General features: G+C 44.2%; 6 protein-coding genes across 6 annotated transcripts in view; 3 read left to right on the plus strand and 3 right to left on the minus strand.

Annotated features, from left to right (window-relative positions):
- Positions 1 to 690, minus strand: part of rcvrna (recoverin a) — a gene marked incomplete at both ends in the record, with an annotated part of 1,228 nt that extends 538 nt beyond the window's left edge. The window contains one exon of the mRNA XM_080523966.1: positions 310 to 690. Within this exon, the coding sequence (XP_080380092.1) occupies positions 310 to 690 (381 nt within the window). The remainder of the gene's footprint in view (positions 1 to 309) is intronic.
- Positions 691 to 7,783: 7,093 nt separating this feature from the next.
- On the plus strand, positions 7,784 to 12,597 carry LOC308150299 (germ cell-specific gene 1-like protein; the record flags this gene model as incomplete). Its single annotated transcript, XM_080523145.1, has 5 exons — positions 7,784 to 8,084; positions 9,313 to 9,360; positions 9,877 to 10,029; positions 11,919 to 12,030; positions 12,312 to 12,597. 5 exons carry the CDS (start codon positions 7,784 to 7,786, stop codon positions 12,595 to 12,597), a joined length of 900 nt encoding a protein of 299 aa, XP_080379271.1.
- A 2,164-nt stretch (positions 12,598 to 14,761) lies between these two features.
- LOC308150300 (heparan sulfate glucosamine 3-O-sulfotransferase 3B1-like) lies at positions 14,762 to 22,220 on the minus strand (the record flags this gene model as incomplete). Its single annotated transcript, XM_080523146.1, has 3 exons — positions 14,762 to 15,380; positions 19,900 to 20,113; positions 22,193 to 22,220. 3 exons carry the CDS (start codon positions 22,218 to 22,220, stop codon positions 14,762 to 14,764), a joined length of 861 nt encoding a protein of 286 aa, XP_080379272.1.
- A 5,218-nt stretch (positions 22,221 to 27,438) lies between these two features.
- On the plus strand, positions 27,439 to 31,135 carry LOC308150301 (radial spoke head protein 4 homolog A-like; the record flags this gene model as incomplete). Its single annotated transcript, XM_080523147.1, has 7 exons — positions 27,439 to 27,533; positions 27,882 to 28,110; positions 28,515 to 28,820; positions 28,990 to 29,439; positions 29,783 to 29,927; positions 30,654 to 30,771; positions 30,898 to 31,135. 7 exons carry the CDS (start codon positions 27,439 to 27,441, stop codon positions 31,133 to 31,135), a joined length of 1,581 nt encoding a protein of 526 aa, XP_080379273.1.
- Positions 31,136 to 33,797: 2,662 nt separating this feature from the next.
- Positions 33,798 to 36,981, minus strand: LOC308150302 (dehydrogenase/reductase SDR family member 7C-B-like; the record flags this gene model as incomplete). Its single annotated transcript, XM_080523148.1, has 6 exons — positions 33,798 to 34,009; positions 35,587 to 35,733; positions 35,982 to 36,074; positions 36,168 to 36,378; positions 36,545 to 36,657; positions 36,828 to 36,981. 6 exons carry the CDS (start codon positions 36,979 to 36,981, stop codon positions 33,798 to 33,800), a joined length of 930 nt encoding a protein of 309 aa, XP_080379274.1.
- Positions 36,982 to 41,863: 4,882 nt separating this feature from the next.
- Positions 41,864 to 57,744, plus strand: LOC308149536 (splicing factor U2AF 65 kDa subunit-like; the record flags this gene model as incomplete). Its single annotated transcript, XM_080522393.1, is given in 15 exon segments — positions 41,864 to 41,912; positions 42,632 to 42,806; positions 42,937 to 43,040; positions 43,434 to 43,585; positions 43,718 to 43,834; positions 43,981 to 44,119; positions 44,226 to 44,305; positions 53,169 to 53,190; positions 53,193 to 53,234; positions 53,237 to 53,248; positions 53,251 to 53,258; positions 54,089 to 54,211; positions 54,312 to 54,398; positions 54,677 to 54,919; positions 57,613 to 57,744. Coding segments are annotated over 15 exon segments (1,485 nt in total).
- Positions 57,745 to 72,089: the final 14,345 nt, after the last annotated feature.

The raw sequence follows: 72,089 nt of genomic DNA on the forward strand, positions 1-72,089 counted from the left end.
TATAATGCATTCTGATCCACGATTCACTCTCTTCAACTAATGAAAAGCTTTATCTTTCATCTCCCATATATTTCCTATACAGTACCTATAGTTTAGTGATATTTTAACAAATGTTTTCAATTACACCATCTAAAAAGTTAGAGGTGTTTGGGGTTTTATTTTTTATTTGTTATTTACAATACATCATTACATTTTGGGGTTGTAACAAATATTTGTGCTTATGTCCATTTCACACATGGTTATTATGGCTGAGACAGCTGTATCACCCTCATTGCTTACTCAAACAACAGTTAACTTTTGCTTTCATACCTTAACGATCTCTTGAATCTCATTTTTGCTGATGGTGCCATTCCCATCCACATCATAGAGGGCAAAGGCCCACTCCAGCTTCTGCAGAGTCTTGCCTCCAGAGGTTAGATGCAGTGCCACAATGTACTCCTTAAAGTCCAGAGTTCCATCTGCGTTGGTGTCAAAACTCCTGAAGACATGACGTGCGTACGCAGTAGGGTCTGCATCCGGGAAGAAGCTAGCGTAGATACCCTCAAACTGCTCCTTGCTGATCCTGCCACTGGGACACTCCTTGAGGAAGGACTGGTACCAGGTGCACAGCTCAGCTTCTGTGTACTTAGTATTCAACTTGAGGTCCTCCAGAAGCTCCTTAGACAGCGCGCCACTCTTAGAATTCCCCATGCTGCAAAACGCACTGAAGTGAAGGGAGAATGTTCTCTTGTTTTGTCTTTCCCTCTCTCTCGGAAAATGTCAGAAAATCTACTGTGGTTTGTTCTGGCTGTCTTTCTCACCCTGACAACCCCCCTCGGTGCTGAGTCAGATTATGGTCATCGCTACTTAAATCCAGACTGACCAGGCTGTCTTAAAGATTAAGGGGATAACCGTGTCACATGAGTTCGGCATATTTTTGAGGACATCATAAGCATCTTAAGCTGTGCATCATAAAAGCTCAATTAAATAATAAGCATCACGAGGGTTACTTTATAGCTACTGGTGATAATTAAAGAGGTAAAAGTCAGCATCTGGGACGAGTGTGCCCATTATGGCCATGATAGTGCAATAAAGTTTTGAATGGGCAATTGGGATTAATACATAGGTATACAATAATATAGTAATTATTACATATAGTATATAATAATGCCTTAGTTTGCCTGGCTTACCCCATCAGAATGCAAAATATAAGCTTGCTTTACTCCACAATATAATTTTAAACAAACCCTGTATAGCTTCAAAACATTGTTAAAATTAGAATTTTTATTTCATGGATGGGCAGTCCATTAATAGCTCCATCTATGAATTTGATAATGATTCCTGTACATTTTTCAAGCCCCATCACTTGGTTGTTAATAAAAAAGAAGTGGTGGGGTGATCATGTTGTTTAAATCCTCAGTTGTTTAACCAGTCACCAGCAGCCTATCTCAAATATAAGCAACAAAAGTAATGTTGTATAATCTAGTTGTTGATTGCCACCAGCAGCCTATCTCAAATATAAGCAACAAAAGTAATGTTGTATAATCTAGTTGTTGATTGCCAATCAGATTTAAGTTTTACTAATGTGTTTAGTTTTTAACAGGATGTAATCAATCAAGATGATTTACAGTTGTAATCATTTAATAAGCATTTACAGGAAGATAAAGAATCATACTTCTGTCAGTTGTATACTGTACTTGGTTTTCCCAGATCAAAAGGAGCTCCTCAAAGGAATTCTTCCAGGTATGCATTATGTAAACAGATTATATTCATTTTGTTGTGGATAGAAGCACCATACAACAGAAGCTCACTCAGACTTTTCATCAAGCTTCATGTTGGACTAGTACCTGTTCCGTCCGTGCTAACTAGAGGTCAGTGCTCAGAACAATCTCCTTGTATCGAGTGGACATGACTCTGTGGAACGGCATATGGGCCCTCGGACTGGGCATCTTGCCCACTCGATTCTATTTGACATCACTCTCTGCACTCACATGCTGTATCCAACAGTACTGTACCTGTCATGTATCCTGACTGGACCATGGACAGCAGCTGTGCATGCCATGTTCTGGACAGTCTGTACCTGCAGTACATGTACTGTACATGGAGCTGAACAAGGTCAATGCCCTCAACGATCGGTGGTGCATTGACTGGCAAAAATGATGCAGATTTAGGATAATCCTGACATTTGCTGAACCTTTGTAAGCTTTTAGTCTTAAGGTTGCATGTTCCATCTACCGCTAGTCATTTTTTATTCTGTGTATTCTGGATTCTGTCCAGGTCAATAAAACATGATGGTACAGTTATAATTGAGAGAATGTTCTGGAATCTTTCATTTGTTTAGTTTTCGATTGGTTATTACATAAGAATAAGAGTGGTTGAGGATAGATTTTTTAGGACATATAGCAACTACATATTGCAAGACTGTATGTCGTTTTACATATAATCAAGAATGTAAATGGAATGGTAAATGTGGTGAAGAATGTCATTAATAACAAATGTGGAGCATTAAGACAAGGTCATGCTGCACTGTTTTATGTGATGGATTATGTGGATATGTGATGGATTACTGTACATACTGTACACAGAAGCAAGAAAATAATAATAATCCACAACATACTTTAAAAGATTGATTATCATGATTAAATGATTATCATTATTTTTGTTTTGTTGTTATTATTGTTCTTTCTCTCGTTTACCACTGTGTTCAAATGTGTTTGATGTTGTTGTTTAAAACCGCTAATCATACATAAATCATTAAAAAAATCATTGACAGATGACCACAAGAATTAACAAAATATAAGATACAACCCTCTGTTTCTACTCAGTTGAATGCATTAGTAGGCTAATGTTATGGACTCTTATCTGAAAAGTACAGTAATACCACAACATACCACCTGAGCACTTTGATGTAATTTTGTTTGATGTAATTCCTAATTAGTTACCTTGTGTAAGCTTAGGCTAACCATTGGGAAGGTTGGCTAGCAACTGTAGCATGCAGCCAATCTGACAGCTGCTAGCTCCTGTGCTTTGCAAGAACAGAGCTAGCATAACAATGACTTGGTGGTCTCCTGGTGCACCCGGAACAACCTAGAGCTGAATGCGCTTAAGACAGTGGAGCTGATAGTGGACTTCAGGAGGAACCCACCCCCTCCCTCTCCAATCATACTGGGAGGCACTCCAGTCACCACAGTGGAGTCATGCCGCTTCCTTGGGGTGACAGTCTCTCGGGACTTGAAGTGGGGGCCCAACATCGACGCCCTCACAAAAAAGGCCCAGAAGAGACTGTTTTTCCTGAGGCAGCTCAGAAAATTCCACCTACCAAAGACCACGCTGGTGAACTTCTACACGGCCATCATTGAGTCCATCGTCACCTCCGCCATCATCATCTGGTTCCCCGCTGCAGCGGCCAAGGACAAGGCCAAGCTGCAGCGGGTGATACGCTCGGCGGAGAGGGTGATTGGCTGCCCTTTGCCCCCCCTTGAGGCCCTGTTTAAAAGTAGGGCTCTGGGGAGGGCCAGGAAGATCATGGCTGACCCCGCACACCCAGGACACGGTCTCTTCGCCCCGCTCCCCTCAGGCAGGCGGTCCCTAAAAACTGTGAAGGCCCGACATGCACACAGCTTTTTCCCCACAGCCATCCGGCTCCTAAATGCCGCTGCCCCCGCCCCCCCCCCCCCCTGACCTGACCCCTATCTATCTACCCTCCCTCCACCCCCACCCAGAGAGCTTTGGACTGTCTGGATATGAACACTTGAACACTTGATCTCTGCACTTTATATTTATATTAATTATGACTCTTGCACTATGATGTTGGTTTGCACTGTCTTGTCCTGTCTTGCACCTGTCCTGCTGTAAACCGTGCTCCACTGTCCCAAACCAAATTCCTAACATGTTTACATGTCATGGCAATAAAGTCTTCTGATTCTGATTCTGATTCTGATTCTGATTCTAGCGACGCTACCAGTTGTTCTCAGGCAATTGGCACGTTAGCTATTTTCTACCATTTTAGTGAAGAGAGTTTTCTTTCCAGGGAGATTTGATTATTTCGGTTGTTGGCATTGCTAAGGCTGTCGTGCACGTGCCAACTTCCTCAATAACCTCTGTTTGCGCTACAGAGAGTCGTGAGATCGGCCCAGAAGATCACCACCCCTCCCCTCTCTGGAAGAGCTGTACAACACACGCTGCCTCAGGAAGGCCTCCAAGATCTCCAGAGACCCATCCCACCCTGGGTACGAACACTTTGCTCGGCTGCCCTCGGACAGGCGGTTCAGGACCATGTTCGCAAGGACAAACAGACTGAAGCTCAGCTTCTACCCCAGGGCCATTCAGGCCCTGAACACAGCAAAGACCTAGGTTCTAGGCCCTGGACAATCTAGACAATTTGATGGCAGCTACTAGATTGAAATCAAGTGCAATACTGAAACACAACTGTGAACATTTCAAACCTGCAAACTGCGACACTTTAAATGAATGTGCAATAACACTATGTGCAATATGACAACCCTCGGGTACATAAGGTTCAGAGATAGGAAATGTTAGAATAGGTATAGCATAGCATAGAGTACAGCACAGTGTTTTATTTGTATAGTATAGTATAGTGGATAGTGTACATAGCCTTTATTTATGTAAACCAGCTCTTTTCCCTTCTTGTTTTTAGTTTTTTTTTTTTCCTAGCACCAGGGGAGCCCCGCCTCCCAAATTTCGTTGTTTGGTACCTGTACTATATCAATGACAATAAAGACCATTCATTCATTAATTCATTCATTTTCCTACTGAAAACATGGCTCCAATTTCGACTACATCCAGGAGACACCACACTAATAAGGTGGGCCCCAAGGTGCTCTTCCCAAATGGATGTGGTCATGCCTTGGGGAAGCAAGACTACGGAGACGGCCCCCCGACTCCTCCTCCATCGATGGACCCGCCTCGAGCCCTGGCTCGGCTCTACTTCACGAAGAGTCAAATGAGGAGGAAAATGTCAGCAAGGCTAGTGAGCTACCTGGCTGCACCTCCAACACTGAGTTCTCTGATGGGGATGGAAATGATGGCCCTGTCCCATCTGCCCAACCTGCCATGGTGATGTGGGAGCCAAAGGATGTCAGCATGTGCCTGTCCTCTCTGAATGCCTCGATGCTGTTAAGTCATCTTGGCAGCAGCCCTTCTCAGCCGAGGCGCTGAATGGCACCAGCCTCTACGAAGCCCATGAAGAAGAGAGGGCTGGGTTGTTGGGAGGATCTGAAGGTGAGAGTCGGTTTCAGATGCAACAACACAGAGGTTTACATCACAATGAATCTTCCCCAGAGAACCTTCCCCACCCAGATTGTGACAATGAGACCTCTTCCTCCTCGCTTCAAGATCCTGTGTGGCCCAGTCGCCCCAGGCCAAGGACCAGTTTGGCCATGGACCAATTCGGCCCAGACCAGCGACCTCAGTCGAAGAACCGTCTATGGCCCTCCTCCTCCCCGGGCCTCCCCGCCTTACCTAGCGCCAGCAGGTGCATGACATGGGGGACTCTATGGGCCACCAGCTAGGGTGTGGACTCCCAGTGTAGACAAGCATGTCAACCTCATTAGCCAGCAGTGCTCAGGCCCCCTTATGCCTAATGAGTCCCGGCTGGGACAGTTGGCGCCACACCTGCAAATGTTCCCTGGGCCAGAAGTGTTTAGGATTCCGTGCAATAAAGACCTGCTCAACAAGCCTTGAGGTCTGGCTACAATTTCTGCGTACCACATAGGCTTCAATAGAACATCCGCGGAGGCCCACCCTCTCGTCTGTAGTTTCATGAAGGGAGTACGACGTCTTCATCGTTAGACAGAGTGTCCCCTCGTGGGACCTGTCTTTGTTCTTGAGGTAATAGATGTAAAGATACTGTCTTATAAGACTGCATTGCTACTCACCCTTGCCACAGCCAAGCACGTGGGGGACTTATGTGTGCTATCGGTCCACCCTACATGCAATCAGTTTATCTTTGGTGACACTAAGGTTACGTTACACCCTAAGGCAGCGACATAAGCCATCGCCTTGGCATTCCACAATAATGCTGCATTTCCATTCCCATTTCCTCCCTGGCAGAGGAGTGTACAGCATGAACACCCTCTGTGCACGTGCTGTGCGTTTACATGGCTGTGGAGGCATCATTCAGGGTTTGTGATCAGTTGTTTACATGCTTTGAGAACCCTGCCAAAGGTGAGGCGCTGTCTACGCAGCGCTTCCCATTGGATTGTGGAGGACATTGTTGAGGCTTACAATTCTAGAGGATTGCAGCCTCCGGTGGGGATTCGGGCACACTTCACCCACAGGTTTGCAACACCCTGGGTCTTGTTCAAGGCTGTCTCTGTTTCGGAGCAACAGTATGTGCTGCTGCCAGCTGGGCTTCTCTTCATCCCTTTGAAAGATGCTACAGCCTCGACATGACTGTGCCCTCTATGGAGCATACCTTCATTAGTGCTGGTTTGGAGACTGCATGATGTAGACAGGGTACATACATCGGACCAGGCAATAGGATCCTATAGTGAGGGGTTGAACCAAGTCGACTGAAAGAGAATTAAGGGTTACAAATATAACCCGGGTTCTCTGAAGGAGAAGAGGGAGATCCCTCACCTCAATGCCCCTCTCCTTCGCCGGATGAAATGGCGTGTTTACTATGTCCCTTTATTTGGACAGGTAATAGGTGGGGTTATGTCCTTGCAAGTGTCACTGGCCTGTACCAGGCGTGACTGAATAGGAGAGTTCATTTTTGAAAATGGTGGATATAGCATTTGGCAACGAAGCTCTTCAAATAGACAGACACCAATTCTCCATTAACAGCATTAATCACTCCTTCCAGGATTTCCCTATGTTTTGGGGGGCAATTTGCAATGATTTGTTCGAATAAGATTGACAACTTTCTCTTGTTTTGTATTTCTCTAGGGCAAATCCAAGGAGTAAAGGTAGGATCAGTTTTCTCCTAACATGTGTCATCTTTTAACCATACTTCCCAAAGCAGTTTGCTTACATTTTCATGAAACATTCTACATAAGTCAATTACCAGGCTATCAAACAGAAGCGGATTTACTTTGCAAGTACACATAACTTGAATTGGAGAATTATGCACGAATGAGCAAATGTTTTTCAGAGCTGGAATATCACACTTATAAGCTGATTGTATTCATGCTGGAATATGGTTAGTCAAAACATTAAAAAAAACAACTTTAAAAACATGTAAGAAAATTGTCCACTATGACAATGGAGAGTCTTGTGCCAGATTATAGAGAAAGCCCAAAGTAATCTTTTTTTATTGCTCAAAGAAATAGGCTGAAGGTTTAGATATGACAATAAAACAGAGGTCTGGCATAATTTGCCCTGTGTATGAAATAACAGTCATAGATTTGTTGAGGGGGAGGAGAGAGATGGGGATAGACAAACAGCAAGAGAGAGAGAAAGAGAGAAGCGAGAGAGAGAGAGAGAGAAAAGAGAGAGAGAGAGAGAGAGAGAGAGAGAGAGAGAGAGAGAGAGAGAGAGAGAGAGAGAGAGAGAGAGAGAGAGGGAGGGAGAGAGAGAGAGTTCAAAATTAACAAGTGAGAGACAAAAAGACACAGACGACTGGTGTGTAGAGGGAGGAGAATGAATCCTTCAATCAAGGTAGCGGCACATCCTTAGAGCCACAGAAAGGATGTACAGTGCACTCCTTATCACCCAAGGAACCTTAAATGCTACGAGATTATGAAGATTTGATATATCAGGGGGGGACGAAATACGGTGGCTAAATATCGGAAGCCTGGATTAGTTGCATTTTCATTTCATTTCATTTCGCCTGGCCTCCAGCATGGGGCTAGAGCGTGGACAACGGACTTCTCTGGCACTCACGCTCAACTTTGTGGCATTTGCTTTCGCCTTGTCATCAGTGACCACCAGCTACTGGTGCGAGGGGACCAGGAAGGTGGTCAAACCCTTCTGCACAGGGCCAGCAACGGTCAAGCAGACCTACTGCATCCACTTCAACAGCTCCAACCCCAACGACAGCCGGCAGGTGCAGTACATCTGGGAAACAGGCGAGGAGAAGTTCCTGATGAGGAAGTTCCACACTGGCATCTGGTTCTCCTGTGAACAGGCTCCTGACATGGTCGGTAAGCAAGAGAGCTACTCAGCACCAGGCCTGGCAGAGTTGCCTACTCTCATGCTGGCATGGGGGTGTGGGTTAACTTCAACAGGAAGTGAATGAGGAAGCACACAGACCATAACAAAGACAAAAACTGTGGCACATTTTACTTTACAGTCTGCTGTTTACCTGATATATGAATAACATTGTAAAATAGTAACTATAATAACATTCATATTATCCATTTAGCAGACACTTTTATCCAAAGCAATTTAAGATTACAGGGACAGTCTCCCTGGAGTGACTTAGGGCTGAGTGCCTTACTCAAGGGCATACTAGTGGTGGTGTTCCCAGGTGGGATTTGAACGTATGACCTTCTGATCACCAGTCCAACTCACTAATCACTATCCCTTATGTTTATTCTTTAAGATTAAAAGTGGGAATATTATGTAGTCCAGTCCAGTCCAGTACCAGATTACTAATTGTGTCAAATCCAAGAGCTGGTCTAAGAGCCATAACAAATAGAAAATATAAACTTTACCCATATTATTTGCTGAAGCAGACTATAGTTACAGCATAAGGTTTTACCAGTTAGAGTGGGATTGCTGAATGCATGTAATGCCATGTCTGCAGAAATAACTTTCTGTGAAAGAATCATCCCTTGTGTCAAGTATGAGATAGGCCTAACCCACATTATGCGGTTGTTATTGCTGTTGGAGTCAGCAGTGCATAGAGAGCCCTAATGTACTGTATAAGAGAACAGCTCAGTGGTACAGAACATAGACATGAGGAAAGAGCTGATTCACATCTAAAAATGGACAGTTCCCCCACATTTAATTATGATTGCCATCTGTAAATCTCTACACTTAGGATGTACACTCTGCAGGCTTTTCATTAAGGTGCAATCTATTTCCACTCACGTGTATGTCTTTGGTAGTATGTTTCTAGAAGTGATAAGTCATTTCCCTGGGGAAGTTAGCTTGCCACATGCTGTATGCCAAAGAACTGTGAATCCTGAAAATACACACATGTAGATATTTTTAAACTAATATCCTTTCAGCTAATGCTGTTGTGAATGCTTAATATATATCAATAACAAATACATCTTTTATCTCCTGCTCTAAATGTCATAACTGTATGATCTGTCACTAAACAGGAGTCAGGATAAGGTTTGAATGACCATATTAAATATTATATTTGTGTATTTGAACAGATCTGCTTAACTGTTGACGTAATGATTATTACTCTACTGACAGGATTTGACTGCCGAGAATTTTCAGAAATTGCACCTGAACATGACAAAGGTGGGTAAAATGCCATGATAAAAATTATTACTTATCTAAGTTCAATAAAAAAAAAAATGGGGATAAAATAATGATGCAAAATTCCAAAAGCATTAGGATCACTATGAGTTGTTAAATCACTGTAAACCACAATACTTTGACTTTATCAAGGTCCCATGAAGGATCAATGTGTATCATCCAATCATTCCTCATATCATTCCTCTATCTATCACCGTAACTTAATTCAGAGTACCATCCCAGTCTATTCTATGTCCTTTTTGTATTACATCTGACCCATTGTCTATCTACAGTATGAGCAACTTTCCTGTTATCAGTAGCAGCTGTCATGTACAATACAAATCCGCCTAGCTCTATAGGATCAAATAGTTCTGGGGCCACTCCAGAGAGGCCCTCTATGTATCTGTTGTCTGGGTCTCTAGCGTGGATGTCTCTCTTCTCAGAGGTGGGATCATTCTGGAGAGGGTAGGGATTAAACAGGCGGCAGTACTTGTTGACATCTCTTCCTTCTATTCTCAGGGGTCCTATGGCTGTGCATTGTGACTGAGTGCTTGTACCTTATCCTGCTCTTCACTGGCGGTGCACTCATGATCATAGAGCTGTGTCCATACTTCAGCATCATGAATAAGCTAAAGCTCAACGCCTTTGCTGCCGTTTTCACTGTCCTGTCAGGTAAAAACTGTGGCTGATACACAGACACAAGCACACACACACGCACTCACACGCACATGCATACACTCACGCACACACACACACACACACACACACACACACACACACACACACACACACACCTCTTTGTTGTTGGAACTTTCAGTGCTTGTACATTTCCCCATGACATCGCCAAATGCAAAAACGGCAGCATGTGATGAAAAACCATGTTGTTTCCAGAGTACTTGCATACAGCCCCTTCATATTGTTCCCAGCCACATTTTAAATTGAAGTCTGATTAAAGTAAACCTTCCTGTGTCTTCAGCTAAGGTGGGCATCACAGAGGGTGTTTCAAGGGTAGCGTCCCCTGGCTGCCCCTGTCTCTAAATGACTACAACTGATGCCAACCAACCTCCTCTCTATGCTAAGGCTGGGCTGCATGGGACACTACTGTTCTAATAAGATAGAGAGCTTCAGTAGACAGGCTTTGGGCGCTCTACAGCGAGGGCCTGTGGGATTATATAACCATGCAACCCGGTGCCACGCATGCCCACTAACCACCCCAGGCAGGCATACTGTAGGCTAGCGTCTCAGATAGAGTGGCAACCCATATCTTAAAGGGATCATTTCAATTAAACAGACACATTATTGATAGCTGCATCTCCTATACGTTGTTCAAATACAATGCACAGATATTGAATAAAACAAGTGCAGTATATGTCTGTAAGTAAATGTATGTCAATCAGCATGTTCCTTCTGGATTAACACATTCATGTTTTGCACCCTCAATTCTCCATTTTAAACTGTGTTTTGAGGTTAGCGGTAATGGATAGCCTATGTCAGTAATGAATCTGTCCAAAAATAAGTCATTGTTACGGTGGAAGCAATGTCAATATGGATTATATCGACATATTTACAAGTTTAAAACTTTCCCATGGGTCAAATATTAAAAAGAAAAAAAAGAAAAAATCATGAACAGAATCAGAGCAACAACATGCGCAGGATAATAGGTGAGGGCTGCAGGCTAGAGGAAGCTAGCACACAGCTAGCATGTGGAGCAGTGGTCTGAAGTCTGTCCACTGCCTCTGAGGATTTTCTGGTTTGTGGACTAATCGGATTGGAGCTGGGGCAGTGGTTTTGGGGCATGACAAGCCCTGCCCAGAAGAGTCCCCCCCCCCTCCCCCTCATCCTGCTGACCCGATCCCCCCTGTTGTTAGGCATTAATCCCTAAAAAGATCCCTAAAAAAAAAAGTAAAGGCAGAGATAGGCCAGAACAGCTCGCCCACGCTCACCTCTATGGTGTCTGACCCCCTGACATCCTCTATGGTGTCTGACCCCCTCACATCCTCTATGGTATCTGACCCCCTCACATCCTCTCTATCTGTGCTTGGATCAGTGTGGCTGGAATCAAGAGCATCTTTGATATTTACACGTTTCTGTGTTGTAACACTGTAATGAAATGTAATGTCAGCATGTCCCAGTACTGTCATACTGTTCATAGCAACGTTATTACCTGTTTAATTATTAATGTGGATGCTCAGCTCTCCCAGTAATATCATATTATAATATGAATTAAAGCACAGACAGAGTGACATCCAAACAATTTCGGTCACAAAAAGCCCATCTTATGTTATGTATTCATTTAAGTTTTCATCATACATGTGACAGACATTGCTTACAACCAGTTGTGCCTTTCATTCAGAAATTGTATAACACTGCCATGCTGTGGCCACTAATATCAAATGCAGCTACTCTGTTGCAGTGCTGTCACAGCTGCCCTTGATGGGATTCACATTCCTTACACAATAGATACACAGTTTGAGTAGTTTTGATATTTTGTCATTCGCTAGACATAATTCGGTGTAAATCATCTTTTTATTCATGGCTTGTGTTTGTCTTTCATGACCCAGGCCTTTGTGGGATGTTGGCCCCAATGATGTTCACCACAGCGTTCCAGCTGGCTGTGGCTAAGGGGCCAGAGGATTGGAGGCCCAAGACCTGGGACTACAGCTGGTCCTACCTGTAAGCATAAAGCTCATTTACCATTAGGTGTTGTCTCTTAAACAGCAGGGGACTGAGGGACACCAACACAACAAATTGTGTATGCACAGCTATGGAAATGTAGTCTCTATGTGTGCATATTATAGTTGCAGTGATATTATGTTAAGGTAGTTACTATGATAATCAAATAGCATACTCATGATGAAGGCTGTAGTTGCAGTACATGTTGGTGTTCTACATTTACTGTATCTTCATGTAATGTCCTTTAGATTATTCTCCTTCTCTTCATTATCTCTCTTCAGCTTGGCATGGAGCTCTTTTGGCACTTGCATGGGTTCTGCGGTGACTGCCTTGAACAGGTACACCAAGACCATCGTAGAGTTCAAATACAAGCGGCAGAACATTGAGAAGAGCCTGAGGATCAAGCAGAAGCTGATGGAGCTTGACCTTGCGGAGCAGATGTGGGACATGTATCTGACTGCTGTGCCTGCTGGCAGCGAGGCACCTCTGGACATACCCGCTAATGGCCACAAACCGCCCAGTGGATCTGCCTATGTGTTGGACCTAGACAACGTGCCCGAAGCGTAGATTGCGTATTGCTAAAGAAAAGACCACCAACCCTGGTCCTGTGGCCTGTTGGAGTACTTTTAGAATCCGTCCTTCTTTGAGTTCATAACTGATCCAACAAGGGTAAGGGCTCCACTATATAACTCCCACGATCCTGTCAGATCAGGAAGAATTCTTCAAACCAGAGCCCCAAAGACACACAGAATGTACAGGTCAGAGTTGCATCCAGACACTAAAACACCTGATTCAGCGAACCAACTGCTCATCGCCAATACACCGGTTTGTTGCATCAGGTGTTATATTGCTGGGCTGGAATGAAATCGTGCTCACCCAGTACAGTAGTTTCCCAGGATCAGGATTGGTGACCAGTACACCAAATGGACCATGATGTCAGTTTCATACAGCAGATCACACACACATAGCTCTTTTCCACCAACGCAAACCTAGTTCTAGTTCTGGGCTTGTGCTAGTGCCGATTCATAGTTGATTCACCTTCTAAGAACCGTTTAGTTTTTTCACGGGCTAGAGAACCACATCATTACATCTGTATATGACTGGTCGAATGTATTTGTGTTGCTCGTCGCGATTGTTATGAACGGCGGTTACGTTCAAGAAGAAAAGTAATTACCTAACATGTTTTGATTATTATTAACACTGAATGTAAGAGGTTAATGTTAACCTTTGTTGTAAGCTAGCTCCCTAGGTCGATATAGCTAGCTACCTAGCATCGACTACGCTGGTATTGATTGGTCGTTGGTCACAATAATCCCGCCCCAGCCACTGACGTAAGCGATACTTGGTTCTAGACCAGCCAAGTGTTGGTGCCACTGTGGAACCAGTTTTCCTGGCAGAGAGACGGTTCTTTTGCTGTTGAAATGCGAAGAACTGGTTCGATATTAGGCTCCGAACCAGCTCTCAAATTGCCTTGGTGGAAAAGGGGCATCAGTGGATTGGATTGGACATTACACTAAACCCATTAATAACATGACTGTACTTTTGCCTAGAAGAATATGGAGCCAAGTGATTAAACAGCCCTTGTACTCTAAAACACATGCTTAACTGTTCTGCATTTGTTGCGCCAAGACCATGTTTATTCTTATTATAACAGTTATTCTAGAGAAGACGGGATGAGCTGTTTTTATAAGCTGTGTTTGTGCTTTTGTTTCCATACAGTTTGCATGGGGCTGAGAAGATCAGCCAATTCTTGTTGCCATATGGATTTTTGGCATGAGGACTGTTATCTCCAATATGTGCTGAGAGCTACAATACTTTGCCTACTGTATGTTTGTGTTTGTGCGGTGACACATGTCTGAGAGAATGTTGTAAGCCAATAGAATCAAGGAATTTGCTTCAACATTTTATGAAGTCAAAAAGCAGCATTACATGCACAAGGAATGCGGAACATTGGATTGGATGGATTGGAATGCAAGTCCTAAAATAGCTTTGCAATCTTTCAATGACCACCAATACAGTATAGTATGTACAGTATAGTATCCACTGTCTGCAAAAGACTGTTTCCACAGATTGTGAATGCATTAAAATTAGTAAACGTGAACCATGTAACAGACAGGGGCTCAGATCCAGAATAACTAACCTGGTCAAAGCTCCTTTCCCAATACTGTGTTAATCCAATCCCCTCCCACTCCCCTTATTAATCAGGTCACTTTTTGTCCTCAGATCATTCTACAGTTCATTCTTACAAGTAAATCACCTCTGAAATCCAGCTCTCTTAAATTGTCTAGTGCTGAATCATGGGAAGAGCGATTGGTCATTGTTGTTGATGAGATTGGTGCAACTCAAACATGTTGATGTGTGTATGATGTATGAACATGTTTGAACATTTTTTCTAAATATTGTATCTTGTGCCACGATTGTGTTGAATATGTATCTAATGGAGAAGGACTCCATCTAGTGGACCATCTAGTGGACTGAATGATAAGTGCATGCTATGGGATACATCTTGGAAATGTTCTCTCTGTATTTCTGTGGTATTAATTACACAGTATGATAATACTCCCTACTTCATATGGTTTGACTGTCTGAACAAAATGGTGTGGTGTGTGGTGCAAAATAAAGTGAGATTGTGTTTTAAATGGTTCTGTAGTAACATCCATGTTGAATTAGGACCTACTCCAAATTCTTTAGAGTGTGTTTTCTATGGTAAGGATGATCTCTGCAGTCCCCCCTAATACCATCCAAAGTCCTGTCCTGTCATCTGGTAGAACCTCAGGTTGTGAGGGTGATAGAAGTCCTTTAACCTCTGGATGACCTGGGGATTGATCTCAGTGTGCAGTCTCCCCTTGGTCCTGCCCAGGCAATGGGGTTTACTGCTACCTTCTGGCTTCTTAAGGCAGGGGAAGCCCTTAGTCTTGTTGAAGTAGAAGTGTTTGTCTGTGATGATCCTCTGCAGGCCTAGGAAGTCCTGGACCTTCCCCAGCTCTCCAGCTGGGTCGCTCACCAGCCTCTCCCCATGGACAAAGTGGATCTGGGCCATGGGGAAGTGGACCAGCCACCTCTCCAGGTGCAGGGCGTATAGGCCTATCCAGATGGGGCTCCACAGGGAGTCCACCACCTCTTCTGTCCCGTTGCGGAATGTCAGGATCTCAAAGCTGGGAACGTCAGGGGTCTTGGACACGATTTGGGTGTAATCAGAGATGGCTCGGGTCACAGGGTCCCGCACCACCACGATCAGTTTGACCTCCTGGGACATGGCTTGGATACGGGCAGGGCTCTCTGCCGTCACAAAGTAGCGTGGCGTCTTCTCCATGACCACCTGACCCTCCAGGGCTTTGGGCATCAGGCTCCTGAGGGAGAGAGGGGAGGCGGGCATGGATGAATGACTGGGCAATGATTTCCTCAGAACCACTTCATAACAAAAAATTATACATTTACAGTACAGTAATAATAGATACTATATCAGCTTATACTCTTAACTTTGAATAACAAGGAATACACTATGTACAAGTCGCCAACCAATCAAAATGTTCAGACTTTTATTCAGAAAAATTTAAATATATTTCAGCGTTGTTGAAAATCAATGACACAGTCTCAAGTCAAGCCAAAACATTGCAATGCAATGTATTCGGTGAGTAATCCCCACTACTCTACACTAACTAGGTAGTAGTGGGGATTACTCAATGAATCCATTGCATTGCAATGTTTTGGCTTGACTAGCGAGTGTGTCATTGATTTTCAACAATACTGAAATGTATTTACATTTTTCAGAATAAAAGTCAGAATGGTCCGTCGGTTAGCGACTTGTTCCCGGTTTCACCAGCTGCTGTCACATTTCTGTTTAAATTTCAAAACAGTTAAATGTTTTACTAAAAGTACAGAATTCACTGTTCAAACATTCACTGTTGCGTCGTATGCATGGTTTTAGAACAAAGAAAGTATTAATTGTACTGTACATTCGATCCATATCCTATTGTGTGGAGACCTACTGTGTCTTCAAGAAGTCTAAATCAATCAAACGTAGCCACATAACATAAGCATCATATTCCCTTGCACAGTAAATGATCTGACCAGGCTCACACCCCAGAGATACAGTAACTGTGTCTGTCTGTGCCTATTAGGTTGATGCCAAAAGGACTGGCTCTTAATAATTCACATGGTGTAATACACTTCTCTCCAGTGTGCTTTCAGTCCAGCTTTCTGTCCAGCCTGACTGTGCTCTCCCTCCCTGAAGGACGTCAGTCCACTCACATCCAGATTAGATGAGGGCTAAGGGCGCTGACTCTCCCACACCCTCTTGTAAGAGCATGTGCTGCCATAGAAAGATTGGGCACACTGAGCTATCTGCCTGAAAGGAAAACCAATTGAAGGCAGAGAGAAAGGAAGAAAGAGAGACTGCTGGGGAGAAAGGAGGAGGGAACACACAAATACAAGCAAAGGCCATTAGTGAACCACTTTGATTTTCCCTGGAGACAAATTCTTGTGCTGGCAGAATATGCATCATTTGTGTTGCATTGACTTGCTTGGCATTTGCACTCAGCTACTCTCCTGTGGAGCTCTTATCTAACCATTATCAAGATGGAGTTCAATTCAATGGCTAGTGTTTCAATAAAGAGTGTAATGATTTGGTATAGTAAGCAGACCCAGGAAGCGGTACCACACAAAAGGGTCTTTACTTAAGGAAGTGCAGCCAAAACAGGATACCAACACGGACTCAAGACTCGGAAATAAAAGTGGAGAACACAGTCTCAAAAACAGTACTCGTATATTCCAATAGCTTACGTTCACGATGCAACCAACTAAGTGGGAAGTGAAGGCAAGTGAGGTTACATAAAGTCAGTGACAATTAAACACAGGTGCAGGTGATAAGTTCTTTATGAAGTGGCACAGTGGATGGCCGGAGTGAGACACCTAGGGACACCCCCGTCCAAGATGTTGCACCCAGGTCCTCTCCTCCGGACCATAACCCTCCCAGTCTACAAGAAACTGGAGCCCCCAACCGACCCAGAGGCAGGACAGAATCCAGCGGACCATGTAGGTGGGTTGACCTCCAACAAGGCGTCTGCATCTCCAGTGCCTCCATCTCCTTCTCCTGCTCCAGGAAGAGGGGGGCCTGGTAGCCTTACTGGCTCTGGAAGGGAGACAACCCAATGGAGGAGCAAAGTAGGGTGTTGTGCACGTATTCTGCCAACACCAGCCGTTGACTCCATGACGCAGAGTTGCTGGAAGTGTAGCACCTCAGTTTCCCCTCCAGATCGTGGTTGACCCGCACCGTCTGACCATTCAACTGGGGGTGGAAGCCAGGAGACAGGCTGACAGAGGCGCCGAGGCAACTGGTGAACGCCTTCCAGAACCTGGAGGCAAACTGAGGGCCATGATTGGAAATCATGTCCTGGGGGAGGCCGTGGACCCGAAAGACATGCTGGACCACCAGCTTAGCATTCTTCCAGGCCAACGGGGGTTTGGGGAGGGGGACGAAATAGCCGGAAAGGGCCATCACAAAAAGAATGCACATGGGTGGGTCTTGCTGTCCAAGGGGAACGCTGAGACAACACTGCAATGTCTGAGTCACCAACCTCCATGAAGGGCAGAGAGGTGTCTGGGTACACCAGGACAGGTGTTGAGGTGAAGCACCACTTGAGATCAGTGAAAGCGCCTTCCGTCACCGGTGACCGGGAGGTCAATGGCACAGTCATAGGGCCTATGGGAGGGTAATTCCTTGGCCCACTGCTTGCTGGAAGCCTCTCTCAGATCCCAGTGAACCTGGGGAATGTGGGAAAGGTCGGGCCTGACCTCTCTCTCCAGGGGGTCCGGTGTCCTGGTGGAAACGGCCGTGAGGGATCTTGGGGGACAGGAACTAGGGGGCTGGCCATGGCTGTCACAGGTGTTACCCCATCAGAGGAGCTGGACCGATGATCTGTCTATGTGGGGGTTGTGGGTAGACAGCCAGGGGTGGCCGAGGACTAGAGGGCACTCGGCAGAATCGATTGTGTGAAACTGGATCAGTTCCCTATGGCCCTTTCCTATCTGGAGATGCACCGGGACCATGCGTCGAGTTATCCTACCCGACTCCAAGGGCTGGCCGTCCAATGCCATGACGGGGATAGGATCGGAGAGAGTTAAAAGCGACACTCCACTCCTGGACTAGGCCCGCATCTAGCAAGTTCCCCGCCGCCCCCAAGTCGATTAACGCCCGAATGTGACGGGTGTGTTGGGCCCACTGCACCACCGAGGGAAATAATTTGTCTCCTGGGTCGAAGGGTGAACTTCAACTCGTAGCATCCCTCCCATGGCTAGCTCGTCTGCAGTACAGCACCCCTCTCGTAGGCAGCATTGCCTCTCCTCTCTGGAGAGAAGCATCCCTCAAACTGCATGGACTCTCCCAGAGACAGTTCGTCCTCCTGTCTCTCCTACTCCGTGGTGGCCCAAGTCAGGGCTCGACCCGTCAGCAGGGTGATGATATAGGCGACCCGGGCTTGCTCGGTGAGGAAGGAGGATGGCTGGAAACTGAAGACCAGGGAGCACTGAGTGAGAAACTCCCGGCACCTCTCTAGTCGCCCGTTGTAGCATTTGGAAGGTGGACGTCAAGGCTCACTGTAAACCACCGGAGGGGACGAAGCAGCCTTTGCCCCGCCACCACGCAGGTTGCCGTGCGACTGACAGGTGTTGAACTGTGGTAGTCAGCTGGAGTAGGTTATTGGCCATCGTCTGCAGGTTCTGCTCATGACGAGCGAGAATGGCTTCTTGTACCGCTAGAGCGAGAGGGCATTGATCTGCATCCACTGGGTTCCTGGTGGCTTAGTCTTCTGTAACATTTTGGTAGTAGTATAGTAAGCGGACCCCGGTGCGGTGCAGATAAAGGGAGGCAGACAAGTAGGTAGCGGTACCAAACAAAAGGATCTTTACTTAATAAGGAAGTGCAGCCAAAACAAGACAAAAACACGAATTCAAGACTCAAGAAATAAAAGGGAAGAAAAGTCTCAAAAACAGTATACTCGTATATTCCATATTCATATAATAGCTTGCGTATATGATGCAACCAACAAATGGTGAACAAACGGTGAAGACTAAGCGGGAGTGAAGGGAAGTGATAGCAGTGGACGACTTGCGACCCCCTTCCATAACAAAAGAGCCTTGATTTCCTTTTCTCTTTTTTTTATTAACAATAAGTCAGCGGGTGCCATTAGATAATGCAGTGCTACTTTGATCAAGCAGCCTTGTGGTGAATATTCAATTCTGGCATTAGAATTTCAATGTTTCTACAAAGTACTGTACTGTTGGGCACTGTTGTCCCATACAAATAATGGTGTATTTGGTACAGTAGGTGTGGAGGGCATTTGGAGTTGTCCTGTCCACTGATTCTAAGAATATTGAAACACTGTAAACTGCATACTATGACTGTATTGGCATTCATCGGATATGGATGGATATGAATGAATCAGAATATAATATAGTTTAAAAAATGTACTATGTGCCACTATAGGACTCCAACTGTTACATTGGCCTTGTACTTCAGGGAGCCATTAGTATGGGCAATATACAGGTTCAGGCCATTGAGAAATCCCCTTGGCCATTTCATCCCGTTTAACTCGTCACGTGCACGACTGACCATACAACTCACGATTCAAAATCCAAAGAGGAAAGTGCATGGTATCGTTATACACCTTCTGGGAGTTGATGGATTTCTTATCGGCAACTTCATTGAAACATGATCTCATGATAGTAGTTTAAAATGAATTATCATGCTTGTGTGTGTGTGTGTGTGTGTGTGTGTGTGTGTGTGTGTGTGTGTGTGTGTGTGTGTGTGTGTGTGTGTGTGTGTGTAAGCATCATCATCATCAATAGGTGCTCAAACGAAAAAGAACATACCTGTACCAATTCAGCCCACGTGAGTAGTGTCTGTCGAAAAAGTGGGGTTCAGAGCCAAGTGCGCGAATGTCAGGGTGAAGTCTTAAAAATTCCAGCAGTGCTCGTGTTCCGCCCTTTTTGACACCTATGATGATCGCTTGAGGTAGCCTCCGTGTCGCCGTCCAGTCTTTCCCCAAATTGGCAGCTTGCGCACCGGACGCACCTGTGCCGCCAACTGCGGATGCTGTACGCACATCTCCCCTAATGTCAAATGAGGAGTTTTTAATTCGGTTCAAGTCTGTCAAAAGAACCTGCTGAGATGATTGCTTCAAATGCTTCGCAGTGCCCACTATACCTGAATCACAGCAGTCGGAGAGAATGAAGTACAGCGACGCACAAACCACTACAAGGGAAAACATGAAAAGAAGTTTCTGTAGGATTCTCGGAACGTCTTGATGGTTGTGATAAGAGCCAGCCATTCCTTCTTCCGCAAATAAATACTTGCCATTCTATCACCAATTCATCTCTTCATACTGGCAGTCATCTAAGCAAAATCACTGAGCCATAATTCCATGCCCAAAAACATGGTGCGCCCGCTGCTCAAAGTGAAGTGCCAAATGCGTTTGTCATCCGCTGGTAATAATATGTCCATTAACTAACTTCTCCTCATATTTTCTCTATCTATAGGGAGAACGTTTTGTTTGAAATAGCAGTTCGAATGTTTTCACTGTCCATTGTACTTTCTTGGTAACCATCATCATCCGTTTGAGAAGCTGCGCGCATATATGTCTGTCCTGCAATATACCTTGATTCGACGGCTGTGACAGACGGCGGGTTTCACTTGATCATATTTGAGTAGGTGTTTCCACTGTTGAAACTGAAACTGCTTTACCAGTTCTGATGTGATCCTGTAAAATTAATTATTTTGAGAATATTTGCGTGAAACAATTCGATTTCCTTCTTCAGGTTATCATGTTGGCCAGGATGGAAAATACACATAATACTAAATTAAACATAATTGGTGAATAAACTAATTAGAAATGATCTGAACTAATAAATAATGTGTGTGTATCCTAACATAGTATGAGATGGCAACATAAAGAGAACCAGGTCTGTCTTGAAAAATAGATTGTATCTCAACAAGACTAACTAGGATACTTTTTTTTAAAATAAATAATAATTGTTTAAAAAAACTTGCATCCACCAGTGTTTGGTTTGTTGTTGTTTAGATGTGCAGATCAGTATCAGTTTTGCCTGTATGATACTGTATGAGAACAGCTTAACATGCACAGTCAAAAATCAAATGCCTTTCATTAGTAAACAATTAGAGCTGGTAGCCAGCTTTCATTCACTTTTGCAAAAAAATTTTTTGCATTATTGTTCTTTGCATCCACTAACATAATGCAAGCATAAAGCCCTAGGCATGACATAGAAGGGAAGCATTGGTAAAACATGTGTTATCTCTGAGCAGAGGTATTATATAGGGAGGGGTTTATGTTTGATTCTGCTTGTTTCCACAGTAGGGTCATAGTGAAAATCTCTGTTATGGAAGGCTAGCCAAAATAAGTCACTTCCACTTAACCATAAAAGCCCTTTGGAACAGGAAACTGAATTGTTTCACTATTTACCAGGAAATGGTATGTTAGCTGCTGTGTAGAATCTCTCTCTGGAGCCTTAAATTGGTGGACCCTGATGGAGCCTACAGAGAGGCATGCATGGACACTCACAATCCCACACCACTGTTTCCCATTTAAAGTAAGTGCACCTGAAATCCAATACACATCCTCATAAGAGAACAATAGGCATCCTGACTCAGGGGCTGAAGAGAATCCTTCACATGAGAGAGGCTTTACATATATCAAATCACTGAGGAGATTCACATTGGATCATTGGGTCATACTGCACATAAGCTGCAAGGAAAGCTGAGCATTTCACTCCATACATGAAAAAGAGCATTACAATTTAAGCAAAGCATTGCACGTTCAATTCGAAAAAAATATTTTTCATATAGTACAGTATATGTAGTTATCCAAAAGAATGATAACAAATCCCTAGAGTTGGCAGTTCTTTGTTGTTGTCACCAATACATGACATAACAGATATAACAAATATGATATAACAGGGGAGCACTCTGTTTCTCTTCCAGATTCACATCTACAAAGGGTTGGAAAAATGAATCAAAGACTACGCATTTGTATGTAACATAGACTCTCTCGATCTCTGGGCGCTCCTGCCTTACAATACTATGGTGGGTGTTGACATTGGCTTTAGAGAAAATGTACTCCCTGACTACCTGCTGCATACGCAGACTGACCTGGTTCCAGCCTCACATCTGGTATCATTGTTTAATAAGACCCGGTGCATTGTAAATACAGAGGGATTACAGATCACTTTGAGAGGGAGAGACATCATGTCTACCCGTCTGTTAGCTGGAGTAAATCTGTGTTTGTTCTGGAAAATGACCATGTGGGATTATCGGGTGGAGAAACGCAGGGTAATGATGAGAGGAGGAGGCTGGCCTGCTAACACCTGCTATGGGTTTAGGAAATTACATCCCACTGATCAATAATGAATCTGTTGAACGAAACACATTTTCATATTACAGTGTGTGTGTGTGTGTGTGTGTGTGTGTGTGTGTGTGTGTGTGTGTGTGCGTGTGTGCGTGTGTGTGAGTGTGAGTGTGAGTGTGTGTGTGTGTGTGTGTGCGTGTGCGTGTGTGTGTGTGTCTAGTGAATAACATGGCATATTGCTGGAGAGGAGAAAGAGTTATTAGTTATTACACTGTCGGTATAGTGGATGCTGTAAAAGCCATAGTACTGTAGGTGTCATTCAATTGTTAATCACAGGACAGAGAAATCACATCTCTTCTGTCAAGGACTCTTTACATACCAGGCTCCAATGGGAAATATGTGTGATCAATATTTAATATGTGCTGTTCCTCAGAACTTCATAATAAGTAAAGCACAGCAGCTTCTATCAAGTAAAAGGAATTGATTTTCCTCCCACTTCATGACATGCCTAGCCTTTGTCCCAGCTGGTCCAATTTAAGTCATGATTGGTCTGTTGTCAAGTTAAATCAACAGCGCTCTATGCCTCTTTCCATCTCTTACTGAAGGTTTCTCTCGGTTCTCTGTTGGTTCTCCACAAATGTTTACTTTCCAAATCAAGTTCAGTGACTGAACGAGGTACGCGTTTCTCATACTGCAGCCATGTCTCACATAATGCACAAATTGTATGAATTAATACATAAAAGACTGGCATAAAAGTGTTAATTGTTTCAGTAGTAGCCAGCTCTCATTCTCTTTTGCAACATGCTGAGTTGAATAGTCTGAATAGAGCAATACACTGAGATTACCCAGGGATTGTCTTAAATATATGCACAGGCATGGTCAGAAGATATGGTAACAATCGAGTATGTCACACAATGTGACAACACTAGACAACATTCGCCTACCCATCCTGCAATCATAGTTGAGAGACTCTTGACCCCTGAGCTGGATGCCAAAAGATAATTATGTCACATCATGTTTAAGGGTGTATTTCTCGACAAGGAGCCGTGGTCATATAAGCTTCAAACATCCCCCCAAAACGAATTAGTCAAGGATGGCTCACAATAAAAACCGTTTCAGTTTTCCAATATGTAATGTAACTGCGTTGTCCCTCTAGTGACAATGTTTTATATTAATAAATAACTATATATCAGTGATCCTATACCATGACAGTTTCCCCTTCCAATGGTGACTTACACCAAATTTACTCCCAACCAATTTCAATACCCAAATAGTATGAGGTAGCTATACAATGACACCACACCAAAACCTGCTCAGTGTCTAAGTGCACCCATAATAAATAAATACATTGTGTCTGTCACTTAATGTAAAAAAAAGTCAAATAGTATGATTCACTTCCAAAATCCCCTTAGTGAAGGTTCTTAGTGCGTGTCAAATCTTTGGCCTACTACAAGACAATATCCTTTTGATTAGAATTAAAGCCCTCTAACCCACTGTCACATTCAGCAAATCTTTTCATAAAAGAGATTATTCTTTATTTCAGGCGTATCCCTGGAAGATTAATAAAGGACCATAGTCACTAGATTAAAAATGTAAAAATAGTCATCTGATTTGCACAATACTAGGAACAGTTTCTTGTTCTTATCTAATCTTCTACATACTATACACTACCATAGTCAAACCCCTAAATGTTATTTTAATTTAATCAAAGTCTCTCCTATCAGTTCAGAAGTTGTTAACGCAGTATAAAGTTTGCAATTAACACCACCAGGACACATACTGTTCAGGATACAAGGTAACAGGACAATGAGTGTTTGAATTGAATCTATTATAGAAAACATTTGTTTAATTAACACACAGTTTACAAACATATATATTGGAATACAAATAATTACAAATATTACAGCCAACTACTGTATAATAGCCTGTCTGAAATTTATTCATGAATTGCATTTCCTTCAAAATGAAAATACTTAATATCCATGACTCCAATGTGATACTGGAATGGATAGTATGTGCACAACAAATGTAGCCTTTTGTTGATGCATCTGAATACATATACAGTGTTACTGTAAAGCTCAAAGGCACAGTCTACTGTTCAAAGCTGATCAACAACGAACAATACTGATTGTTTTCAAGTATTTGGTATTTTTTTTTCAATCACAGTTTTGCCAACCACATACCAATTATGGATGTATCTTATAATACCTTACAACTAACTAATAATAAGATCCTTATAACCAAGCAGTGGATTTTCTACAACATATTTCTTAATATACCAACAAGATATATGCGCCTTCAGGTTGTCTTCCACTAGAAAGTCCATGGCAGCCTGCAGAGGAGAATGGTACAAACATCAATAACATTTAGTGGCGATTTCACACTTTCAATGTAAAATCTCCATTGAAGACGCTTTTTAGTCTAGGGTTGGTCTTAAGCCTGGTCTGTGAAACCGACCCGTAAAGATATACATCTGTAACACCATCTGTCTCTTTCCACAGACATGGCCGTTTACCTTTGACAGAAGTGCAGCTACACCTTTGCCCCGGAATGAGTCAGGAACAATGGTTGACTGCAGATCCACCTCCCTTTGCCCAGTGATTTTGTAACGCAGCACCGCGCAATCCGTATGCCCTGTGCCGAGAGGAGAAAGTTAATTCACATAACAGATCCTATTCGCTTCCAGTAGAAAGCCATGACCGGTCATTAGTAACGTTTCCCAACAGGCCATGAATGAACACCGGCCTCGAGTGAACACCGGCATCTCCCATGCGAGGGGCAATCCATGCGCTTACCCGGCAAGCTGACAGTGAAGCAGAGGTTGCGTCGGTCGTGTTCCACCTTTAAATTGCTATTTAGAGAACTTATTACTCTAAAGGCAGGTGTGCTATGCTTGAAAAAAGGTGCGCTATTTAATGCACCGAAACGGTAAAACAGTTTTCTTAAAGCCATTTGTTAAAACGCATGCCTCGAGGAACCTCAGTTGTAGCGTGAAGGTGATCCTCCCACATGCAATGTAAGAAATGTCCAGCAGGTGACGCAAGATGATCATTCTATTCATGAAAAATGATTTAGTAATTCAATTTCCAATCCTCCGATCTGACACAGACATGGTATGTGTCTGTTATCCTCCTAATACCTGGCAATTAATTGTTGTCCTCTGTTGGGGACATGAGTCTGAGACCTCAAGAACCATTTATGCAATTGATTTGAGTCCTACTGTACTTTCAGGACATCTTGGGCTGTCTAGTTGTGGGGGCGTGGCTAACAGAGCACATGGACCTTCTTTTCAAAGTCGCGGGCATTCCATTCATCAGAGCAACGCATCCGGGTATTTTACCCTCGCGTCATGTCCCCTTTTTTGAGGGAAAAGGTCCCTTTAGTTTTACTGGCGGTAAATACAAATTCGAGGTCTTTAGTAACCTCTTTAAGTAATCTTTAATAACATAAAATAAGTCAACAGTATTGCTTTTTAACTATTAGGAGCCCAAATCCGATGGCCAGTCAAGCAAACAATGTAAATGTTGTTGCCAATCGTTCTAGGAAGAAAAATACGAAATAGGTGTTGATGTGTGTCCTTTCAGTCTGCCTCCATGCATGTGGACGAACGACCCGACATCTATCACCTTTTCTGTCGTTAAGACACTTTATTTTGTCTCAAATACCCTAGGCTACGAATGTACTGGGCTGCAAAGAGGAGAGTCCTAGTTATACTGTAGCCAATCCAATGAGTCAAACAGATTCTTCAAGATTTGGCAGTCCATCAATGTCACAAATGATCTTGATGTCTCTGATGAGGAGAAAAAGAGTGATGCCCTTTTGAAGGTGAAATCTCTCTTAAAAACGTGTGAAGGTTAATATAAATAATTATGTGACCTATATAGTGTACTGTGTAGCCTACTGTAGTAGCTGGATTCAATAATGATAATTATTTAATTAATTGGACAATGAAAAATGTACAAGCTTGTGTGATTTTCCTAGTGGGTCAGAATGCACCATTTATGATCCCCGAGTTTTCCACTTCAATGAATGAATGGTCTTTATTGTCATTGATATAGTACAGGTACCAAACAACGAAATTTGGGAGGGGGGGCTCCCCTGGTGCTAGGGAAAAAAAACTAAAAACAAGGGAAAAGAGCTGGTTTACATAAATAAAGGCTATATACACTATCCACTATACTATACTATACAAATAAAACACTGTGCTGTACTCTATGCTATGCTATACCTATTCTAACATTTCCTATTCTCTGAACCTTATGTACCCGAGGGTTGTCATATTGCACATAGTGTTATTGCACATTCATCTAAAGTGTCGCAGTTTGCAGGTTTGAAATGTACACATTTGTGTTTCAGTATTACACTTGATTTCAATCTAGTAGCTGCCATCAATTTGTCTAGATTGTCCAGGGCCTAGATTGATTGATTGATTGAAAACTTTATTAGAAGATTTGCAGAAGTAGGTACATGAAAGTACATATTACATACAAGGTCAACTAACAGGATAAAAACCCAAGAAAGCCACTGGCTTATTTCAATTGGGGTCCTTGACCTAGAACCTAGGTCTTTGCTGTGTCAAATAACAGTTGGAGGGCTCAACAGAGCCGTTCAAATTGATGATTTTTTAGCTTGTCCTTTTCAACTGTACTGGTAGGGGGATTCAATCATAGTTCGTAAATTCGCTCTGGAATCTGATCAGCACTCATGGAATGCCTCTGTCCAATCAAATTACTTGGTCGCTTTATGACGTTGAACCCAGTGTGCGCTCCGGCGGTCTCAGAGCGAATTTACGAACGCAGCCATTGACTGGACGGCGGTTTGATGCAGTAACACCAGCATAGCAACGGTTTTGTTTACCATAGCAACATGCTTCGTTATTTCTCTGGAAAGGAACTTGGTTACCGATAGCTAGTTTTTACAAGCTAACGGTTGAGATATCTGTCGTTTTGGGCTCAAGTTTTGGCCATTGATGGTGTGCTAAATGTTAGATTATAATTGAACTAGAAGGTTGATTGACATAAACAGTTGTAGTTGTCCAGAGCTCAGAGAGATGGAGGGTCAGGAGGCAGCGAGCCAGCGGGATCAGGCGGCGACCTGCTTCAAGGCTTTTATGCTGAAGAATAGTACGAAAAGTAACCTCAACCTGTGAGTATTTGATCCTGGTTTTAACCTCAAATGATGATATGTTCCCACTTTTAGTATAAGAGAATTTGGTATAGTGAAGTGTAGCGTATGATATGTTTGTATACGTTTTACAGTTTATAACACTGACTTGGTCCTCCAAAGCACTTTCATGATGACTAATTACGGTTGATGTCGATCATGAATATTAATGTTATATTACTCTTTTACAATTAAGCTCAGAAAGCAAGTGCCCACAGTGATGACATGGTCCATTCCCTTCCCTTAGCAGTGTTCATAGTAGCTGAGACTAGTGTGGTAAAACCATGACAGTATCACTGACACATCACTGTATCCTCAAACCCTTCCTAGTTATGACCACCTCGCACGGCTGCTGACCAAGGTGATGGACGAGCGTCCAGACAACGCGGTGGACGTGATAGAGGACCTGAGTCGGGAGGTGAAGCGGGGCTTGCTGCAGGACCAGCAGAACACCCTGAGAGACCTGCCCATCACCCCCGCTGCACAACTCCTGGCAGAGCAGCAGCGGCTGCTGTTCTCTAGAGGAGGTGGTGATGAAGGCGACCAAGAGGAGGAACTGGTAGGACGAGATAATAATAATAATAGTAATAACTTTTATTTGTATAGCACTTTTCCTACAGTATATAGCACCTTTTCCGCACACACTTTCACACACCAATGGCGGCAAGCTACCATGCAAGGCGCCAGCCCGCTCACTGGGAGCAATTTTGGGGTTCAGTGTCTTGCCCAAGGACACTTCGACATGTGGCCAGCCGGGGCTCCAACCGCCGATCTGCCAACCTTGTGATCATTAGACGGCGACTCTGCCTCCTGAGCCACAGCCGCCCCATGGACTAAGCTAGACAACAATGTCGTGTGAAAAGCTGTAGATAGTCAGGAAGCTCATCAGAGATAACCTTTAGGGACAAAGTAGTGACTTGGATGGATCAATAGTTTCTGTGATTGTCTCTTGTCTCCCATTAGATTGAAACGCCCCTCCCTAACGTAGGTGAGCTTGGCTTTTTCCTGGAGCAGGCTGGGGTGGGCCTGGGCGCAGAGGAGATGCAGAGGGTCTTTCTGGCGCTCAAACATCTGGTGGACTCCCAACCCCTGCAGCGCTGCCGGCTCTGGGGCAAGATCCTGGGGACGGAGGGCAACTATCTGGTCTCTGAGGGGGAATACAGGGAGGGGGAGGAGGGGGAGGAGGAGGGGAACGAGGAAACAGCAGAAGACGAGGAAAGAGAAGCGGAGGCTCGGGATGACGAGGAGGAGGCGGAGGTGGTGGAGGTGGTGAGTTACAAACACATCTGGATTATATATTCCAATGGAAACAGTGATTATTAAATGTTACTGATTTGATCATTTATTTGAGTAATATTCAGAATAACTGAGACTTAATGCGAAACGCTTACTTTTTATATTCTATGAAATGGTGATCTGTTCTGTTTCGTCTTTTTAGATTGACCCTCTCCCACGGTCTACGTACAAGCCTCCCCCCGTGGTGCCAAAGGAGGACAACCGCACAGGTGTGAACAAGTTCACCTACTTCGTGTGCAGTGAGCCGGGCCTGCCCTGGGTGAGGCTGCCTGCCGTCACTCCTGCACAGATCACAGCCGCACGCCAGATCCGCAAGTTCTTCACAGGGAGTCTGGACGCACCCATCATCAGCTACCCCCCCTTCCCGGGCAATGAGGCCAACTATTTGCGAGCCCAGATTGCTCGCATCTCTGCCGGCACGCAAGTCAGTCCCCTAGGATACTACCAGTTTGGGGAGGAGGAAGGTGAAGAGGAAGAGGAGGGAGCTAAAGACAGCTTTGAGGAGAACCCGGACTTCGAGGGCATTCCTGTCCTGGAGATGGCAGACTCTCTCTCCAACTGGGTGCATCATGTCAAGCACATCCTGCAGCAGGTACGTTACCACACCCTGGCTGCTCACATCATGACCTCTGGAAGGAATACAGTATCTCGGATTTGAGGTGTGTGTCTGTCTGTGTGTGTGTGTGTGTGTGTGTGTGTGTGTGTGTGTGTGTGTGTGTGTGTGTGTGTGTGTGTGCGTGTGTTATTTTCCCATCGTAAGGAATACAGTATCTCGGATTTGAGGTGTGTGTGTCTGTCTGTGTGTCTCTGTGTGTGTGTGTGTGTGTGTGTGTGTGTGTGTGTGTGTCTGTGTGTCTGTGTGTGTGTCTGTCTGTCTGTCTGTCTGTGTGTGTGTGTGTGTGTGTTATTGTGTGATAACAGCATGGCTCTTCCAGGGTCGCTGTGTCTGGGTGAACCTGGCGGAGAAGCCTGAGGACGACTTTGACGAGGGAGCAGAGGAGGAGGAGAAGGAGGAGGAGCCTGACGAGCCGGAGCCAGAGGTGGGCCCGCCCCTCCTCACCTCCCTGGCCGAGGACGCAGGTCAGCCTCAGTCTGGGTTCAGCAACAACCAGCATGTCTCAGTCTAACAACCAGCATGTCTCACTCTAACAACCAGCATGTTTCACTCTAACAACCAGCATGTTTCACTCTAACAACCAGCATGTTTCACTCTAACAACCAGCATGTTTCACTCTAACAACCAGCATGTTTCACTCTAACAACCAGCATGTCTCACTCTAACAACCAGCATGTTTCACTCTAACAACCAGCATGTTTCACTCTAACAACCAACATGTTTCACTCTAACAACCAGCATGTCTCACTCTAACAACCAGCATGTCTCACTCTAACAACCAGCATGTTTCACTCTAACAACCAGCATGTTTCACTCTAACAACCAGCATGTTTCACTCTAACAACCAGCATGTTTCACTCTAACAACCAGCATGTCTCACTCTAACAACCAGCATGTTTCGCTCTAACAACCAGCATGTCTCACTCTAACAACCAGCATGTCTGACTCTAACAACCAGCATGTCTCACTCTAACAACCAGCATGTTTCACTCTAACAACCAGCATGTTTCACTCTGCTGGTGGATCTGACACACTTTACTGAGACAGCAGGGGAGGGGAGAGGGCCACAGATAAGGGAGGAGAGTAAACGGGTGGATTTGACCCTAGAGAGAATGCCAAAGCTCCAAACTCTGGCTCCTTCCTGTGTGTCAAACTCACTTGGTCTTCCTGCTGCTCTGTCTGCGTTGCAGAGATCTCTGGCACCCCTCCCTGGAGCTCCAAGATGTCCTCCACCCTGATCTCTCAGTTTGCCATCGCTGTGCTGCGCTCCAACCTCTGGCCAGGGGCGTACGCTTACGCCACTGGGAAGTAAGACGCCTTCATATCTTGATTTCCAGAATTGTACACTAGATATAACACAATGTGACTTTTATTATCGTTGTCTAGGTTTAGATGGGCAATATTGCAGTTGTTAACTGTTATTTCGTCCTGTAGGAAGTTTGAGAACATCTACATTGGCAGGGGCATGAAGTTTGCTGGGGAAGGCTACACGCCCACCTGCCCACCAGCGCCCCAGCTAGAGTACCCCAGCGGGCCAGACATCACAGAGGCCCTGGACCCCAATCTGGAGGAGGAGCAGGCGCTGAAGGCTGCCCTGGAGGAGCAGAGGGCGGCCCAGGAGGAGACGGAGGGTCTGGATGGAGACGAAGAGGAGGAGGACGACGAGGATTGAGGAGGAAGATTTGTGGAAGGGTTAAAAAGTTCAGTTCAAATAATATTAATAATAATATCAAATAAAATATTTGCTATGTTCACTACAGCCTTATTTTGTCAAAAAATACACAAATAAAACTAGTCACAATGACCTCTCTCTCCCCTTTTATTCAATGCATGAACATTATTGCCCTCCTCAAACAAAAAAACCTTTACGGTCAAGTTTGATGTAAAGTAACTTTCAACAATCATTCTCCGTCATAGGCGTTGCAGACAGTCGTATCTTAACATACTGAAGGGGCATTGAGCTGCAGTCCACTGCCAGTAATGCCAGAATGAGTGCAGTTGTTTTATGCTGCTGACTTGTCTCTGGTTGCTAGAGTACCCATCCCATTACTGAGAGCCTTGAGTGGGAAAATGACAGGTATAAATATTTCTGTAACCGAAAATAACAGCAAAAACACGAGGAAAGGTCACACATTAATTATTTTTTATTAAAGGCATTAGTAGGTTCCTGCGACGAATAATTGATACATAACATACCAAGAATCTGATTTTTTTACTATATGTTAACCAAACAGGTGAATCAATCCACCTGGCTTTAGTCCTACCACTAGGTAGGTACAACACACGCTGCCTCAGGAAGGCCTCCAAGATCTCCAGAGACCCATCCCACCCTGGGTACGAACACTTTGCTCGGCTGCCCTCGGACAGGCGGTTCAGGACCATGTTCGCAAGGACAAACAGACTGAAGCTCAGCTTCTACCCCAGGGCCATTCAGGCCCTGAACACAGCAAAGACCTAGGTTCTAGGCCCTGGACAATCTAGACAATTTGATGGCAGCTACTAGATTGAAATCAAGTGCAATACTGAAACACAACTGTGAACATTTCAAACCTGCAAACTGCGACACTTTAAATGAATGTGCAATAACACTATGTGCAATATGACAACCCTCGGGTACATAAGGTTCAGAGATAGGAAATGTTTATTTGTATAGTATAGTATAGTGGATAGTGTACATAGCCTTTATTTATGTAAACCAGCTCTTTTCCCTTCTTGTTTTTAGTTTTTTTTTCCTAGCACCAGGAGAGCCCCCCCTCCCAAATTTCGTTGTTTGGTACCTGTACTATATCAATGACAATAAAGACCATTCATTCATTCATTCATAGGAGGACAACAACAGAATCATCTATAGATCATCTATTGTCTTAGTTGTTTTCTCTCGGTTCCCTGCAAACATCATCAAATCTGGTGCTGTGAAGGATAGATTTCTGAGCATAACCATTTCTATGCATGCTACCTCTTATTCTAATTGAGATCAAAATCATAAATATAATAAATTACATTACATAGGGTTGGGTGACAACCAACATCCATGGATGAAGGTTCATACATATTGGCAATAGAAATTATTAGATGAATAAATAATGGTTATATTTTGTGTGTTTGTGTGGCTCTAATGGCAAATGATTCCAATGAAAAATATCCACATCTACCTAGAGATGCAGAAACATAACAGGCTGTGAGGAGAGCTACATCATTTTACCACCTCTCCCAAAATGTAAACCAAATATAAGATGCCTCTGTATCTACAGAAACACGCTTCAAAGCTGTGATCATTTGACATTTCTTTGGATTATAGACTGATATTGTGTAAATCAAGGACACTGTAAAATTAACCAATGGCTGAGGTGATCTAAATATGAAATAAATAAAGTAGCCCCCTTGATTTGTGTTGTTGTTGATTAAACGGCATCAGATCATCTATATTGAACTAACGTTTAAACAGAGTGCAACAAGGCAGCCTCAATCTGCCTCCAGGGAAGGCCTGGCTGTGGAGATGAGCAGATGATTCCATTCTCAGGTCGTTGTCCTGTGTGGCAGTTTGTGCCAAGGAAACCAAATCCCACAGGACTGAAAGCATTTGTGCTACCTGTCCCAATGGTCTGGTGCTGGATTTTGAAGTATACAAGGCCGGAATACGTTCACTGACAAGGAGCTGGGAATCAAAGGGAATTTTCTTCAAAGAGGAACACACCTGTACCAAAAAAAAGCTCCACTATGAGATATTATTTTCAAATGTTAGTGTGTTTACTTCATCTAACTTTTTTTAGTGTTCATAAAATTACAATATTTTTTAGGAGAAATCCACATGAAAATTAATGCAATATCACATTACATTATTAGCCAACATTCTGTGATCAAAAAAGACCAGAAAAAAGGCTTTTTGCTGTAACATGTTACTTTCAACCACAATACTTTTGGACTTTCTAAATGTCAAAACCTTTTTTCTTCTGAGTCTCAGGAGGCTGTCCAGCGGTGTTGATAGAACTACACTTGATAAATGTGTAATCTTTTATTACAAAAATGTTTTACTTTCAATGATCAAAGTCAAACATTATTTATTTTTCAACAGTACAGTATTATTATTTTGTCTGGTGACAAGACTGCCACACATAAACAGTTATTTAATGGTGTAACTAAAGACTATGCAAGGCAACATTTTTGTATTATTAACTTTCTTATTTCAGTCAACAATTTCAATAAAAACATAGGGCGCAATTATTTTTGACAATATCTCTTCCTATTTTGATCCCACCCTCAATTATATTCCGCCATATCTGATCAATGTTGATCTAGCATGGCAACAAACCAGTCAGTGTGATGCTATGACGACTCTACTGATCAATCTCTTCTAAAGCAGCAGCATTCCTCACTCCTGCAGCCATCACGGCAAAGAAGACATTTGGGAAGAAGGATCTGGCATAGATGGCCATCTTGGGAAGAGAGCGAGCCATGACCACCTCTTTCTTCTTGCTGCTCAAGGTCTTCACTATCTCAATGGCTGCCTCCTGTGGTGGAACACCCAGTGTCTTCTGACTGGAGAAGACTGGGAAGCCCAGAGAAGGAATAACATGAGGTGGACACACCAAGAAAACACAGAGGAGAGAATATTCTTAGTTCCTATGATCGACTTATAAATGAATGACTTTAAAATGAATGATTAATTAAATTATATAAATACCTCATGAGATTAGTTAAACTGTCTTACCCCATCAGAACCCAACATGTGTTACTCCATTGTTTGTAAACAACACAATTGTAAACAAACACTGTATAGCTTCAAAACATAGTTAAATAAAAAAGTATTTTTATCTCATGGATGATCAGTCCTTGTATTCATAGCTCTGTCTATCAATTTGAGAGTGGTTACAATTTTCATGTCCCATCCCTCAACAGACTTGGAGGTCTTGTTAAAGTGGCCAGTAGAATCTCAGGTGGTAGTCAGGCCAGGCTTCTGGACATTTATAACAGGCAGGTCCTTAGGAGGGCTAAAGCTGTATCTGCCAGGACCATCCACTCCAGAAGGAGTTTGAGCTGTTGGCCTCTGGCTGTATTTTCAGGGCTCCTGCTAGGAGGACTAAAATATGTCATGTTTCTTTCATCCCTAGAGCTATTAATATGCTAAATGCCAAATAGCACTTTGGCTGCATTCTTGCACTCCCCCTGCACTTTCTGCACACTTGCACTTTTTTTGTACTTAGCTCTGCGTTTTGTATTTGTTATTGTGTTATTGTGTATTCATTATTGTGTTTTGGTTGATGTTGTCCTTTTTGTATTCTGTCTGTGTGAACATGGCTGCAAAACGAATTTGGGGGGACAATAAAGGAACCTTGAACTTGAATCTTGAACCTTGAGCTGTTTAACAAAGAAATTGGCGGGAGACTGTCAAGCGTCTAAAGCAGCGGTTCCCAACCTATTACACTGGTGGTCCGCGAGAGTACTGCAAGTGGGCCACCAAATCATGGGCAACATTTTTTGTTTTATTGACGTTTTTTTGTTACAAAAACGTTTTAATTTTAAAAAGATAAAAAATCTTGTATTGAACAGCCTTGATCGTATTGTGTGTGGTGTGCGCCGATATTTCCATCCGAAAAGAAGAAGTCAGCTCGCTTCTTGATTGGCTACATTCCATCCCGGACTCGCGAACAGGGTTGCCAGATGGGATCGACATTTTCCACCCTAACCACAGTCTAAAACCGCTAATTCCACCAAAAAACCCGAGCCCATCTGGCAACCCTAGTCGGGAGTCGGGAGTTGCCCACACACATAAGGATGTTTGGTCGTATTGAACACATACAACATTTACGATCTTGGTATTTGATCACCTGCTATATAAAACATCACCGCACGGCTTTAATGGTTTAACCGCTATTTATTTTTTTTAAAATTGCCACGTCGTTGTTTTGAGCGCCCGTGAGTCCTAAAAGGTTGGGAACCGCTGGTCTAAAGGAAATGATCTGATTAAAATGTATTCCTTCTAAAGCTGGCATTAAGTGTTGTGATCAAAGACACTATTGATTCTAATAGTTTTGTTTCTGACACTTGACATCATTCATTCAACATCCATGGTCCAGGTCCATGGTCCTAAAGATGCTGTTTGGAGTTGATGGTACTTATACTCACATCTCCAGATAGACTTGGAGGCAGTTTGGTCCTGGGGTTGAGAGCTAATGAACGTGTGGCTGATAGTGCTGACAGAGATGCCATACTCCTGGACCTCAGCCCTCAGACAGTCAATGAAGGCCTGGACCGCGTGCTTGGAGGCAGCATCTGAAACCCGGCACAGATAACACACGTCATTAACAACACTGTTTTCATACCACATCCTGACTCTCTGCTGCCCTCACCTCCTAGTATTTTGGACAGAGTTGCTGCAATGTATGAACTGAGTACTAGTTGCTACTAATGCGTTCATCTCTCACACAGTGCTATTTTGTTGAAGGATGGATTGCATACTGGGTGGGTATGTAACTTGTGCATATGAATTCCTATTCATTCTAATCTGTAAGTGAACTCACAGGTGGTGCGAAAAGGCACGGCCAGCTTTCCCTGGATGCTGTTCACCAGAAGCACATGACCAGTCCTCCTGGATATCATAGAGGGCAGCAACCCTGCAAGAGCAACCAAGACATCATACAGGACTGTAGCTCTCAAGCTTACTGTGTGTATAATAGTGATGTTTCTATTGTCGGCCTAGAGATTACCTTTTGCCAATGTGATTGGTCCAAAGTAGTTATTGTCCATGACAAGCTTGTCCATCTCCAGTGACGTGCTCTGTACAGGAGCCTTGACCTTCAAGCTGCTGTTGAGGATGAGTACATCCATGCAGCCATAGCACTCCAGGACCTCAGCGATCACATCAGGCATGCTGTCCATGTCACCGAAATCCACCAGCACCATCTTTGGGGGGAAGGTCTGAAAAGGGGAAGAAGACGTCAGAAGGGTGCAGTGTCACCTGTGTTTACTAGTTATGTGCAATTCATTGTCATCAATCTTAATCACAACAAAGTGTAAAACAACACAACAGCACTGTGTTTTTATTCAGTATATCAACGATCACAATTGTTGTCAGCGTACTCACCAAACTGGGATCTGAATCACTAGCCAGGTCATCAGCAAAAGCTTCAAGTTCTTCCCAACTTTTCCCACAAATGATCAGTCGAGCTCCTCCCAGGTGAAATGCCTTTGCACACTCTGTAAAAAGCAAGAAAGATGAAAAAAAACAACAGATCTGAGAACGCTACATATAAACCTAGATCATAGAATGATTAACAGACAGAAAACAGTGTCATGTTATTATAACAATGTAATAACAATTCTCCAAGTGCAATTCATGTCAGATGTTATACAAAATAGAACCTTACCTTTGCCCACTGCTGATAAGGCATCCGTTATCACAACCACTTTGTTGCGCACAGTTGTTTTGGACATCAAAGTGAGCACTACATTGTACAGGTAAAATACCCCTGCTGTGATGACCACCACCAAAGGCACCAGGAGAATAGTGATCAGTTCCATTTCCTGAAAGGTACACACATGCATGCACACAATGTATTTCATGTAACATGAAAGCATGTTCAAATGCAAAATACACAGTGCGTACGTACTTGATAGAGAAACACAATGTCACGGTTGTTGTTTTATCTTAATGAGAGGGAGTTACACTGTATATAAAGTAATACCACTGAAAGAGTTATGTTTATTTCATACCAATAGATTCCCTAGGTCCATGATGTTGGTATCCAACAGATCCTTGCAAACATTTGATCGCTAGCTATTTCAATATTCTGAAATTAAAACAGACGAAATGGGTATTAGCCATGTTTTTGGTGCAATAGGTGATTCAAGGCAGAAGAGAGAGACAACAAGATTTAATTTCATAATGTATACATTATGTATGAACAGTAAAAGATAACTTTCTCTCAGAGACTTTAGTACAGTATCTCCTTGTTGTCACCTCTTTTGACAATCCCAGTTTGTTGCATTACTGTTTAAGTGGTATTAGTTTGGTCCAGTGTTGGTCCTACTAGGTGTTGTCTAACAGCTCTTAAGCCACAGTTTACCATGCACAGTACAGTGTGTCTGTCCAAAGGGGAGAGTCTAAATATACCCTGACCTAGAAATACTGTACCAATTTTATTTTCACAAAAGACTAGTCAGTGTAGTAAGTGAGTTCAGTGAGCTTTGCAATGGAGCATAGCCTAGGCATAGTAAAAACAACCAAATACTGTCATGAGACATGTAATCCCTACACCACATGAGCTGGGGAACACAGCCCACTTCGAATTGCAGATACACTGTAGAGTACAGTACCTCAACACAACACTTACAAAAACATGAGACCAGTCCTCAACACAACACTTACAAACCCATGAGACCAGTCATTGTCCCCCCCATGGAGGGACTCCACTGCATACCTAGAGTAGTTAAGTCTGATATAATTCACAATCACCACTTACAGTTTCTGTTTGCTAGGCCTCTGGTGGAAAAGTATTCCAGGTTATGTCTTCTCTTGAAGGGCTATAGTTCCAAGCCACAGCCCATTCACAGAGAAGCTCTGACCAACAGTCCCCTCGAGCAACAGTTTGGGATTTGAGCTTTTAATAGCGCACAGCTGAGTCAGTTATTTGCAATGCATGTTGTATGCATGTTATGTTTAGCACAGCTAGCCAGTGCACAGGAGGCAGAGCGGGTGGGGGAGGTGGTGTCCCATTGCTAAAGCCATGCTTTATTTAGGTCAGTTTTAGTGTACCACAAAAAGCCATTCAGAAGCAAGGAAAAGCTAGAGAAACTGTACTTGATCTCTCTCTCTCTCGCTCTCTCTCTCTCTCTCTCTCTCTCTCTCTCTCTCTCTCTCTCTCTCTCTCTCTCAGCCTACATCATGGAGACAAAACAACACATCACTTGTGGAGCAGCGCTGACATAGACTTCTTTACCAAGCATCTGTTTACTGTAGGCTATTTATATCAGTATTACAAAGCTTTGAAATGGGACAGTTCTGATCTTTTTGCCACCAAAATGCTAACTTTGATGTACTTAGGTATCCATAAACCATAAAAAGAGTTTTACAGAAAAGAAAAATGGAAACAGCTAGAAACAATATCTGAATGTTTGTTAATCTGACATCTGAAGCCCTATAGATACATAGTTATGTGCAAAGTGTAGGAAAAAGTGATTTAAACATTTGACGATGCGCTGAATTGTTCAACAGTTCTTTAGAGAATTAACAAATACATGTGTATTAGTTCAATAATAGTTACATTATTTTATATTATAAATGCTTCAACTTCTTTTTGGCTTGACCAGCAAGTGTGTCATTGATTTTCAACAACGTTGACATTTATTTAACATTTTCTGAATAAAAGTCAGAACATTTTGATTGGTTGCCGACTTGTTCCCACTTTCACCAGCTGCTGTCACATATTAATTAGGATACTTTACACCAGGGGTGGGCAATTAACTTTCACAATGGGCCACATGAGAAACCGGGACTATTGTGGAGGGCCAGACCAGCAGGCTAAACTTAATTCTGCTCAATATTACTTTTATCGCTTTATAAAAAGCAGTAAATGATATAGTTTTCACTAGCTGCTACTGAATACATGTTACGATAAGGCTATGAAATGTAGGTCAAATATAGAAGAGCAAGAGGACTCATTTAAACACAGGGAAGTAAATGCAGCTATAGTTTTGACCTTTTGCAACATCAGTTTGTGCCTATTATTTATTAACATTACATACATACAACATTACGAGTCACAGTGTAGTATTTCAACCTTCTGAAATGATGGCTAGGACTGGTGATATCAAGCGAAAGGTTCTTTATATACAAATCTGCTGACATACACTTGTGATCACTTTCTTTTTCAATAAAACGAGCTATTAGATATTCACTTTCAATTCAATGTACAATTCACATTTATCAAAAACAACAAACTGTCAACTTATATGACATCTTTCTACAAGACATTCTGGAACCTGCAGTTCTTCTTCTTAGCTAATACAACAGAAATGTACTTCTGTCAATCAATCATGTAACATATTTATCAATCTCTTAACTGTGAATCAATCATTTAACATATTAATCAACCTCTTTTAATTGTGAATCAATCATGTAACATATTAATCAATCTATTTTAACTATAAATCAATCATGTAACATATTAATCAATCTATTTTAACTGTGAATCAATCATGTGACACATTAATCAATCTATTTTAACTGTGAATCAATCATGTAACATATTAATCAATCTATTTTAACTGTCTAACTAACTATAAAGTTACAACACACAGAGCAAAGCATCTGAGTAGAAAAAGCAACAAGTGCTTTTGATATTTATTTATTATTTGATAGTTATTTTTAGTTTTCAGTGAGAAAAGTCCAGTCTGCCTTGGGCTTGAACAAGTGCAAGTTTTTCGGACTTTTATTCTGAAACTTTTTTTATCCAGACTTTTATTCTGAAACTTTTTTGGGGGGACTTTTATTCTGAAACTCTTTTTTCCTGACTTTTATTCAGAAACTTTTTTAAATCCAGACTTTTATTCTGAAACTTTTTTTTTCTGACTTTTATTCTGAAACTTTTTTTTCAGACTTTTATTCTGAAACTTTTTTTAATCCAGCTTTTATTCAGAAACGTTTTTTTTCAGACTTTTATTCAGAAACTTTTTTTTCCTGACTTTTATTCTTGCGGCATGTGGCCCGGGGGCCGTACAATGCCCAGGTCTGCTTTACACAGTGAGTGGTTGTACATTCATGCCCCCACCCAGACTCCCCACGGGCTCTCCTGTGCCCTTTACCATGATCAAGAGGTGTCTGGCCTCACTGACGACTGGGCGGTGAGAGGATTCCACTGGCTCCCTGGACAACATCCGAGAGACACTTCTGTATTATGGTCCCCACATGACTCTTTAAGGAGTATATGTGTTGCATTCCTAAATTGCCTAGGGTGACCATAATCCGAAACATGATACTGTTCCTTGACGTTATACCCCTTTTAAGTCAAGTCTTGGACTAAGCCATACTTTCAATTGAGATATTGGAGATTGTGCATATGCAGCAATGATAAATGAGGACCCCGGCAATTTCACATTGGCAAACTACAACATATCTCAAAGTTACAAATTTCAAGATACCTCATTAGTGAATGGCCTTGCACGACAATCTTAGCTGTATACTGCAAAAAGTCAGCTCTCAAAAACTAGAAAAAAAAGCAATAAAATGGGGGAAATACTACTTAAAATAAACAAAATTAGGACGCCCAAGGATGCTTTATAGAATTTACAGACAGAAAGTCAGACAGACACAACAGAAAAAAAGAATATCTTGCTTACTAGTCAATATCTACTCAAGGATAACTCTATAGCAAGTGTGTGCTTTGTGTGCGTGCATGTGTGTGTATGCGTGCGGGTGGACCTGCAGGTGTGCGTATGTGTGTGTATGTTTTCTACATTGACAGGAAGAGGACAGATGTTAAGGTCCTGGCTGCTGCTGATAACCTGCACTACCACTGGATGGCTGATGATCATCACCATGGCTGTGCTGTCCAACTGGTGGTCAGGCTACCTCCTGGTGGTCAGGTATGTATATTTACATTTTTAACCATTTAGCAGACGCTTTCTTTTAAGCAGATGCCATGAGATTACAGGGGCCGTCTCTCTGGAGTGCCTAAGTGCCTTACTCAAGGGCACACTAGTGGTGGTGTTCCCAAGTGGGATTTGAACTCATGACCTTCTGATCACCAGTCCAACTCACTATCCACTAGACCCCAAAACGAACGCCAAATGAACGCCTGAACATAAACACTGAACCTCCAGATTAAAAGTCTCTACTGACTGAGCTGTCTGGGCTATCCGACCATAACCCTACCATGAACCCTTACCACCGTGCTCTGTCCATGGATAGTAAGTAAGTTGTTCTGACCATAATCCTACCATTAACTGACCATGCTGTGACTGCAATAAGCTAAGGGTTGAGATTGCTATTGCACATGCACACACACACAAACGCGCTTCATCCCACACACACACACACACACACACACACACACACACACACACACACACACACACACACACACATGCAACTCCCACAAGCATTATATTGTGCTTCTTGTACATAGAATATAAAATTATTGATTAATTCATATTCATTATTGTTTGTTCAATTTACTATACAATATTTTGCATTTTTGTGCAACTTTATGGTGTGATTTTACATGGAAGGTGCCTATAATGTCGTGATATTTGGTTTCCCGGATCTGTATAACATTCGTCTTCATTTAGATGCGATGTTCAGGTAGTTAGCTGTTTCACATGTTCTATCAATCTGAGGAAAGGGCAGCGCGCATACTCGAAACATCCATGAAGCGTACATCCATGAAGCGTGACATTAGCTAATATGTCGGATTTTGAGGAATTCGAAAAACAGTTAAGCGAGAATCGGCAAGGTTGGTGTTCCTTTTATTTCTGCACGACTCTACCACTGAGGGTTATGCTTATGGGGCGGCTGTGGCGCAGGAGGTAGAGCCGCCGTCTAATGATCGCAAGGTTGGCAGATCGGCGGTTCGAGCCCCGGCTGGCCACATGTCGAAGTGTCCTTGGGCAAGACACTGAACCCCAAATTGCTCCCAGCGAGCGGGCCGGCGCCTTGCATGGTAGCTTGCCGCCATTGGTGTGTGAATGGCTGAATGAGAGGCCGTTGTAAAGCGCTTTGTATAAAGGCGCTATATAAGTGCAGTCCATTTATGGTTCTATTACATTAGCCAGTTAGCTACAGTAGGATATAGATATTTAGATAACTGTCGAAGTAATTGGATAGTCCTGCATGGGTGCATGCTAGTGTACAGGTTATATGGGTTGCATGGGTGTGAGCATAAGCATAAGCAACCATAGCACCATAACTAGCTTCTGCCATAGCACAGATACATTTTTTGCCAGTGCCACACTGATGCATGACTATCCAGTAGACCACAAGACGACTAGTTTGGGGGCTGTGCATGTGACAAATATGTCATTAAGGGTCAAGCTCGATTCGTTCTATGGCAATGCCACTCCACTATCAAATCAGTCTCCTACTTTTCTGCCTCCTATGCCCCTCAGATGTGAATAACATTGACTATATGCTGCACATAACACTCCACCTCATTCTCTCTCCCTATCTACACAGAGAGGGAGAGGGAGAGACACAAGAAGAGAAGCCGCAGCGGGTCTCCTTGTCGCAGTGAGAAGCATCGCAGTTGGAGCAAAGACAGGGGTAGCCGCAGCCGAGAAAAGGGCAGCCGCAGTCGAGACAGAAAGAGCCGGGACCGGAGGAGCACCTCACGGGAGCACAAAAAGCACAGGTGAGTACTCAGCCTGAGGTCCCAAAGGCCCCTCCTCAGAGTCACATTGTGTGTCATGTAAAGCATTCTCTCCTGTATTGACTTTACCGTAGCTCCAAACAGTGATTCAATATGTATTCTGTTAATTCAGCTATTCTCCAAGAAGAACCAGGAAGAAAAGGACCTGCAAGTACTGGGATGTGCCACCCCCTGGCTTTGAACACATCACACCAATGCAATACAAAGCTATGCAAGGTATCCGCCAGGTTCCCTCTGCTTGTTTGGTATTGCTCCAGTGGGTAAGATGGAGTGTGCCAAGGCCTGTGGCCGGAATTTAAAGTAGACTAACTGTGCTGCTCCCTGTTTCCAGCAGCTGTTGAGCTGTGAATTCCATCCAAGAAATTGTTTACTTTTTTCCCCAAAGCTTTGATGAATAATTAAAGCAACACATCATTGATATTTACATAAACTCACCGTCCAAATCACATTTAAATGAGTCTGAATCTGTAAACAACATATACAAAGAAGGTGTATTTTTTTCCCTTTTATGCTGTCAAGTTAATAACAGTGTTAGTTGCTGGTCTCAAGATTTGTGTCCTGGAAGTCATGTGAGGTTTCTCATTCACTCTCTGCTTTGTTTCCCATTAGCGGCTGGGCAGATACCCACGATAGCTCTGCTGGCAACATCCACCACCAGCGGGGTGGCAGTGACACCGACTCAAGTGCCCATAGTTGGCAGTCAGATGACACAGCAGGCTCGACGCCTCTATGTTGGCAATATTCCTTTTGGTGTGACTGAGGTAAACGTCCTAAATTACTTTTCTTGCCTTTGTTTGTGCTTACAACACTGTATGCTTGACGTATTTATGAAGTGTTGCTGCAGTTATTCATGTTTTTTCCAACATGCCAACCCTACTTTTATGTGCTCTTAGGAGTCCATGGCAGATTTCTTCAATGCCCAGATGAGGCTTGCAGGCCTGTCGCAAGCTCCTAGCAACCCTGTGCTCGCTGTGCAAATAAATCAGGATAAGAACTTCGCCTTCCTAGAGGTAAGTCGTTGTATGTTCTCTCCCCTCTAGGCTATACATTTGTGATGATTTAGCTACCTGTAAAAGTGGACATACTGTAAATTTTTTATATATTTATCTGTATATATATATTTTAATCTGTTTCTAATTTGTAATCCGCTCTCAAGTTTCGCTCTGTTGATGAGACAACACAGGCCATGGCTTTCGATGGAATTATTTTCCAAGGTCAGTCGTTGAAGATCAGACGACCACATGACTACCGGCCTCTGCCTGGCATTTCAGAGCAACCTGCTTTTCATGTCCCAGGTGTGTTGCGTCAAACTCACAGGCGCAGCACCAGTACCTAGCAACCACACAAGGCACTATTAGACAGTTATGATTTACTCATTAGTTTTTGTTTATGTCTGTGAAGGTGTGGTCTCCACCGTGGTTCCAGACTCCCCACATAAACTGTTTATTGGCGGTCTACCCAACTATCTCAATGATGATCAGGTACCTAACTCAAACATTAATTCAAACCGACTAACCTTTTCTTCACGTTTCTTACTTTCTTAAAGTTGTCATCCCATTTGCAGGCTTACAAGATACACAGTATTTGTGTAGGGGAAGATACGGAAGTATCTGTCCAGTAGACATAGACGGTTTAATTCCAATCAAAGAAGCGTTTTTGATTAACTGTTATAAGATCAGGGTAAAATCAGATTATTACATATTATAGCTGACACATCCCCCCTGGCCCTCAGGCGATGGCAGGCTTTTAGAAATTCATTTGTTTATAATAAAAGCTACAGTGTAGCGCATTCACCACCAGCACAATTTATTTTAGCCGCACCCTGCAGGTGTGAGTACTTTTCTGCAAAGCATGTTGTATACACTACTCAAAGGAGAAGCTACTGTGTTCAACGTATTTCATTTTAATCAAACAATTATTTATATTACTGAAATACTTATGCAATGTATATGTCACGAGATGAAAATGGGACTAATCAGGGGAGGTTCGCGGGAAATGTTTATGGGCACAGCTGCCCTGGGTTTTGCGATTGACCGCACTAACGAGCGGATTGGCTGCTGCGCCCTTTAAAAACCCTGGACTTTAGAAGAGAAGGAAGGGAGACATGGGGGTCGTATTGTCGTGAGTGGACACATACTGTTTCATATATGACAAACCGATATTGCAGTTAGTGAAGTGCCTGTGTGGCGGATTGACTGCCTGGTCGAGTGGTGGCTGCCGACGGCGGACTACTCGGTGGAGCCGAGCCGACGGTGGTTGCTGACGGGGGACTAGCCGAGCCGAGGACCAGGACTAGCCGAGCCGACGGTGGTTGCTGGCGGGGGGGGGGACTCTACTGGGAAATCGCTGGGGAAAATCACTCTACTGCCGAGTCGCTCTGGATACCAGTGAGCTTGGGGATTCTCGGAGGCGGAGCCCCGCCGACGTCACGACGACAGGCCTCGTTTCAACCTCAGGCAAATAGAGACTCTTTGTTTATTTCTTTGGTTTGATTTTTGTGGGGTAGCGTTGAGGAGGAGAGCCTACCCCACGCACCTGAACTCTGTTGTCGGTCATGTGCGCCTTCCCCCAAACCCTCATTTTAAAGTAGTTAATTTATATAGATTTTAGCAATGTGTAATAGGAAATTTGTAATAAAGATGATTGTTTTCATACGCTCGTCTTGGTCTTCTGTGTGAGGGTGTGTGTTGGAGAATTACATATTCTGTGCCGGGAAGGTTTAGGGGTGTTCACTCTAAACTGTGACATCTCTTTTGGCGTTTGTCGGCAGGATTCTCCTAACACACATTCCTACACAAGTGATCATGGATGAAGAGAATAGAACAGAACAGCCAGCAGGGAGCTCTAGTTCAGTAGGGATGAGCTTACCCCAGTCCACCCCAGTAACTATGCCATGGTTTATGTGTTCACCCTGGGTCCCCAAGTTTACTGGTGAGGGAGAAGTTAGGTTTGGGGAATGGCAGGCACAGATGGAGGCAATACTGAGGGCCCAAGGATTAACAGAAAGACAGCAGGTGGACTTTATCATGAGTGCACTGGATGGCCGCGCTAAGAGGGAAGCCCTGTTGGGTAGTGATGGCCAGAGGGCGTCCCCTGCTGCTTTGTGGACGGTATTACAGGAACGGTTTGGGGCCCTTACCCCGGCAGCTGAGGCCCGGTCCCGCTTTTTCAACTGTGTCCAGAGGGGAGACGAGTCCGTGCCGGAGTACCTCCTCCGATCTCGGGAGCTGTTCTCCCGGTGGCGAAGGGCAGAGCCAGATGGATCGGCTAAGAATGAATCCACCCTACAGGACCAGTTCATTAGGAACCTAAAAGAGGGTGAGGTAAAGAGAGAGCTCATGACGTTGGTACGGCGTCAGCCGGGGGCAACTTTTCGGGAAGTGAGTGCGGAGGCTGAGGCATTGGACAAAGGGGGGAGGTCCCGGGACTGTCAGACCTGTCGTGTTGTTGTTCCCCCTACAGCTGCTGCTCCAACGGTTGTCGATTTGGAGAGATGGAAGGAGACCATGCGGGCTGAGCTAAGGCAAGAGATGAAGGAACAGTTGACCGCACTGACGGAGACCTTAGTGAGAGAAGTCAGACAAACCACCATCAGCTCCGAGGCCCTTCCCCCACCGAGACCTGGGCCAAGAGGAGAGGTAATTAGAGGACAGTATCACCCTGCTCCCAATAATAGGAGGCCGTTCCAATGGGACCGACAGGGCAGGCCAATCTGCCTACAGTGTGGACAGCCAGGCCACATCCAACGTTATTGTTCCACCCAGAGAGATGTACCTTTAAACCAGGAACCCCGGCTACTGTAGGGCGAGCAGTCGGGGATGCGGGCAGCCAAGGAGAGAGCCCTAAGAAGTCTGCAGTGGTGGGGACATGTCCCCGGGTGGAAGTGGAGGTGAGCGGAGTAAAAATACCATGCATGTTGGACACTGGATCACAAGTAACCATGTTTAGTCACAGTTTTTTTCAGAAATGGCTTGGCCCTGTACCAATGCAGGAGTCCTCCAACCTAAACTGGCTCACCCTGAAGGCGGCGAATGGTTTGAACATCCCCTACATAGGCTATGCCGTAGTAGATTTCACCGTGGGAGGGTTACGGGTTCCGGAGAAGGGTATAGTCATTGTTAAAGACGAATGTCTGGGTGCAGACCAAGGTATCCTGGGTATGAATGTGATAGCCCACTGTTGGAAGGAGTTGTTTCAGGGGGCGTCTCAAGGGGTCACAGGGTTCAACTCCACCTTAAGTGGAGAGGCTAGGAGGGAGTGGCAGAAGGCCTTTGCGGTCTGCAGGCGGGTCGTCCAGACCCACGAGCCCGAAGTGACGACCGGCACCGCCCGCCTGATGAAGAGGGACGAGAACCGGGTTCCCGCCAGCTGTGAGAAGCTCTTATGGGCCAGGGTGGTGGGGTGCTGCCCTTCAAAAGATTATCTTGCCTTAGTAGAGGACTGTGGCAAGGGGGCAGAGTGGCAGATTGCTCGGTCTGTAGTGAGAGTACAGGGAGGGCGGCTCCCATTGCGGCTGTTGAACCTGCAACCCTACGCCCTGGAACTGCCTGGACGCTGCCCACTGGCCACAGTGACCCCCCTCGACCCCTCCCAGGTCTGTGGGGAGAGAGACCTGGTGTTGCGTAAACAGAGGCCCGGGGAGGTCGAGGTCGATGTCCAGACTGTCCAGCTGAAACCAGGAGGGCACCCCCCAGTAAAACTTCCGTCCGTAGAGGGCCTGACTCCAGGACAACAACAGAAACTAGAGGGGCTTTTATCCCAGTGGACCAGTGTGTTCGCAACCAATGATGAGGACTACGGCAGCACGGATGCTGTCCTGCACCATATCCCTACCGGGACTGCCCCACCAAGTCGTGAACGATACCGGCCTGTCCCTCCAACCCTGTACCCGGAGCTCCGACAACTGCTGGCTGGGATGTTGAGCTCAGGAGTCGTCTCAGAGAGTTCGAGCCCCTGGGCTGCCCCTATTGTCCTGGTGAAGAAAAAGGATGGGACCTGGAGGTTCTGTGTCGACTACCGCCGGCTAAATACAGTTACCCACAAGGATGCCTTCCCGCTCCCCCGTATCGAGGAGTCCCTGACGAGCCTAAAGCAGGCAGCATGGTATTCTACTCTCGACCTCGCCTCCGGGTATTGGCAAGTGAAGGTTGACCCCCAGGACAGGGAAAAGACGGCGTTCACGACACCCCTTGGCCTCTTCGAGTTCTCCCGAATGCCGTTCGGGCTTTGTAATGCCCCGGCCACCTTTCAGAGACTTATGCAGAAGTGCCTAGGAGACAAGGTACATGACTTCCTCTTAATCTATCTAGATGATGTTATTATCTATTCCCCTGACTTTGACTGTCACTTACAGCATCTGGAGCAGGTGTTCCAGCGGCTCGCCAAGTATGGATTAAAATTACAGCCCTCGAAATGCAAATTCCTCCAGAAGGAGGTGGCCTACCTGGGACACGTGGTGAGTGAAGCTGGAGTTGCCACTGACCCTGAAAAGATAGCTGCCGTTCGCGACTGGCCTCGGCCAGAGACAACCACCCAGGTACGCTCCTTCCTTGGTTTTGCGGGTTATTACAGACGTTTTATCTCTTCCTTCTCTAAGATCGCCTGCCCACTCCATGGCTTACTGACTGGCACTGCGACTCTGGGAAAGAAGGGGCGTCCCGTGGTATGGACACCAGAGTGCCAGAGAGCGTTCGAGCAGCTGAAGGCCGCCCTCCTGAGTGCCCCGATCCTAGCATATGCGGACTTCACCAAGCCATTCATCCTGTATACCGACGCTAGCTTTGATGGCTTGGGGGCGGTACTATCCCAAGTCCAGGGTGGCCAAGAGAGGGTCATCGCCTATGCTAGCCGCAGCTTGTCTCCCCCAGAGAGAAATGACCAGAACTATAGCTCTTTCAAGCTAGAACTATTAGCACTGAAGTGGGCAATGACTGACAAGTTTCGGGACTATCTATGGGGAGCTGATGTTACAGTCTATACAGATAATAACCCACTGGTACACCTAGACACTGCAAGGCTAGGGGCAGTCGAACAGCGATGGGTGGCCCAATTGGCCTGCTACCAGTTTGAAGTAAAGTACCGCCCCGGCCGCTCTAATCAAAATGCTGACCTTCTCTCCCGACTCCCTAGGACTGAGGGGCAGGTGTGTCTGAGCCAGGAAGCTGGGTGTGAGATAGGACCACGGCCGGAACGGGTTGTTGAGGGAGGGCCTGACTGGAGACAGATCCAACAGGGGGACCCACACCTCCAAGTCTTGTCCGAGAGGCTCAGTCAGGGCAAGCTGCCTGTCGGCAGGGCCCGGGACGGTGTTCCCCAACAGGAGAGGCGGTGGTGGAGGGAATGGGACAGATTAGCCCTGCGGGATGGAGTCATTGGCCGGAGGGTGCGGGACACGGTCGAGGACACCTGGAGGTGGCAGATCCTGGTGCCCAGCTCGGCGACGCACGACCTATGGGAGAAGTACCACACCTCTTTAGGTCACTTGAGTGCTGGTCGGATTGAAGCAGCCCTAAGGCGGGGTTTCTGTTGGCCCCGATTGGGGGAGGATGTGCGACATTGGATTATGGAGTGTCCTCAGTGTGTACAGAGGAAACCTGGGCCAGAGGTAAGGGCACCTTTGGTGCCGATCACCACCAGTTATCCCCTAGAAATCGTGGCCATCGATTATCTCTCTTTGGGTCGACCCGGTGACACCTACCCGTATTTGCTTGTCATGACTGATCTTTTTTCCAGATATGGGTGGGCAGTCCCGACAAAAGATCAGACAGCTGAGACCACAGTGAAGGCCCTCTGGACAGCGGTGGTGCAGCATTGGGGATGCCCCGAGAAAATTCTGAGTGATCGGGGGGCTGCATTTGAGTCGGCGATCGTGGCCCAGTTCTGTGAGTTATATGGGTGTAAGAAGATCCGCACTACCCCTTACAGACCCCAGGGCAATGGGGCCTGCGAACGTTTCAACCAGACATTACTGTCTCTCCTGGGGTCCCTGGGGGAGGACCAACAAAGGCGATGGCCTGATCACCTACCCATGTTGCTCCAAGCGTATAATAACACAGAGCACAGTAGCACTGGGCTCACCCCGTTCTTTGTCATGTGTGGCAGGCATGCCCGTCTCCCTGTTGATGTCATTGTAGGTGCAGAGGCCCCGAGGCCACGGATGGACCTGGATGGATGGGTCCGGCACCACCATGACCAACTTCGCCGGGCCTACAGCCAGGTCGAGGCAAGGACCCAGCACCAACAGGAGCGGGACAAACGACGGTATGACAGACGAGCCAAGGACGTTCCATTGGTGGCTGGGGAGCGAGTGCTCCTGAGGAACTTTCGCCGGCGTGATCAGGGTAAGCTGGCCCCTCGATGGCAACCCAACCCTTTTGTTGTTTTAGGACCACTCCAGTCTGGACTGCCTGTCCTCCGTATCCGACCAGAGGGAGGAGGACCTGTTCGGACCATCCACCGGAACCACCTGAGGCCCTGCCCCTACCCAGCCGCCCAGCGGACCCCGGCTGCCGTGCTGCCCAGCCAAGACCCAACCGACAGTGTGCTCCCCAACCAGGTCCCCAAACCGGACTGGCGTAACTACACCTGGTACCCTGTCCGTGTTCCCATGGCTCTTTCAGCTGCCCTGCCTGCTGCTCCCATAGGAGGTCAGGATGGTAGAGGTGAGGAGATTGTACCCCTAGCTGAGGAGGGGGGTGGACGTGAGGTTGCACCTCTGGCCGGGGAGGGGGAAGGACTGGGTAGGCCCAGAAGGCTGAATCGACAGCCTCCACTTAGATATCGGGAGGCGCTTAGCTCCTAATAGTCGGGACGACTATGGATAACGGGGGGGTGAGTGTCACGAGATGAAAATGGGACTAATCAGGGGAGGTTCGCGGGAAATGTTTATGGGCACAGCTGCCCTGGGTTTTGCGATTGACCGCACTAACGAGCGGATTGGCTGCTGCGCCCTTTAAAAACCCTGGACTTTAGAAGAGAAGGAAGGGAGACATGGGGGTCGTATTGTCGTGAGTGGACACATACTGTTTCATATATGACAAACCGATATTGCAGTTAGTGGAGTGCCTGTGTGGCGGATTGACTGCCTGGTCGAGTGGTGGCTGCCGACGGCGGACTACTCGGTGGAGCCGAGCCGACGGTGGTTGCTGACGGGGGACTAGCCGAGCCGAGGACCAGGACTAGCCGAGCCGACGGTGGTTGCTGGCGGGGGGGGGGACTCTACTGGGAAATCGCTGGGGAAAATCACTCTACTGCCGAGTCGCTCTGGATACCAGTGAGCTTGGGGATTCTCGGAGGCGGAGCCCCGCCGACGTCACGACGACAGGCCTCGTTTCAACCTCAGGCAAATAGAGACTCTTTGTTTATTTCTTTGGTTTGATTTTTGTGGGGTAGCGTTGAGGAGGAGAGCCTACCCCACGCACCTGAACTCTGTTGTCGGTCATGTGCGCCTTCCCCCAAACCCTCATTTTAAAGTAGTTAATTTATATAGATTTTAGCAATGTGTAATAGGAAATTTGTAATAAAGATGATTGTTTTCATACGCTCGTCTTGGTCTTCTGTGTGAGGGTGTGTGTTGGAGAATTACATATTCTGTGCCGGGAAGGTTTAGGGGTGTTCACTCTAAACTGTGACATATATTTGTAGTGTCTGAGATAAGGTTGGGCGATTGGAAGATTAGATCAGGGATCAGAGATGGTCCGAATCATCGCCAACAGAGGTTCCTTTGGGGGAGGGATAAAAGGACTGTTACTATGGGGATTGGTGACTTCAGATCGGCGACTTCAAAGGGTGATGATAGGACGATAGGATCAGGTAACAGTGGTTCCCAAACTGGGTCGCAACCCATAATCACTCAATGAAAATAGCTCCACCTTAAAAGAAAAACTTGACTCCTCTAGTTGCTCTTGATGCTGCACTTGCCCCGAACATAGCAAATCACTTTGGTAAGGTGGAATAAGAAATATCTTCTACTTTTCTGCATTCCAAAACAATAGGCAATTGGTGAAATCGCTTTACTTATGTATTGGTGATTAGGCCTGCTTACGGAGTAAACTCATCACCTCAAACTGAAAGGTCTCCTCAAAAGGTGATGCATTAAAGGGGCCACTTTACTTTTTCTGTTGTCAAAGGTGCCGCCCTCCCTTTTCAGTCATGGCTGTCATCACAAAAATACTCTATTGTTGTTTTTCTTGTTCAACATGAGAACCGCAGTAGCCTTAGAACGCTAACAATGTGTTTTCGAGTACTTATGGAGGAATTTGGAAAATCCTGTGTAGATGGTTTCACTAATGTGAAAACCTGGGTCTGACAAGAAAAAAACAGTATACCTTGTGTCGACTAAATTCTGTTTACCTTTGTACCATCATCAAAAGTAATTCCTTGAATTTGGCCAAATTAACTACAGTAATACTCACTTGTTTGTTTAGCTCAATTTAAAGGAGAAGTTTATTATTTACCAATGTATAACCTTGCCCATTTCTGACTTTGGTTACAAAGATGCATGGTGGATCCTGAGTGAAAATACACCGTAGCTGGTGGGTTCCACAGTGAACATTTTTGGGAACCCCTGATGTAGACAATCGCCCAACCCTAGTTTAAGAGTGTGATGCTAGCAGTGACTCCTCCTTTAGGGCCGTTTGCTGTTTCTCTTCTGTTATGAATCATTTAATGCCATTTCATGAGCCTAGTATGAACACACATTATACTGCATCTCACATTATGAATGGTCATTCTTGACTGAACAAACGTTCCTACTGAACAAAGTTATACAAATGTAGTTGATTGATTATTCTAAATGAATATTCTCACATATTATTTATACATCCTCATCTACCCAATTTCAAACTCATTCTTAATTTAAAATATTGCAATGTAGTCACTGCTTTTAAATGGGACAGTTGCTTGATCAGTTGGTCAAAGGTTGGGGGTTAAAAGTGCACAGTTATATGCTAATCTCACATGTTAACCAAGCTGATATGAAAAAGGTAAGCAAAATCCAGTTCATAAATATATTATTAACATACCAGTGTCACATGCTCTGCTGGACTAAGCAAGTTTCCTATTTAAAATAACTCCTCAGGCCAAACAATTGTAAATACCTGCTGATTGCTCCATCTTGGCTCAACGTTCCAGGGTGAGATGGGGAAATGGCCAAGGTCTGCAATGTTGCTGTGCCGTGAATAAATTGGATTTCAACACTCCATTACTAATTTAAATCAGTAAACAGCGTGAATGTACAATACCCTGGTGTTTTCTCCTTTCCTTATTAGTTTTTATTCTTGCGGTCGCTGCTACTGCTCTGATACTCACACCTCTTTCATTTTTGTTCCCCCACTTTGTCCCCAGCTAGGGCCCTGTAAGATCGTTAAGTCTGCGCTCATAATTTGTTCAGTAGTACTGATCTACTGCTGCCATGCCAACATGTAACACAGGCAAGTAAGACATTCCAGGCTACCTTCCTGGCTGCTTTCTTTCTCCCATCACTCTTTTGGAGCACGTTAAGGACCCAGGGCTGGATTTGGTTAATGGGGGGGGGGGTCAATTTAAAATATTATCTGATAGTGTTTTGGGGGATTTTATTCACCTTTAGACATAAAAGTAAGACTGTATTAACAGTGTACTGAACCGATAGGTGCATCTTTAGCTGTAGTGGGTGAAATGAAGTCGAAGTCAATCAGATTACTTTAAAAAGGGGCCATCTTTTGGTGGATCTAAGTGAGTTAAAGAAAGGAAGATAAGTCAATCCAGTTGTGATTGTTTCATAATATATTATCGTTCATTCCTTTGACTTGAAGAAGTTGAAGAAATACAGTATTTGGTAATTAAGTACTGTCTTTATCTGCCTGTTAATGTTTTTGTCATGCAGCAAATCAGTTATACTTGAGGGCTCTCGGAGAGCTAGTTATTCACTATTAGTGAATAACAAAGGGGAACTTTGAGCGAAACTACGAGCATAATCAATCAGATTTCTCCTTCTTAAGACCTCCTATGTAAATTATACGCACACACAAATTATTAACAAAATACTTATTTGCATCACAATTAGAGGAACTTAATCTCATCATTCACACTGACTACTATATAGAATTATACAATATTTTGTTTTCTTTGACCATGTCATTTATTGCACTTCTATGGGCCATTGACCTTTATAGGATTTCTCTCCCCATTAGTATTGGATGAAGGATTTGAATGAATTCATGTGAGTATGTGGAAGATGTATACGGTCATTCTTATGCCTCTGCTTGTCTTTATATCTTATGCAGGTGAAGGAGCTCTTGACTTCATTCGGACCACTCAAAGCTTTCAACCTTGTCAAGGACAGTGCCACGTCACTGTCCAAAGGTTATGCCTTTTGCGAATATGTTGATATCAGTGCGACTGATCAGGTATTGATGAGGATAATGCATTTTATATGAAATGTGTATGTCAGTGCTTGCTAGTAAAGAGTCTTGGCCATACTTGAGAGAGCTGTGAATATATTGCCAGGCGGTGGCTGGGCTCAACGGAATGCAACTGGGTGATAAAAAGCTCATCGTCCAAAGGGCAAGTGTGGGAGCCAAAAACACCAATCCAGTGAGTGCAGTTGATAACAATTACTAACTATCTACAACAACAATAATCTAACTATTGCTAAAATACTATGCAACAATATATTCATTGTAATAGTGTTACAAGGGTAATTACACTGTTACTACACATAGGTATTGGTAAACATACTGCAAAGTAAATTGTAACCGTGCAGTTCGTTTGCAGGCTTACCTTGTATGGAAAAATACCCAAATCACATGAATTTGTGAATAAGCTGTGGTACCATTGTCTGCCCCGTGTCCCCCCCTTCCTTATTCTACCAGACTGTCGTCATAGAGACACCAGTGACCCTGCAGGTGCCTGGCTTACAGAGACTGCAGAACTCGGGCATGGCCACAGAGGTGCTGTGCCTGCTCAACATGGTGATGCCTGAGGAGCTGGTGGACGATGAGGACTATGAGGAGATCCTGGTGGATATCAGAGAAGAGTGTTGCAAGTACGGTAGTGTGAGTTCCATCGAGATCCCCCGGCCCGTCGATGGCGTGGATGTGCCTGGCTGCGGCAAGGTCAGAGGCTCCCCTTCTCTCAGATTCTACAGTCTGTTAAAGACATAATAATATTATTATTAATAATAATAATAATAATAATACATTAGACTTATATAGTGCTTTTCTAGACACTCAAAGACGCTTTACAAACTGAAAAAAATTGAGTAGTAAAATAAAAAGAAACCCAAAAAAAAGAAAGTATAGGGGTCTAATTAATTTTTTTGATGACTAAATCTAAATCTAAGTGTCTTTGTAGGACAATCTACTCTGTATACTGCAAGTACGTATATCTAGATTTCGAGCGGAGAAGCGGCGAACAAGCAACGCCAGCGTCCTCTCTCGACCGGCATTTTTTGAAACGTGAAACGTCTTACGAGTATGATCAATGTAATGTTAGCTAGCTACCTCTAAACATGAGGCCATCTGGAATGCACTTTGTTGTTGGTGTTCATGTGAATAGCTCTACTCTCAGTTGAAAGCCCTGGAATACTATGTACCCTATCAGAGTTATTGGACTGAGAAAATACATTTGCAGCATGAGTTGTTGTTGTTGTTGTTGTTGGTGTTGTTGATGAAGCACAGTACAACGCCTTCTCAGCGAAGGACACACTGCTGTACAGCACCACCAGGGCTAACCTAAAGCGTGGCATCCGGGAGGCCAAGGCAGACCACAGAGAGAAGATTGAGGAATGCTTCCTGAGCAACGACTCCAGGCGGGTGTGGCAGGGGGTTCAGCACATGACAAACTTCAGAGCCAACAGGCTCACAGCCGCGGAGGACGACCCCCTGCTGGCGGAAAAGCTGAACTCCTTCTACGCCCGGTTCGACGAGGGGCGAACGGAGGTAACCACAACACAAACACCACTCTCTCCAGCTCTCAGCAGCCTCACCCTCACAGAGCATGAAGTGAGACGCGTGCTGAAGGCGGTGGACCCCAGGAAAGCCTCAGGGCCGGATGGCGTCCTGGGACGGGTGCTGAGGGACTGCGCCGACCAGCTGGCCGGGGTTTTCACCAACATCTTCAACCAGTCCCTGTCCCAGGCCACCATCCCACCCTGCCTGAAAACCTCAACTATCATCCCAGTCCCGAAGAAAAGCACGGTGAGCTGCCTAAACGACTACCGCCCGGTGGCACTCACACCAATCATCATGAAGTGCTTCGAGAAACTAGTCCGGGCCCACATAGTCACACGCCTCCCGCCCAACCTGGATCCATACCAGTTCGCCTACAGAGCCCACAGGTCCACAGAGGACGCCATCGCGACGACTCTCCACTCCACTCTATCCCACCTGGAGAGGGTAAACAGCTACGCGAGACTGCTCTTTGTGGACTTCAGCTCTGCCTTCAACACCATCCTTCCAGACAGGCTAGTGACCAAACTACTAGACCTGGGACTATCACACTCTATATGTGCATGGATCAAGGACTTCCTGTCTGACCGCCCCCAGAGTGGGTGGGCTCCCACACCTCCACAGCCCTCAGACTCAGCACTGGGTCCCCCCAGGGCTGCGTGCTAAGCCCCATCCTCTACAACCTCTACACCTACGACTTCACCCCCGTCCACCCCAGCAACTCCATCGTAAAGTTTGCAGACGACACCACCGTGGTGGGCTGCATCTCGGGGGGGGACGAGGCGGCGTACAGGGATGAGGTGGAGCAGCTGGGCAAGCTGTGCAAGGTTAACAACCTGCTGCTGAACCAGTCAAAGACCCAGGAAATCATCGTGGACTTCAGGAGGAAAAAATCTGAGGTCCAGCCCCTGCTCGTCGATGGAGGGAGCGTGGAGAGAGTCTCAACCCTCCGATTCCTGGGGGTGCACATACAGGATGACCTGTCCTGGAAGATCAACACAGCAGCCATCATCAAGAAGGCACAACAGCGGCTCTACTTCCTGAGAGTCCTCAGGAAAAACCACATCGGACAGGAGATGCTTGTGACCTTCTACCGCTGCGCAGTGGAGAGCATCCTCACCTACTGCATCTGCGTGTGGTTCTCCAGCTGCACAGCCGCAGAGAGGAATGCGCTACAGAGAGTCGTGAGATCGGCCCAGAAGATCACCGGCGCCCCCCTCCCCTCTCTGGAAGAGCTGTACAACACACGCTGCCTCAGGAAGGCCTCCAAGATCTCCAGAGAACAAACACTTTGCTCGGCTGCCCTCGGACAGGCGGTTCAGGACCATGTTCGCAAGGACAAACAGACTGAAGCTCAGCTTCTACCCCAGGGCCATTCAGGCCCTGAACACAGCAAAGACCTAGGTTCTAGGCCCTGGACAATCTAGAACATTTGATGGCAGCTACTAGATTGAAATCAAGTGCAATACTGAAACACAACTGTGAACATTTCAAACCTGCAAACTGCGACACTTTAAATGAATGTGCAATAACACTATGTGCAATATGACAACCCTCGGGTACATAAGGTTCAGAGATAGGAAATGTTAGAATAGGTATAGCATAGCATAGAGTACAGCACAGTGTTTTATTTGTATAGTATAGTATAGTGGATAGTGTACATAGCCTTTATTTATGTAAACCAGCTCTTTTCCCTTGTTTTTAGTTTTTTTCCTAGCACCAGGGGAGCCCCCCCTCCCAAATGTTGTTGTTTGGTACCTGTACTATATCAATGACAATAAAGACCATTCATTCATTCATTCAATGCATAGCCATTGGACCCTGCTAAGACTATGGTGATTCTTTTCTTTTTTTTTCAGATTTTTGTGGAGTACGTTTCTGCTGCAGACTGTCAGAAAGCCATGCAGGCACTTACTGGCCGCAAGTTCGCCAACAGAGTGGTTGTCACCAAATACTATGATCCAGATATGTATCATAGACATGAATTCTGAGGCGTTCGGAGGGTGGTGCTTTGGTATTACCTCCCCTTTCCTCCTTCCTCATGTGTGGTCTTAGCACTTCAGTGATGACAAATGTCATTTCTCCAGTATGTACAGCTTTAGGGTGCATTTTTACTGTAACCCTATCCTCATTTACTAGTACAGATTTTGAAGGAAAAAAACACTAGATTTTTACATGCATCATTTAGATACTTGCATATTCCATATTGAAACTTTAACAACAACTATTAATATCTGTGTGCAGTGAATGAATCTTCACAAATCTTAAACATTACAAAATGTTAATAATAAAATAAAAACTCATACTGTTAGTATGTATATAGATCTTAAACCAAACTAATTTAACTATAGCTGGAGTTGCTGCCTTTCTTAAAGCTCAAGTATCTATATTATGAGATTATACTCAAATTAAATGTTCAGATTAAGTTATCTATTCAAATATCTATTTAAATCTATTCTGAGCACAAGATGAGTTTTACTGTTTGTTTAGTCTATGTTCCATTTCATACAGTAGAGAACTTCTGCTACATGTATTTGATAAGGCATCATACTTTCATTGTGTGACTTCAGGTGTGCTTTTCTGCTACCTGATAATAATCTTTCCCTTCCAGATGTAGATACCTTTTTTTGGTTATATATGGTTTTTTGGTTATACTGTATATCTAACCCTGTCTTGTGTTATCTTTCCACAAACACCAAGAACGTGTAACAAAATGTCTCTTCTGTGACAATATGCAAGTATTGTATGGAATGATGGCATGATAGGAAAGCAATATATGACATACTGTATACTCTACTGTACATCATATCAGGCATCTGAATTGACATTATTCATAGTTTTCAGAACCAGAAAAATATTTTGCCATCATACAAACAAATAAAAGGAGATATGACAATATTTAAGAAATCTGCTTTATGTAAATATTGTATGTATATTTAAAGCTGTATCCTTTGTGTGTTTTTCATATCTTACAAAATGTGCTTGTGTGTTTGTATGAAAGGAACTAGATTCATGTATTACCCATAGTTTTGTAAGCTCTGTTAAAATTGCAGGAATGATCAATTGATTAAACATTCTTGTTATTTATAACAGTTAAGTGATTAGATATAGTGTGTTATTTACAGCAAGAATGTGGTTTCTCTAATTGACCAGAATGATGGATTTGAGAGAATATGCACAGTATTGTTTGACATATCACATAAACTCAAAACAAAAAGCAGTTTGCCTCATAATAAGTTCATTACAATTCTGGGAATAAGTGCAATAGATTAATTAAATCGTTTAATAAACCATAGATACTGTATTTTATAAATGTGGTTTTGAATGTCTGAAGACTGAAAGCATTATTTTTTTTATTTTTTTACAACCTAACCTAACTTGCCACTGCCCTGAATAAATGCCTGCATCCTCTGTCAGTCTAAATAAGACATTAATTTAGCTGTGTATATTAGGGATATCCAAACCTTTTTAGGAGCATCTTGAGTTGATTTGAAGAATTAAAACTTGTTTTACATGCAGTAAAATTGAAAGTGGTGAACATTAGATTGATTCAAAAAGAGATATTCGAAAAGTGGAGATAGAAAGGTGGAGAATGATGCGGGAATGTGAAAGGGAAGGGAACTTGAACTATTTCCCTGCGAATTGACACTACTCACATTCCCGTTGTCGATCAGTAGAGGACAGCAAAGTTGAGATACCCACTCATCAGCAGGCAGCAGTATTTAATGCAGTTGGACGTCCCGTACGTGAGATTTTTAAGCGGTCGTGTTGAGAGCGAAGAGCTCAATCTGAACACACGGAGTTTGACAGATGGTCATATCGGATCAAGCGCTCCATTCAAAACGGAGTGAACGGAGTTTTTTGGATTTAGAGAAGACTATCCAAAAGAAAATGTCTGGAGACAAGAGCGCGAATCCTTGTAACAAATTCCAAGCGAATTTTTTCAATAAAAGTAAATGTCAGAATTGCTTCAAATCAAGGGAGCTTCATCTTCTGACTGATAATGACATGGACCAGGTATTTACGAACATATTTTGTATATTGATAGTTTCTTAGGCCTACTCATTTGAATATTAAACTTTTGGTTTGTTGTATTTTAACGGGTGTCATTTAGGCATTGGGATTCAGGCGCAATCTGTTTATTTGGGATCCCATCACGTGGAAGCTGAGCATATTTTAATGGCAATCTTTGGGTATAAAAGGGAATTGACCGAATAGGGACTAATAGAATTGCTGTCGGTCTGAAGGAATCAAGCTGTTCTTTGAAGGAAGTAGCTACCGCACACCATTGTGAGAGAAAAAAGTTTTCGTTTGAAGTATGTATACCGCACATCCTTAAAAAATAAAAAAAATTAAAAAAAAATGTTGACAAGTACCGTTGACTCAGACTATAACAGGTTATTACTTTTTTTTTTTTTTTTACATACATGGACAGTTTCAGCACTTGTCTAGTTTCACTGCACCCTGTAATTTCAGTGGTGTTGCTCAGCAGTGGCTCAACTAATTTACCTCCTGCATGTTTTTTGAAATAATCAGAACAATGATGGATGTGTAGTTATTCTAACATCTTTCTGAAGACCTGTTAATGAAAACTGTCAGTGATTTATTTTGTGAAACCACAAAATAAACCAGGTTTGCTCTATCAAAAACGACCTGCAGCTCTGGAAACTATTGTGGGAGAGAGCAGAACTCTTTAATGTTTACAAACTTATAACAAAGACAAAAATCATAACAGTTATGCTTACAGTACATGTGTTTGCCTGCATTATCAGTGTCTCATCATGACACTGCACTTAGCATGTCTCATCATTTGACCACCTCCAAACTCCTCAGTGTTTACTCTGCAGTACACCGTAGTTGAGAGCTTATAGTTCTTTTCAAAGTTCAATTCAGTCAAGTCTTTTGACAAAGTTTCAACCATTGTTTCATTCTCACTGACATGAGAGACTATGGATTGTCTTTCCCTGACCAACTAGAAAACCAGAGGAACATTTCCACACTTTCTCTACAGAGACATAGTCTGAACAGCTGGCAAAGAACCAGAACATTCCAGTCTCTTTAGGGACATCTCAAATACAAGGAGCACAAAGAGCAGTTTATTCTCCTTTTTCCATGACAACAAGATTACCTCTGACTCAGATTTATGAGGATACTGCATCTTTGACACATTTTGTAAATGCATCATTGTCATGAGTATAACACAAACGGTCAAAGGCATAACCAGCAAAGAATGCCACTTAATCATAGGTCAAGATTTTTTTCTTTTTCATAAAAATGATGTTTCATAGATGCTGAGGCTGTTTATAAAAATATTGGTCCCGTAGGATGGCATACAGAATAACTTTTTGGACACAAGCTCTGCAGGTCAAGTATATAATGTGTATAGAACCCTTAGCATCTGTCTCTCATAGGCCCTAACTCTTATGTCATGGCATGCTTATGATTTGCAGGCCAAACCCATTTATGGAGGCTGGCTTTGCTTGGCACCAGAAGGGACTGATTTTGATAATCCGATGCAGAGGTCAAGGGTAAGGAAAGAATTACAAATTATTTATTATCTGTCTGGTGTTACAGTATGAACAAACGTGTCACTTCTTGTTGCTGGATATTTCCAATGTGTAACATTATCCATGAACAATAATGTTATTGTGATGCTAATCCTGCCTCTAAATGACAGAAATGGCAGAGGCGATTCTTCATCCTGTATGAACATGGCAGCTTGAGCTTTGCGCTGGATGAGTTGGTAAGAGATCGTTCTTTATACAAACAACTGGCCATGTATTGCTGTTGTAATGGCATATTGTATTGGAACCCACACACACACACACACACACACACACACACACGCACACGCACACAGTGCGCGCACACACACACACACACACACACACACACACACACAAAACTAACATTGGCTACTGTAAATAGAGGTCTATTACTGTACATGTATCCTGATTTATGTGTGGGTTCCCTGTGCATCTTTTGGACAGATGTTGTGTGTCGCACCAGAGTAGATGATTTGGGCTTAGTCTATCCTCTAATGCGCACCTCCCCCTCTCCCTCTGATCTTCTCAAATCTCATCCTCTCATCTCTGTCACTCCTCATGATCTATTCCACTGCTCATTGGGAGCTTCTCATCCCCACAACATATTGCATTCAGCATACATATTATATACAAATATGCAGTATATTGTATACAAAAATTCAATTTCAGCAAAATTCTCAGTTAAGCTAAAACGTTTCCTGTGTTTGTTTTTCCTCCTTTAGAGAAGCACTCTGCCACAGGGGACAGTGAACATGAAGCTGTGCACAGAGGTGATCGACGCGGAGCCTAAGACAGGGCAGAGAAACGCTCTGTGTATCATCACACCTGAACAGCAGCTCTTCATCCGCGGGGAGAATAAAGAGATCATCAATGGGTCTGTGTTTATGGGCCGATATGACAGGATAAAGAGTTGACATCTATGTGAACTCTACCCTTTGATGTAGGCTACAGACTAGTATAGTATTTTGGGCCTGTGTTGTTGCAATCTAATATGTTGTCTCATCTGTTTCCCTTTTACCAGCTGGAGTGAACAGCTTGTAGTTTACCCACGGACCAATAAGCAGAATCAGAAGAAGAAACGCAAGGTAGAACCTACCAACTCCCAGGTGAAAACTTTTTACCATTAAGAAAGTTAAGGCCACTCAGGACCTTAATACTGTACATGTTGGACATATATGATTGATAAAACTAAGGAAATCCATCCCCTCATGCATTGTGTCATTGAAAATATAAACATATAAATATTGTGTTCTTCAGGAACCCTGCCCAGCAAAAATGGCTGCAACTGAGCCGAGTTTCCCAGCCATGGAAAGTGCCCTCACTGACCCTCGCTCCAGTCCATGGCAGGAAGAACAGCCCGGTGGGGGGCCGGATGTGGCCCCTGTCTGGTCTCTGACAGACGCTGATCTCATGGGCTCGGATGAGACCCCTGCAGGTGTGGAGGAAAGACACCAGCCACCACACACTCAGACAAACACATGCACACGCAGTTATCACACGCACGCACACACACACACACACACACACACACACACACACACACACACACACACACACACACACACACACACACACTTTTATGTCTGTCTGACACTCTTAGCCATTTCCTGGCCTCCAACACTGGCCTAACTTCCTGCAGGTGTTCACACTTTGCGCAGTGCACCACTGGACAGACAGCGCTCCGTTTGATGACCAGTGTTTGTGCTGTTCTTAAACGCCCTGAATGCATGGAGGAGAGCCTTTACTTCAGCTCATTTTGCAGAATTCCATTTTTTTATGCTTCACCATCATCGCAAAGAAACCATGCCACAATCAGGACCGATCATCAGACAGACTGGTCTCCTACTCAAATCGTTCACCTACCTATCCAAATGTGGCTGTTTGTTTGGCTGGCTCCAGTGACGTTCCACTTAACCAGCGTATTGCAGGGTCTGGGCCCAGCATATAATGGGGAACAGGATCAACTCCTGCAGACTGTGCCTGTAGGGCACTTCATTAGGCTGATGTCGATTACAGATATTAGGGGGCCCTCTCTGTGGCCTGTGAGCTGATGAGAAGGGGAACTAACTTGGCCCCTCTGTAATGAGCAGTGTTCTGTTAGGCGCCAACACTACTGTAGGTAGTTCTCCAAGTCCCTCAACCGTTAATCAACACTTCCTTCAAATCTAGTCCTCATATAACATGCAGTTTCGATTTTTCCGAATAGGAATCTGGCCCTATTCCTCCATTGTTGATGTTGTTACTTCAATAGCTACAGTATGACATTCAGTTTCAGACAACATGATGGACCCAATCTATATACGAGGATATCCATCTAAGGTCTGACTTGAATTCTCTCTGTCCCCTTCTGTCTAGGGAATGTTCCCCACTACCTGCCCCCAGCCTCCAAGGACCCCATGACCTTTAACGGCAGCCTGCCCTCCAGTGGCTCCTGTATCAGCAGCTCTGTGAGTTCCCTGGATTCTGTGGCCAGCAGTGATGATTATGACGCTGGCAGCAACAGCCGGCCTATGGAGCCAATGCCATACAGAGTCCATGCACCACCCAACAGTAGCTGTCAGAGGGCAGATAGGAGGTGAGACATTAAGTTAATTACTTGGTTTTGATGATTCATACTGATTCATACTGTAATATTCCGCACTACAGTATGTTCTTGGATATTTTACATCACAAATTTACATTTGTGATTAATGTGGGTGTGTATTGAAGACATGTGCTGTCTTGCTAACGCTACGCTAATCGGCATGAAACTTGTTTGGCAGGGGAATGGACCAATGTGTAAGCAATTAGCGCCGAAGGACAGCAGATGCCTCCCTGTTTCTCAGTATAAAATTGTACACACATTACACACAGCCCAACACCAGATCAAAGGCCCTTACCCCTCCATTAGGGAGGTAACCAAACTGCTTTTTAAATTTAGCTTTACAGAAACACTCCCATTTTGTGCCCCAACAGCATATCAAATATTTCGGTCATGTGACTGGATACCTCGCTCTGTGTTTCACCCATTGCCTTGTAGGGACAGACAGAATCTTTGCCCCAAATAGGGTTAGGAATTCCAAAAGGGTAGTGTAATTAGATATTTTTAAGGCATTATTGGTTCGTTTTTTAGAAGCTGCCTCAAAGAAAGTAGGGCAAGTGTCATGGCAAGACATCTCATACTGAGGGCATGGTATCATGTTAATATAAAGTCCTTAACACACACATGCCTCAACACGCATTCCCAAGTCTTGTTATAACAAGATAATCCTGCTTCCACAGTTTACGATTTTCTTTTATTGTAGTTGAGTATACAATGCTATCCCAATATCAGATTCCTTCTAGGACATTCCGTCTATGTACTATCTGTTTACCTTCGGAATGAAATGTCACCTGTCATTTGATGTAAGGATGTACTGTATCACTGTCTCCTTTAGCTTTCACCCCAATGAATACGACGATGACGATAAGAGATAGATCTAGGTTGAATGCATGTCTCAGGCTCAGCTCTGTAGTAGGCTACAGGCGGTGGTGCGATGGCATAATTAAGCTGTCATCCCCAATGTGCTGTTGGTGGAAGTGATGTCACAGCCCACCTGTGAGGGGCCAGAGAACCTGTTTACAATGTTTCTGTTGTTGAATGACACATGTTTTCCAGACACCATAATGAAACAGAGAGGCTGACGGGACTGGTGCTGGTGAAGTCTGGGAGGACTAACGTGGGACAGGAAGTGGGTCCGGCTGTCTCCAGGGAGGGCAGGAGCGAAGCTCGCAGCCACCTCCGAGAGGTGGGCACACAATTTATTCTACTTGTTTTACACAGTGACAGCAGTCATCCCTGACCAATGAATAACTCCCTGTTAGGTTTGTCAACACATTCCCCCACTAGAACCAAACCCTGGAATAATTTCTCACAATCCAAAGAGTAATCATAGCTTTTAAGAATAACCAACTCACCAAACCATGTTGGCCAGAGTAAACCTGGCAAGCAATGCTCTTTGGCACTTTGACACTTGGCTATGACCGTTAGTATGGTATCTCATAGAAAAAGTTTGAATTGATTGCTATTTTACACATTGTTTTACATGATGTTGTTCCAAAAATATGTCTCTAGTCTGTATTTAATAAGTGGTCAGTCATTGTTAGGGTAATTTACAGAGCCACACCAGTCACAGCTGGTTCCGCGAGCTCTGGGTTGGACTCGTTTGAACATGACTAATAAGACCAGGTGTTAGAGATGCAAAGACGTCACCTCAACGTTACGGCTCTGGCCTGCTGATTGTATGGTGTGTACGTATGTTTCATGTACTCTAACATTCCATTCTGTCAGGTGGGTGCATGTGTGTGTGTGTTCAGGCCTTAATTCCAGGTTCAGCCATGAATCGTAGATGGTAAGAGATTGGCATGGAACGCGTGGATAAGTCAAGACCCTTGTCAGACAGCCTTGTCGAGGCATGTGTTCCTGTGTGTGTGTGTGTGTGTGTGTGTGTGTGTGTGTGTGTGTGTGTGTGTGTGTGTGTGTGTGGGTGGGTGTCTCAACAGGAGAGAGAGGAGAGGCTTCATGTTTTGTAGCTAAACTGGTTCTAATGCCCTGAAGGTGCTCAGTCTGCCTCCTGTTGTGTCGTAAGAGTGCCATTCCTTTGACAGACATTTTCCAAGGACGTTATCTTAACGAGGATGTAACTATGGCATCTGCTTGTGAAAAAGGAACGACTTATGCTAACTCATAACGAGATGGTAGTCTAAAATACTATTTAAGGGTATCATATCCTCTCTGGCTGTATTTGAGACAGGAATCAAAGGAAGACTGGCACAGAGTTTAAAAGTGAGCTGTTTGAACTGTAGGGGAGCTGTTGTTGGAAATCTGTTTCAGGCTCTCCTTCCAAGGCCAAGTGCACATCTGTTTGTGAATTGATAGTCACCATGCTCTCAGACTGGCTCCTGGTGTTTAAGGAGGTGACTAAACCTTGGGTATCTATCTGTCTGACAACAACAGAAACATGACCAACAATGTATTGTACAGCTCATACAGATACAATATACTAAAGATGTATATGTTTTCTGTTTATGAGACATTGTATGACTATACTGTCTTACCCAGAAATAGGGTTTAGTTGGACACATAAGGCTCTGTGACACGGTCTGGTGAAAAGGGCCGCATGTCAGCAATTCTCAAGTCACGCAAATGAGCAAAATGCTTCTTTTTCTCTTTTGTTTATGTGTTTTCCGTTTTTTTTGCATATTACGAAAGTTGAAGTGTTGAAGAGCCCACTCGATATAACAAACAACAGTTTTAGGATCATTACATACTTCTAATTTGTGAATTGGATTCACTGTCTCGTCTGCCGTAGGCTACTGATAAGTGATACATGGCTTGTAAACAAACTTTAGTTTTAGGACGTGTTCAAAAGCAAGGACTGTGTGATCATCTAATTATGTGTAGTTATGTGTTTTTAGCAAATTGATGTTTTATCAGCATGTTGTGATGTGCTAAACATGCAGTTAACGTATCTCCGCTATTTGGTTTGAGGTGGACCAACAGGCAAATAAGCATATCTTCTTAAACTATTTTGTATGTATGTATGACACATCACTTGAAAGCTTACAATCTGCATTTTCATAATCTGGAAAAAACTGAAAAATGGCCATGAGGACTTTTTAAGACCCTGTCACATATGTTTATCACTCTGGGTTAAAGGTTGGATGCTACAGTAGTCTTTGATTAAACATACAGTCTCATTCCTAAGGATTTTCCTTTTAAGTTCCTTTGGCAGCAGAACATCTTATCCCGGGTGGTGATTTATGTTCTTTCAGTTGGTTTGTTTTTGGTTTGGGAGCGAGAGGTCAAAGGCCTTTTCAGAGTTCACTCTGTCCCCCTGGGCCCTGATTCCCACAGCCCACTTCCCTTTTCCCACCACGCTATTCTAAGGAGAATGGACTTCATCTGGAGACAGACGCTATCTGCTGTGGAATAGGCAGTGTTTGTTTGAGAGGACAGGAGCTGATTCACACAGCAACCGGAGCACAGTGTTCTTCTCTAGCTTGAGTGTGTTGTGTCCTTGGATAGTTTTCAATGTAAATGTCCGAGAACAGACAAAGAATGTTCTGTATTTATTAAAGTCCTCGTTTTTCCATTAAGAGAATTATGTAAGAGGGAAGAATGGATCTTTTGAAGAGGAAAGGCTCAAGTAAATGAAAAAATCTTGTTTCATATGGTGCGCTGACTCTGGTTTCATTCAGTGGTGCGTAATCTAGACTTGAAAAGGGCTCTCTGATGTGTGTTGTCAAAGCTATTTTCTGAGGCAGGATGAAATACTATCTTTGAGGAAACTGAGACGAGATGAGAGAATGTTGTCAAGGCAGAGATTTGGGGTGTATAACTTCTCTGGGCATGTGAGTCTAGGGGTTGTTGGGGATAATACAGCCTCTAGTCTTTTTATACGCTCCATAGTCAAGTCCAGTCACCCAAGTGGAACTCAGGCCAGTGGTTTACCAGAATCTAGTCCCCTGCTGTGTACAACAGTAATCCTCACTACACCTTGCATCGATGCCAGAGTGCATGACTCGTGTTTTCTCTGCTTGATAAAATGTACACGTTCAAGCATTCTCTGACAGTGCATAGAATCCTATTACTCCTTTGTGTTTCATTTTTCACATTAGTTCACCCATTTACTTCCGCTCCACTGTTAACCCAGTAGTTGATAATGCCCTGTTATTTCACCCAGAAACTGAAGTCATGTGGAGACATTGATCAGCTCACTGCCCCTCTTACTCAGCGGAGAGCCAAGTCACTGGACTGCAGGACCACAGAATCCATCATGACTGTGAGTGGTTGCTGTTGCAGTACCTTAGGACTTAGCACTGAATGCAAGGTGTCAATCAATAAACTGCTCTACTTAATCAATACACCTATTACCTAACACACTATACTGTATGTCTGATGTTACAGCCTGATTTACTGAACTTCAAGAAAGGGTGGATGGTCAAATTGGATATGGAAGATCGGGTAAAGTTGGTTCATTGATAATTACCAAAGATTCTCTTTCTTTTTCTTGTTTGAACACAACCCTACCTTGTTGTTTTATTGGTGGGGAATGACTAATGGTTCATCAAAGTGGTGTCTACCAGTTAATGTGTATTGTGTAATAGTAATAGTCTGCCTCTAAACATTTAAAATGTCTATCTGCTCCCCTCTAGTGGAAGAAATACTGGTTTGTTCTGTCAGCTGACAATCTGAGATACTACAAGGACTCCATAGCAGAGGAGGCAAGTACTATTTAATTTCAACTCAATTTAGTATTTAATGCCCTGCATTCATGTTTTGGTGACAGTAGAATGTCTGTTTCGCTCACAAGACTTGGATCTCTTGTCTTTTGTCTTCTCTTGCTAGGCCTCAGATCTTGAGGGGGAAATTGACCTGACGATGTGTTATAATGTCTCGGAGTACCAGGTCCAGAGGAACTATGGTTTTCAGATACATGTAAGACCAATCAACAAACAGATAACTGTTGTTCTATTCTAAACCAGTTTGAATCAAAGTTGCATTCATGTTCTCTTCCCTAAGACCCAGAAGTGTGTGTACACACTGTCAGCCATGACAGCAGGGATACGAAGGAACTGGATCCAGGCCCTCATGAAGAATGTGCATCCATCCAATGCTCCTGATGTGGCCATGTAAGCTCCCTTTGTAATACCTTTCTCATTAATACATTAAAAAAACATTACCATACAATGTCTGTAGTAATAAGAGGGTTCATATCTTGAACTGTTCGATTCCTGAACTGTGAGTTCAGTTCATCTGCTGACTGTGTTATGATATGAAGCAGCTTGCCAGAACTTCACATCCCTTGCAACCCACCTGAGGCTCTCCCTAAGCCAGATGTGACCCAGGACTCCTCCTCCTCAGAGGTCCCCACAGAGAGAGTGTCGGGTCCCAAACAGAGCCGCGTGCGTGAGCGGAGGCGGGAGGGGCGCTCGAGAACCTTTGACTGGGCTGAGTTCAGGCTTGTACCTCCTCTAGCCTCAGAACTGGGGCCACAGGAGAGAAGGGAGCCGGTCCAACCAGAGCTGGGGGATGTGGAGCGGAAGAGGAGGCGAGAGGAGAGGAAGAAGAGATATGAGGACATGCTTGGTTTCCCTCTGGGCTGGGAGTTGGACTATGGCAGTGGGGAAGCCAGTGCCAGGCCTTCCTCCAGGGCCCAACAGAGAGTCCAGGAGGAGATTGAACAGTGCTGGCAGCAGGTGGAGAAGACTGTCTTTAGGCAGGAGAGGACTGTACCGCTATACGCTGAGTCCCAGAGCAAGGACACAGCAGAGATAGAGAGGCTACTGGAGATCTACAGGAAGAGGGTGAGTATACTGTATATGAAAGTCAGTTTCTCGTCATTCTTACTAGAAGTAGAATTATTGTATAAAAATAAAAATAAAAGATATAACATGCAGGTTCTGATAAGCTTTTAAAGTCCTCATTTGCTGCTAGTTGGTTTAAAGTTTGAGTTACTGTATGTTTGTGTTCTTCGGTTGAAGGTAGAGGAGCTGAAGGCACAGTTGGCAGAGTCAGACCTTCGAAAGTTTGAGCTGGAGGTTCAGTTGAATACAACACAAGGATACAAGGAGCAGGCCCTCAACAACAGTGTCCCCCCACCGGTAAGACAGGAAATAGTTTTTCTCATTTGTGATAGGGTCTGGTGAAAAAGTAGGGCAAGGTCATTTTTCTATTTTTTACTGATTATAAAAGTGCAGATTGTAAGCTAAGAGACACAAATGATGTCATACATTGAAATCTGATGATCTCATTGAAAATTGTTGAAGAAGATGTTTTGGTACACCTCAAATCAAATACAATCAAGAGAAAATCGCTCTGAATCAAAACAGACCATTGCGTTGGTAGCTAGCTAGCAGCTAAGAAAAAACATCGCTATAAACATCTAACTGCATGTTTAGCACATCACAAAATGCTGGTAGAACATCAACATGCTAAAAACACATAACTACACATAATTAAGGTTATGATCACACGCTCTTTGCTGTTGAACACGTCCTAAAACGTAAGTTTGTTTACAAGCCATGTAGCTATCACTAACCCAGTAGGCACGCTGCAGGATGGCAGACGATACAGTGAATCGAATTCACAAATTATAAGTATTTAGTGATCCTAAAACTGTTGTTTGTTATATTGAGTGGGCTCTTCAACACTTACACTTTAGTAATATGAAAAAAAACAGAAAACACATGCATTCATTTCACACTAGAGGCAGACTTTCACCTTGAGGCATTTAAAAATGTTGTCTTCAGTTGAGTGTTTTATTAAACATCAGTTGCAACCATAATTAATTTACAATGATCTTGTTTCCTCTCCTAAGCTTACCACCCCTTTGAGCCCTGAGTCAGATTTGGGTCCTTTGAGGATTGACCAAAAGCCATTCAGTTGTCATACTCAGAGCCTGGCCGACACATACAGAGAGACCAGAGAGCTGTTGCTGCAGCAAGAAATGATCAGACATAGCATGCAAGAGCAGCTTGGCCTCTCCTCACCAGTCTCATCCCCTCAGGAATGTTCCCCTAAATCTCAAACTCCTAGCATCTGGCTGCAGGATGCAGATGGCAACCTCCAGGAGCTGGAGCTGGGCGTGCTCCCTGGCAGTCCTGTGGCAGTAAGCACATCTGTGGTGTCACCAGACTCAGTCGTTGAACCCTTACATGTTTCTTTGAATCAGAATGGGGGAGAGAACAGAGTATCTAACTTGGGCAGTGAAACCAGCTATCAGCAGACACCAAGCCCAGAGTCCCACACCAAGAGAGATGCATGGAGCCCAGATGCACTTAGCATGGAGGAGACCGGAGAAAGAGCAAACCACCTCACAAAAGATATTCAAAACGTCTTTGAGACACTCAAGCACACAGAACAGCAGGCAGGCCCAGACCAGGGCAATGTGAACAGGCTGTCTCAGGAGGTAGAACTGCTCACCAACCAGAATGAGGCTCTCAACCAGCGTAATCAGGAGATGCTTAACCAGCTGACGGAGGCGGACAGGGAGATAGAGAGACTGAAAGCAGAGCTGGTTAGTCAGACTCGGCACAGTCACTTCCCTGAGGCGGAGCAGCTCAGTCAGGCCAAAACAGTGTCAGAGTGTCTGGAGAAGGAGCTGCGCAGGAGAGACCAGCAGCATCAGGAGGCCCAGTCTCTTCTAGCCTCACTGGACCAATATCTGAGAGACACAAAGGCGCAGTTGCAGCTCAGGGAGGCCACTCTTAAAGGCTTGGGCTTCCAAACAGAGGAGGAGGAGGCGGGGGAGGAGAGTGTTGATACAGACAATCATGGACAGAAAAAGCAGGAGTACCTTCATCAGTGTCTGCAGAACATGGAGGCCAAGATGGTAGAGCTGGAGAGGCAGCTGCAGGACCACAACACTGTGCTCAGGGAGGCTGAGAGGCTTCACAACCAGAGAGCTGCCGAGGCAGAGGCTAACATCAGAAGACTGAAGGAGGAAGTACAGATAACGAGAGAGAGAACATTGGAGAAGGAGGGAATAGCGTACAGAAATGAAGAGAAATGGCAAGACGGAGACATTTCAATTTCGGGTGAAGAAAAGACCCAGGAAGTAGTGGAGGCAATTATGATGAGGTCCAAAGCCTTAGGCAAAATCCTTGAGGTGATTGACCTGTCAGATATGAATATAATGAACATATCCTTAGATAGAGAGAGAGAGGATGTGGCAGTGGACCAGACAGTTCTGCAGCAGCTTCAGGTAGAGGAGGAGTTTTGGAGAACACTTTTGAAAAGTTTGAAAGCCAACCCATCCCAGTCCAAT

Source organism: Nansenia antarctica (assembly GCF_963989245.1).
Source record: "Nansenia antarctica genome assembly, chromosome: 2".
Classification (NCBI taxonomy): domain Eukaryota; kingdom Metazoa; phylum Chordata; class Actinopteri; order Argentiniformes; family Microstomatidae; genus Nansenia; species Nansenia antarctica.